Below are 72,089 nucleotides of genomic sequence, written 5' to 3'. Positions count from 1 at the left end.
CATAGAATTTTGTATCTGTAGCTAAGTCCTTAGATCAAGGTATGAAATAAATAAACCATGCTTTCAGACTGACCTTTTTTATACGCCCACATGGACGATCTTCATGAAACTTGGTTTGCATGTATGTATTGATGAGATCTCAGTCAAGTTCGAAATTGGTAATTAACGGGTGAACTGTTTCAGAGCTATTGCCCTTGGCGTAGTAAAAACACATCAAATTTTCCTTGTAGGCATGGTAGAAACTACGGTTTTTATCCGATCTTCATGAAACTTGGTATGTATACGTATTGGTGAGATCTCAGTCAAGTTCGATAATAATAATAATCGAATGAACGGTTTCAGAGTTATTGCCCTTGACTTAGTAAAACGCGTCCAATTTTGATTGTAGGCACGATAGAGATTACAGTTTTTATCCAACCTAGATGAAACTAGGTATGCATGTATATATCGATGAGATCTCACTCGAGTTCGTAATTGGCAACAATGGGATGAAGGGTTTCGGAGTTATTAATAATCAAAAATATCAATTCATAGACGGCATCATTATACATTAGCACAGTGAACATGAAATATTAAGAAAAAAAACTGTTATATGACCAAATGTACCGTGGCCCAATGGGGACATTTGCATTTTTTTTATTTTTCGACGTTTCTCGAACCACCACGGTTGAAATTAATTACCACCGCGGTTGAAATTAATTTTTGCGATTTCACTTTGAATTTTTTGTGTTTTTCATAATATTTTGGAAAATTTAACTTTTCATGTTTTAACTATTTTTACGATTTTGATTAATTATTGTTTTTATGAATTTTTGTGATTTTTATGTATTTTGTGTCATCTTTCTAATTAAAGTTTCTCTATTTCCCTCCATTCCTTCTATTTTTTGTCGGTTTCTCGAATTTTCACAATTTCAATTCCTGTTTTCTGCAGTTCTTCTGCTCTCAAACCACTGAGAAACGTCGAAAAATAAAAAAAATTGCAAATGTCCCCAATGGGCCACGGTACAAATGAAAGCTTTTAAAAATATTCGTTTTTTGATGTAAAATGTTTTGATTCCCGAATTTGTGCATGACCTTTGGTGCAATTTTAGTTTCGATTTTTTTGTCTTTTCTGACCCAATTCGGACAGTTTGGGAATTCGGAATTTTACACCCACCGCCCAAGAGTCCAATATTTAGATTTCGGGGAAGGGAGGGCTTGATTCTCCCAAATGTACAGGCCTAGGGTGGAGCAGACACTTTATTTAGAAAATAGGATTAAGGGTCTTGATATTGGGTTTTCTTCTGTTCTGATTCTGAAATTAGAAAAAATAACTCGCCAAATGGGCGAGAAGTGTAGTATCTGTTATGCACTGATTGTTTTTAGTTTACTATGAACAATATTATCATTTAAGTTCTTATTTTTTTGAATATGCAACTATAATTTTCTGCTTATAGACATGGGGGGAATTTCTCTTGAAGGCTCTTATAGTGGGCATGAACTATCTTGCTTGCTCGAAAAATAAATCTATGCGATATTGTTACGTTGTAAATGGAGTCACAAATGTCGAGGGTGATATTTATATGAAATACTAAGCACGATTACTGCATATCAAAAAAATCAATCTCACAGATAAATAGAAAATATAATTACTAATTTTTTTCATATTTCGTATGAATTATCCATTAACACACTCATCAACAAATAACATATTGATTACTGTCAAACATTGGTTACAATTCAGTGCTCTTGTTTATTGGAAGTTGCTAATACAGTATACTTGTATATTATTCAGACTTATTTGTAAAAACTTCATTGTTCGATGACTTCATGTCGTAATGTCATTTCGCTCAAATTCGAACGCCAAGCTGGTGACTAAATAGCCAAGGGGCCGTTGGATACCATGCCGGGCATTATCTTTAAACACCATTATCGAATTCAGAGAGTACTTCGGAACGAAAATATAACATTTCCCATGCCACCATAGGATTGTTGTTATGTAATTTATAGTCCAGTGACCCACATTCCACAGACGGTACCTTTCTAATACTAAGACAATAATAAAAGACAATTCAGTTGTATACGTTACTATTATACAATTGTTCATATTTTGATCTACCGTACATACGCTTTTTATTAGAATTAATATTATCGGCAAACTTTTTTTTATATTCTTCTGTACATTTTAAAATGCTGCTTAGGCTTATTATTGTTCAACGTAAACCAAATTTCATAGCTAAATATTTCTGCGAAGAGCGCGGCACTTTTTCAAAATCTCTGTTTCATGTCCAGAGAAACATCAGTACGGGCACGTTTTCCAGGACGAAAATTGCAAGGCTGAGAATTTTGATAAAACGCGAAACAAAGAATGGTTAATTTACATATGTCTGTTCTATAAGCTTACGGTGTGTTGAACGATCTTAAGGCAATGACTTTGATCTTTAAGCAAGATCATTGGTGGTGATTAATCAACAGAATTAAGTTCAGTTACCTTTTGTTTTCATGTGATTTGATCCGGATTATTAATAAAATAAGCGATTATCTAATTGAAGTACTCCCCCCCCCCCCCACCCCCCAACACACACTCTATCCCTAAGTCTGCTATCCACGAACTATGCCCAAGACCAGCCCTCGTCCTCCCCCTTTTGCCCCTCGTACATATAAAGTGAAATATATATTTCCGTCAACGGGGTGCAACTCGTGCCTTGTACTCGGTCATTTCAGTCGGCGACCAGTGAGCTAGACTTTCTATTTATTTTAATTTTAATTTTAAATTAAGTGATAATTACTTGATAATACCTGTAATTTTGATTTAAAAAAACCTTTAAATTACACTTTTCAACAAGGTGATACTTTGAATCAAAACCTTATTGTCACCGCTCTTGGCAAGATTCGTTGATTAACCTCGGTGAAAAGTTTTAAGGTAGAAATTAAAGTTTTTAGTTCAAAATAAAAAGTGAAAAATGTCGTATGTGAGCCACTGTGAACTGTTTTTTGCATGCCTATTTACAACTAATTTATTGGTCTAGATTTTAAATTTGTTGTCTGAGTTTCATTTTCTCTCAGATTGTGTGGATAATAACTTTGTAGAAGGCTAATTCTAAAATAGCCGTTTTGCCAGCAGCCACAGTCCCCTAGATCTTGACAACCGCTCAGACCCGTATCACGGTATCACCGAAAACACTACCTGTCCGCCCGAGGCTTTTTCAATCGCTGCCTGAAAAGAAGCAGCTACCCTACACTAAACCCTCCATCGTCAACCTTACCTTTATTTTCTCCTGTAATCAAGCTTTAGGAATTGCCCAATGTTGAGGTATTAGATTAAATATACCAAAAGACCATCGGTCTATATAGACTCATTGCACTAAAACATTTTATGCAAATGATTCCAGGCTATTTTTAGAAATCTATTTTTAGAAATCTTCTTCCTCGCTCCCTTTTGGGGTTTTTACATGCCTATTTTTGAGTAATTTTTGGTCTAGATTTAGAATTTGATGTCTGAAATGGCGTTATCTTTAAGATTTGTTGAGATGATGAGAGACTTAAAGTTCTAAAAATAGTCGTTATGTGAACTGCCAAACTCTAGCGGATGAGTATAACCGGTAGTAGTCTACTTTCAATTTGACTAGCTCAAAATTTTCATGGTCATCATATATTGAATTTTTTTTAGAAGACATTAAGGATTGATCTGACTTTCATTCGACATAGGCAGTGGCTGTTTACCACTGGCGTTGTAAGCTTGGTGAATAATCATATGTAGGCTACCCTTACAGCTATATACCACGGCGTGGTAACTTGTTAAATTAGGCCAATGTCATGTTAGTCTATGGAGAAAAACGTGGTATTTAAATTTTACCCACGTTTTTTTTTATTTGCAGGTGGATTTCATCTAATTTTTATTAATATTTCAAAAATCGCACTTTTTAGGTTTCAAAAATATAAATATTGTGCATATTTCACATTGTTAGCACACTAAAATAAGCATTTTATTATCCCTAGCGCAGGAAAATATCCGCCATATTTAACATCAGTGACTGTGGTTTTCGGGCATTTTGGACACTAAATTTCACAGTCCAAAACATTTCTTCAGTCGCTATATGATGTGAACCTTAAGGAATGCGTCAGCAATTCGTTTATATATACATTTTAAAGCTATACTTTTGACAGACTTTTATTGAATTTTCAAATTCTGTATATTTCTGGTTCCCAGCCTGGGTTTCTTTTCATACCCCGAGGTGTAAGGTGCGACTAACTATTGTAGAAGAAGAATTATAGAGTTTCAGGATTTCTGGTGTCCTTCAACACGACGAACCCAAGCGAACCTCGACACTTTAGTCATCAAAACTAAAGCTAGAAATAAACCCAATGCGGCGGATGATATGCGTAGGATTTGTCAACACTGTTCCTATATTTGGACTATTGGTGCAAGGAAAACAACAAAGTCTACTGAGCATCTAATTGCTTATTTGATTTGTATATTATCATATGAGTGATTATTATGAATGAAAAATCATAAGATTAACAATGTTTTGATTGTTATGAGGCATTGTCTTTCGAAATGCGTTCAGTCTGTAGCTTGTAAATACTCGATAATTCTTAACGATTTGGACGAAACTTGGTGAAATTGTTTATTATCACAGAACGATGAACCTTATCACAATATAACTTGTTCTTTAGCTATTATTATTATTATTGATAAATTTAGATAAATTTACATAAAACTTAATAATAATTATTTAGAAACCTCATTAAAAGTGTTGAAAATATGTAATTAGTTATTTTCCTTGTTTTTTGAAAAGCGGTATATTTCAGTTACAAAACTTGCTGTAAGGGTACTTATGGCTATTTACCACGCTTACCACACCAGTGGTAAATAGCCACTGCCTTCGACATATAGGAAAGCTCAACGAGTTTTCTGGAAAAAGTTGTAGAAGGTTCAATTTCGTGTTTTAAGATGGGAAGAGATGGCAAATGAATTAGTGGAGTGATTCTTGTTTAGTAAGATCATAATTGATGTTTTAAAAATGTTGTGAATGATTTTGTATGAAATTATCAGAATAGGTAGACTTAAGACTAAATTACTTTTTAATGGTACATTTGCATATTTTTTGCCCAAAATTTGAATTTCAGTCACTTTTATTGAAAATCGCCATTTCAGCCAAATTTCGACCTGCTAACTTTGCAGCAATGTAATAATTTGTTTTTCTCCACATGTCTTCACACAAAATGAATGCCTTTAAAATAAGCACTAGTGACAGATTGCACAATTCATCTTTTTTGACTATAAATTCCTCTTGCAGGATAGGCAAGGGGCTTTGTCATCAAATGGGAAGTATGGGGTAATATCTATTCAATGTCCCATCAGTCATAGAAGAAAGACCATGAATGTGCATAGATTGGATTTCATGTTTATGAATATTATGTAATGCCAAAATGAGTGAGGGGGGGGGGGGGGCAGTTTAGTGTTAGCTTTGACGCTTCTGTTTCCAGATTTTGGAGTTGTAGTATAAAAGAGAACAAAAGACTAATTTTTCTTTTCTTTCTCATTTCAAGGCAAATTATACATTTAAATATCATTGCGAAGATGAATAAGAGTGATTAATGTTTTTCGTTCGAATTGTCAGTGTTTAAATAGAGTTATTTCCCATTAATATATAATATGTAAAAGATAAAACAACGCCGAGGGTTTTTATACGCCCACACATTAATGTAGGCGTATATTGCCTGCCTGGCTGTCTGTCTGTCCACAATTGTTTGGCGAAACTTGGTGGAGTGTTTGTAATCACCCAAGGATAAACCCTATTGAAAATCAGACAAATCGAAAAATATTTACTATGAGTTATTGCCCATGTTCTTGAATTGTTTGTGGACATGATAGAGAGCTGGTTTCTCAATGGATTTTGACGAAACTTGGTGTGAGTGTTTGTAATTACCCAAGGATGAACCCTATTGAAAATAAGACGAATCGAAAAATATCTACTATGAGTTATTGCCCATGTTCTTGAATTGTTTGTGGACACGATAGCGAGCTGGTTTCTTGATGGATTTTGACGAAACTTGGTGGAGTGTTTGTAATCACCCAAGGATAAACCCTATTGAAAATCAGACAAATCGAAAAATATTTACTATGAGTTATTGCCCATGTTCTTGAATTGTTTGTGGACATGATAGAGAGCTGGTTTCTCAATGGATTTTGACGAAACTTGGTGTGAGTGTTTGTAATCACCCAAGGATAAACCCTATTGAATATCAGACAGACCGAAAATATTTACTATGAGTTATTGCCCATGTTCTTGAATTGTTTGTGGACACGATAGAGGGCTGGTTTCTTAATGGATTTTGACGAAACTTGGTGTGAGTGTTTGTAATCACCCAAGAATGAACCCTATTGAAAATCAGACAAATCGAAAAATATTTACTATGAGTTATTGCCCATGTTCTTGAATTGTTAGTGGACACGATAGAGAGCTGGTTTCTTGATGGATTTTGACGAAACTTGATATGAGTGTTTGTAATTACCCAAGGATGAACCCTATTGAAAATAAGACGAATCGAAAAATATTTACTATGAGTTATTGCCGTTCTTGAATTGTTTGTGGACACGATAGAGAACTGGTTTCTTGGTGGATTTTGACGAAACTTGGTGTGAGTGTTTGTAATCACCCAAGGATAAACCCTATATAGCCGTCGCCTTTGTCTGTCTGTCTGTCTGTCTGTCCGTAAATATATAACTGTCTTAACACAAAGATTTGCCACTTGCTGCCACTCAAAAGATACAATTCTATATGGATTAAATGAAACATGACATGTTAAATTAATCAAATTTATTTCAATATGAAATAAATTCCGTTATCTTGGTAATGATCAGTTGTTTTGTTGTGCGTTTTGGCCGCGCAGTTAAGTTCAGTTACACGGTTATTCGAGTAAGAATAGGTAAAGGGAGGTAATCTAGTTTAAACCCTTTAATCCAGATAATCACCTTAGCCTTTATTAAATAACATTCGACATTTTTACTTAGCAAAATATAACGGTAAGATTTTGAATTTGTAGATTTATGAGAATTTTTATTAGATTTTTGACGACTATAAGATGTGGAATTTAATGCATGACTCAACAATTTTGAAGCAGACTGAATTGGATTAGAAATCGAAAAAATCAAGGCGTATCTATGGCCATGGTCAAGGTCTCACCATGTTGGATAAATCATAAATGGTTAAAATAAAAAGTTATAACAGTAATGAATCAGTACACCAGGTACATGTACTCATCCTTTTTACGATAACACTCAAATTATTAGAAACGTATAGCTAATACGAGTTTAATTTCAAATTCCAATCTTTTTGAAACCGAGGACGAGGAATATCCTACACCCGTACGGCCCTTCACAGACCAACTTGGTTCTAACATATCTCAAGCATACAGGGAGAAAGTTTACAATGAAGAATATGTAGATCTTTCAGTTTTCCTAGCTAATCCGGTCGATCCCGATAGCCATTTTGAGGGGAGAAATAGTAGCCATTCCAAAGTCAAAGAAAAGTCAAATAACCAGCATAGACTAATGGACAGATGCATTTTTGGCCTATATGGTTGTTTATCTCACTGCACATCCTGCAGAAATACAGGGTATGTTAAAGTACACAAGTCAAGTGAGGATAGGAGCGACCAGGGTAAAAGGCATGGGATGGGAGTGTTATGACGAACAATTTCGTCTTAAGCGCTCTCACAATATGGATATCCCCTGTGGAACAATAGATAGTGAGCTTTGGCTCTTGTTTATGCATGATTCTGGTCCCATTGACACTAACTCGGCAGTGAATAAATCACCAGATGCCCAAACAAAGGGAAAATGCTTTGATTTTAACTACCAGGGAAGATGTAACAAGTTCCATTGTACGTACAAACATATTTGTCTACACTGCGATGCTTCGCATCCTTCCATGAATTGCCATAACAAACCGTCGTCGTTTGATGTAAACCATTCTCAAAACGCGAATTATAATACTTCATATAATAACTCATCAAATCAAGAGTTGCAACTTTTTACTGTGGTGCATTCTTTTGGGGTAGTTGGGTTTTCTTGCCCTGGCCCATTGAATGGCACTCTAAACCCTTCATGAAGGATATTTCATTTCTTGAGCGGGCAAAGAAATGAAAAACAGCAGAATTCGCTTTTGGACTGATAATGAGGGCCTGGTGGCATGAAATGGCTTGAATTCATTTCAAAAACATAGAACCACTTACGGCTTACCTCAAATTTGCCATTTAACTCAATTTCTGGCCCATTTATCGTTATTGGGTTATAAAGGATCTACTGCAAAGTTATATTTATCCGCTATAGGCAACCTGAGGACCTCACACAACATTTTCTAGTATACGGAAGATTAAAAGGATTGACGAGGAGCACGAGGCCAGCGATTCTATATTGCCTATAACTTTGGACATTTTGAAAGACATATTAAATATCTTGCCAGTTGTGTGTATTTCAAATTATGAGTTAAAATTATTTAAAGCCGCATTCTTAACAGCATTTTTCGGATTTTTACGTATCGACGAAATTGTAGGGGCGGTTGGGTTGATTTCGGATTCTGTTTTGTCAGTCAATGATGTAATCATTAATGATTCCCCAGGCTTTGAAAAAAATGTAATGTTGAATATAAAGAATTGACCAGCTGGTTCAAGGGTCTGTATTGATGATCGAAGAAGGTAGAGGGGGTTTGTGCTTAGTACGGACTTTGTCGGATTATCTGAAAGTTCGGCCATCTTTGACCCGTTATCAGTTTACGGCGGTTCTTACAAGCTATCAAAAAACTCAGTTTAAGCCAAGCTCAATTTAAATGTCATTTTTTCCGAATAGGCGCAGCAACCTCTGTAGCAATGTCTGGGTTGTGTGTAAATGAAATAAAGAATATGGTAGGTGGAAATCAGGTTAAATATTACATAAGAATGCTTGCTATGAAATTTAACTAATAATTTGTTTTCAGGAAAGGAAACCAGAAGATTAGTTTGGATTATTGGATCCTCAATTATGAAACATGCGTTTGTAGAGGTTAGAAACAAAGGACATGGATTAAATTTAGGATTATTTCATACGCAGATTTGGTGGCAAGGGAAATCGGGGCTCAGATGGCACCAATTAATACCTCATCTTAGGCAAATCCTTAATTTTGAAGAGAAGCCGGCGTTCCTCATTTTGCATTGTGGGGGAAATGACGTGGGTTACATCCCTGCAAAGGCATTAATAAATAGTATTATCGAATCTCTAAAAGAAATTAAAGTTTTATTCCCAAATACGAAAATTATCTGGTCACAGATCCTGCCCTATAGTCAATTTAGATCTGACTTGACGGGTTTATCTACAAAACAACTAAATAAAGCCAGAGTAAGGATAAATTCAGTGGTAGTAACTAAACTTCTTGCACTGGTTGGTTTTTATGTTTCGCATCCTCTTTTAACATTGAATAAGCCAGAGTTATTTTCTCAAGATTGGGTGCATTAAACAAAATTAGGCTCCTTTCACATTATCAATGCTTTTCGAAAAGGGTTAAATCAATTCTTTACTTCTCCATTTTGATGGCGTTGAACGGAATTTCCGTCCGGAATACGCGTACTTGACCTCGAACATGTAACAACAAAATGAACATGTATTGAACAGCTGAAACAAAACAGGGTTCATAACATTGACGATTTCGATTTTTTTGGTCGACAATATACCTTTAAATTAAGGGCGTCGATCAAAGTAGATTAAACCTAGCCGCGGCCAAAATTCGCCAACTTCTGTAAATTATATAATAAAACAAATTATATTTGATAAAGCGTTTTTGTTTTTCAAACCTGATCATAGTCCATAGATAATCCCACTTGAATAAAAAAACAATAAATATAACGAAAGAAACGGTAGGTATATGACAAATTAACGTTCGCTTCCAGCGGATGCTGATATCGCAAAAACGAAAGAAAGGATCAATTCGTACCTTTAATACGCTGTTAGTGCAGCCTATGGTGAAGGTAGACTCTATATGTTAAGGTGTTGAAACTTGAGTGTATACTGGTCTGGACACTGTATATTCCCCTGAATTAGCTTTTGAACGATAAAACTCCGTTGGATTAAATCCAATTATCCACAACCTTGTTACAATCATTGTGACGTATTCCTTTAATACGCGATCAAGTTAATCGAGTAGAGAACTCTTCTGATTCGGGAGGTATAACGAACCCAGTACAACCGGAAACACATTGCAAAACATCAAGTTTGGAAATCAGGTTAAATATTACATAAGAATCCTTGCTATGAAATTTAACTAATAATTTGTTTTCAGGAAAGGAAACCAGAAGATTAGTTTGGATTGTGGGATCTTCAATTATGAAACATGCGTTTGTAGAGGTTAGAAACAAAGGACATGGATTAAATTTAGGATTATTTCATACGCAGATTTAGTGGCAAGGGAAATCGGGGCAAAGATGGCACCAATTAATACCATGAAGTCAGGATGTTGTCAAATTCGACCGTTTACCAACTTGGGGCAACAATGCAAGTGTTAACGGTGCAAAATTTCATTGGCACTGATTGGTGATCCTGCTTATCTACTGTTACCCTGGCTCATGAATCCGTTCTTTCACAGAGCGAACCTGACAGCTGCAGAAACGCGTTTCAACTACAGGATGAGTAAAGCACGAATGACAATCGGTAACACTGTCTTGCGAATCAAGGCACGATGGAGGTTTCTTCTCAACAGACTGGAGAACATTGATCGAATTCGAATTGTTACGGCCTGCTGTACACTGAGGTCACGTCCGCCACCGAACAACATAAGACAAGTAACTCAATAAACCTCTTATATTAATCCAAAACTCATCGCCGAGTTGACGAGACCAGTTAGAAATTTTCAGATATTTACAATCATATAATAGACTATAATATAACAACATGAAAACTACTGTTCGACGATCTTTATGTTCATATACGATGTTTGTGATAATAAGGAAATACAATAGTGGGGCAGATTAGATCAATATTCCATAAGAATCTTTGAATTGGTGACCAAATTTGGTTCAGAAGTTCCTCAGGATCTACTCTTTCAGGAAATTGGCCGACATTTTTTCAAGATGAAGCAAGCTATTTTCCGGCGAGAATGTCAAGGAAACGAACTTTGAAACGAGTGATTTGATGTGTATTCTAACCAGGAGAACTAAATAGCTTCAATATAATTTCAGAATGGCCGCCATTTTTCAAGATGGCCGCCAAGTTTCAGGTGAAACAAGCTGTTTTCCGCATAGAATATGAAGGAAACAAATATTTGAGTGATGTTAATATCAAAATGCATGTATCCTGGCCAGGAGAACTAAATAGTTCAAGATGGTGTGACAAAAACCCTAAACAAGAGTTCGCAGTGTAAATTCTTGGAGCTTTGTTTTCAATGAAATTGGTAGTTTTCTAATTGGTCAGATCTTCCAAAGAAGAGACTTGTATCTATATTGTCAAGCATACATTTCTTCTCTGCCAATAATGATGAGGACTATTCTTGATGACTTTCAATCCACCTGAGATACATGATATCTTTAGATCCCAGTGTCTTCTCTCTCTAGTAAGTTCCTCGTCTTTGACAGATATCCAAGACTCATGAATAACATTCTGTCTAAGATAAACATGTAGTTCTCAGACAAGACTGAGCCTTTTGGATTCAAGCTCCTAGAAATCCTACAGAATGCTGTTCTCCCGTGCCTTAACGGTTGTCTTTTCGCTTTTCGTCGCGAAAGCAACCCGAACTAGGGACTTCTGCCCTGAAGTAACCCATGTCTTAAAAAGTGTATATGTTAAAGTCGTTTAAGACTGGTCAAAATTTAAAGCAATTGCGAAGCAGTTGAGAAATTGTGGATGCGAAACTGACTGCCGAATAAGATACGAATGTCATCGCTTCAGACTCAAACGCGAACAGTTATACAGTTCCTGCAGTTGTAAGGAATTGTGAAATTGGAAAACAAGTTGCGTGCATCACGAGATTTGTTTCCTACCCAAACAACAAAGCGTGTAATCAATAAAGATTTCGTAAATTCGTACACATCATTAAATGAGTGCTCCTGGATGTGATTTTCAATAAATAACCATAATGTTAAAAATTATCAGTTAAGATAATGTATAATTGAATTATCGATACTCAAATCTATATATTCCATATATAAATCTTCAAAATAGGTTCATTAAATCAAAATATTGTTGAGCGAGTTATTATTTGACCTAATTTCTGATTAGAACAATAGGAAAATACCTAACAGTTCCATTTCAGAAATGTAATCCCTCCCTTCCATGAAATTTAAAACCAGTTTGATTGGCGGCTTTTTAAGAAACGGTGGTCATTTTAAGAAATATATTGTAACTAGTAAATTCTCCAGGTGAGAATACATACATTTTAATATTTACATCACTCAAATGTTTTCTTTCCTTGACATTCTAGGCGGAAAACACGTTTGTTTCTCAGTTAACTTGGCGGCTATTCTGAATTGATATTGAACTTGGCGGCCCTTTTTTATAATGATATTGAAAAATTTTATGAAAAATGCGATGTATAGTAGTACATCGCTAAAACTACGAGAAAATTGTACTCTTATCATCCTATCTGCATAAGCAGATATTTATGCTGTTGAAGCGAGTGTTTGTATAGACCATTTACCCACGCATTGACCAGATAGACCATCTAGGAACAACCGAGAAGCAGCCTGCAACTAAAGTGTATTTTATAAAATAATATTTGATAGTATTAAATAATCCATAAGTACCAGAGATGTTAACCTTTGTTTTGCAATATTTGGAAATAAACTGAGGACATCAAAATAGTATAGGTACACGAACACCGTCTTGGATTGTTTGATTATATAATTATGAAAACATCAACATATTATGTCTTTGAAATATCTGATTTTCTGTTTTTCTTGAAGTCTCAGCTGATTATTTTGAGACGTAACAATCAGACTTGAGGAAACACGATAAATCAAATGTAAATATTTTCTGAGGAATATTTATGGAAAGATTCACGGGCCTGTATTGAGATTAGTATTATGGCTCTTCCTGTTTATTTATCCCAAATTGACTTTTGTTATTTGGCTAAAATAGATATCATTTTTGTTATTTGTATTACAAATTATTTTGTTAATCGAATGGAGTATGCTTTAAAGCAAGAATTAAATGTCCTTGTATCTTTATTTTGTTGACATTGACGTTCGTCTGTAACATTCATTTTTTAGGCCTACATACCTTGAGTTGCTTATATTTTCAGTGTTACGCGATGATCATTGGTTTAATAGTGTCAAACATTAAATTAATACATAATGGGGCGATGGCATTAAACAATCATGTTAAAGCTGGTTCTGTATACAGTTCCTGTTGATAGTTACTAGTTATGTCCAATTAGTCGTTACAGGTTTGAATTCCCAATTGCTGGCGAAAATAGTAATATCGAATATATGCTATGTGTTAAAATAGACCAAATTGAGAATGTCAAGTATGGACTGATACCACTACTTTACATTACACATAACAGTAGGTACATGATTTTGCTTATTATTAATATTGGGTTCTATGGCGGGGGGAAGCGGCAAAAACCTAATACTATGCAGAAATGTCTAATGTCTAACCCTTTGTTGTCCCGTTCAATACAACCAGTAATCGAGCAAGCAAGATAGTTCATGCCCACTATAAGAGCCTTCAATAGAAATTCCCCCATGTCTATAAGCAGAAAATGATAGTTGCATATTCAAAAAATAAAAACTTAAATGATAATATTGTTCATAGTAAACTAAAAACAATCAGTGCATAACAAATACTATCGGGCGAGTTATTTTTCTAATTTCAGATCAGAATAAGAACAGAAGAAAACCCAATATAAAGACCCTTAATCCTAATTTCTAAATAAAGTGTCTGCTCCACCCTAGGCCTGTACATTTTGGAGAATCAAACCCTCCGTTCCCCAAAATCAAAACACAAATGTAATATAATGCAATAACATGCAAAAGATAAAATACAAGAAACCTCTGATACAAAATACCTTATACGTTAAATGCAAAAGACATTATACAAGAAACCTCTAATACAAAATACATATAACCTCTAATGAACAATTGATTTTACAACGTGAAACATTTACCATAAAAGCATTAGACGACATATCTCGTTTGCATTAGGCCTACCTACATTTCTTCACTGTAATACCGTTATTTAGGTCAAAGTCGAAGTGTATTTTTTTAATCGATACAATAATTTCTCCTAAATTAAGGGGGATAACACTGGCACCAAAAAATTCATTCATAATTCCTTAGAAGACCATCGGAAAAAATTGGTCATTTATCAAATATTGGCCATGTATAGGCTTCGTCATTGACTGGCCAGTAACACAGTTAGGCAATTGTGCATTAGAGGTTATATGTATTTTGTATACGTATAAGGTATTTTGTATTAGAGATTTCTTGTATTTTATCTCTTGCATAAGACGTTTTAGGTATTTGTTATTGTATTACATTACATTTGTGTTTTGAATTAGACATTTGTGCATAGCATTAGGTTTTTGCCGCTTTCCCCCGCCATAGGGTTCTAGTACTTCTACAGAAAAGGGTGACACAATGACACTATTGTGAATACTGGTAGTCCTATACTTCATTGACGTTATACAAGATACCATGTGTTCCAGTTTTCATCATCAACTATGGTAACTGGATTCTCGTAGTTTATGATTAAACATTCTTTTGTATGTCCATTAAAGCTTAATTGTCGACAAGCACACGATAGATTTGTGGCATGAACACATTTTGACAAACATTCCATTTTGGATTTAGTTGTAAATGATATGACATCACTGCCATGTATTTTAGAATTGAGGACTGAAGATTTTCTCCATTTAGTTTTGACTATTTGGTTTGCAACAGCTGTAATGTAAAAGAGGAAATAATTCCATAAACCGTCATATAACGATGAATTAAATCACGATCGAAAAAGTGATCGTCTACTGTTTTTGTCTGACTATAATCGCGTTTACACTGCCATAACAATTGACCCGTACTTGGTCCTGACGCTGTTTTCACTGGTCCGAAGTGATGAGTCATCAAGTACCTCACATAGGTAAACGATTCTTAAAAATCTCTAATTTTGTTTTAGAGACACAAAGAATAGTGAATATTCGCGGCGCAAGATGCCCTATAGGGCCAAGGTCATTATTGCACACGCGATCTTCTCCTTGGGTATTTGGGCTCGGCCCAGTGGCGTGTTTACACTGCACTGATATTTTGCCGTGCCGTTCTCGGTCCGGTCCACTAGCACGGTGCTGAGCCCTCTCATTCTGTTTTCATGGCCACTTTTTCTCCCGAACCGTACTCTGTCCGGACCCAGATAATTTTTGTTTGTCTAAACGCGGCTTATGACAAGCTTGGTCGTGTGAAAGTCCACTTGTCTAGTCCAAAATTTGGCTAACAATTTTGGTTAAATCTACATAGTGCGACTTCCTGCGTCAAAGTTCTTCTCCATTCGCCAACTCTCGAGGTTCGGCAGACATCGGCAGTGGGTATTTTCGCATACATGCGTCCATTGCGTCCCGGTATCGTGTCGATCTGTCGAAGAATTCTCGTTAATTTCATGGTTCATTCGTCGGAACTTAATCAGGTTAAAAAAAGATCGATTCGAGACCGATCAATTGAACAAAGGGTCGATATTTAACTTGGACAATCTACTCCAGATTAGACAGATTGGAAAAAGTGGCCGATCAGTTTTTCGGTAGGGAATAATGTATCCTGATCGGCTCCTATAAAGGGAATTTACGGTTTGAAAGTCGAAAGGTAGCATGTTAGAAAGGATAGATAAACTTACCTATGGTCCAGCATCCATGACTGCCCCATCCTGTTATAATAAAGGCATATTTATAATCAACAAGAGGCCCAACAGAATATGCTATTATTTCATCAGCAAGTAAAACTGTCCCTTTTCCAATTTTTAAATCACCGTCTTTCCAGCTGATCCAAAATGGTCGCACTTCGTTACAATCCAAGGGTATCATGGATATTGAAGCTAAACGTGGAACGGAATGCATCGATTTAGCTAATTCAACTCGGTTGTTACCATAAGATCCTATGATGTATGCATAATTTCCATCTGTGTTTAACATCGGCAATGTGCCCTTTTGTATTATCACATGAGCATCTGCACAAGCTTTTATACCGAGTTGTAAATTGGTAATGTTAGAAATTTCGAATCCATATCGTAACAATGGCTCTGCGTGAAATTGGTTGTCTGGACTAAAAACTTGTAGCTGGCTTCCACCTTCTGAAACAAGAGAACATTATTTAGTAACTTCTTGTATATGTAATGATGGGTCACAATAGATTGGAATAATAAAGGGTTTTTGATAAACTCACGAGACAGATACTCGGTAAATTTAGGCGTGGTCATGATTCAATGAATATGTCCATTCGTCTGGAATACCTGATGTCAGATAAAAATGGGTTTTTCAGCTCGTTTGCTAATGTGATATTTTTATTCAAAATAGAATATCATCAACAGGCGTCTACTAATATAATACTCAAAAGTTGTTTTAACAGCAAAACACCCGAAAAAGCTGTCTCGATCTAAAAAAAAAAAAATACGGAAAAAAATTTATCCATTAACACATTTGACTGTGTATCCATATTATAATTCTAAAAAAAAACGTACCGTACATATTTAAGATGCATATTGCCGTGAATATAGAATACTTGCCAAACATTATTTTAATGTACAAGTAAAAGAAAACAGGATTTTAAACAAATGTCCGTCCAAATAGTCGTTGTTTAATTAATGTATCTACATTATATATGAATATTTTTTTATCGAATATATTTCATCAGTTTTATCCACTCAATATACAGTTCATATAGAGTAGTATCCCGGGAACGGTTGATCCATACATTGAAATTGTTGACGTGAAATCAATTTATGTATAAATACAAGTTCAAGCCCCGTGCAGACGAACCAACATCAGTACAAGTGATATTTGTCGAAAAAAAAAATCAGGAAGTATCTGTATCTTGACAACCTTTCAAATGAATTACTATCTGTATCAAGACAAACAAGCTGAGAAACGAACTGTAATAAGACAAACAAACGGATAAGATGAGATACTATTTGTATCGAGACAAACATTCTGGGCGACTTTCTTAGGCCCGGCAGTCGTCACGATTAGTTGAAATCGTCTTTATTTACGTATTTAGTATTTAGTTGCCAGTCTTGGTCGAGTTGGCGTCCTGTACACAGAAGTTGACCCTGAACTTGAAAATAATAGTCATGATTTTCTGAAAGATAGTACTTTTGATTTGTCTCGCAAAATTTCAGATATGGCACAGTGTCTGTATTAATGCATTTGTCTTTACATGAATATGGACACTTTACCTCAATCACTTAATGATTATCAGTCTATCCGTCCGGTGAGGAAGCTAGAAACGGACTACCTTTACTAACAAATGTTCCACATTGATCAACTGTTTAACAAACTCGTCCATGGATAAGATGAGCAGCTTGTATGTTTTTGGAAGGTCCAGTTATGGACTAAGCAAGTTTTTCAAGGTCAGTTGCCTTACATATTATTCTAAATTGGAAAGAGTTCATCCTGTAACACCTTAATATTAATTGTGACCACAGCTGATTTGATGCTTGACCATTTCAATTAACGAAATGTTTTCATTATCTATGTTTGATAAGCCAATATTTTGTAGCCAGATTTCAGAAAGAGGATCTTGAAGATAATGATGGTCGGCTTTGACAGCATAAAAATTAGCTGGTTTAAATGAACTAATGAGCTGGTTTGTGAAATTGAAAACTTGTTTATGTTTGGGTGGCTTAGCCATATGTCTGAACATATCCTTTTAACCGGCCATTTTAATATACTTTGTGGGTCATAGATCAAAATTAACGTCTTTATATCCTAACAGAGGCAGGTCTTTAGACTTAAGAGGACTGGCCATAAAATGTCTACTTTGATGAAAAGTTTGTAGTTGTGAGTTACAAGATAATTCTGTAATGATTTCAGCACATGTTGAAAATTTAAAAATCGCATATAATGATGCACAAACATTTTTACAGTGTGCAGTGCGTCCATTTCCAGCAGCACACGCACATTGGGATTCTGCTATAAAGCCATCTAAATCTATTCTTATGTCAATGTGATACGAAACTTTCTTCTTCATTTCGGCATGACATTCGGATTTGAAAAAATATAAACTGTCAGTAGATGCTCTTCTCAAGTATTTCAGAAAATGATTGGTATAAAGTTTCTTTGAGTCGTCATCAAGTTTCTTTTGAAATTGTTCAAGGTAACACAGGATAGATTCTAACTTCAGTAATGTAAATTTGGTACCAGTATTAATGTCTCTGTAGAGATCATAATTAGGAATTTCCATTGAATATTCATCTTCCAAAACTTCATGTTCAATATCTTTATTTCTGTCAAAAACGTCAAGCCTAAAAAATAAAGATAATTTTTTTCAAGAACTTTCTAACCCCAGAAACTGAGAAAGGATTAAATTATACTAGGAAAAGGGTAGGGCCTAGAACTACCATCTTACATGAAATGAACTGCCCATTATCATCAGAGGAGTTATCCACACTCCGAAAGGATTATATTGAAATAGGAAAATGGTAAGGCCTAGATCAATCACACTACCGCCATCGATAGTCTACTACTAGTAAATCTAGTCACTAGCCTCGGCCTAGCCTATTACGCCAGTGTTTTTTAGAGGTAGGCTACTTGACGTTTTTTCTTATTCTGATTTACATGATTAGCCATTGTTGCAGATGTCGCTAGAACCGCGGGACTGCAATAGCCGTCGCACCATCTACATCAAGGAACGAAAACTCGCGAGTTTGGTTCCCCATTGAGACAACTTCGGGGCCTAAGAAAGTCGCCCAGAGTGTTTGTTTTGATACAGATAATTGCAATATTTCAATCAGTATCAATCTACTAGAATCAGTCACAATTTCATTTGGGACTATTCGGCTTTCTATATCAAGCCAAGCGACATGATGACTAACTATCTGTTGGAAAGAAAAAACTCCGAAACAACCGTTATTTGGGCTGAATAAATCTTGAATATACTTAGTTTAAAACAAGTAGAATGTAAATATTGGACTCAAACCATGTATAATGCCAAACAAGCAAAGCACTCTGAATGTGTGCCTTCTGGGCAAGACGATTCAAAGTTTGCTGCATGTGATCGATTAGTCAGATGAGTTTCTCGAGTAGTATCTTCATGTGGTTAAAGTTCCCTACACACAATTTACACACAATTACATCTCCGCCATTTCATGGTAGTTACGTATTAGACTAGCCTGAACTATTCTTATGTGTACGAACTGTACTTGTTGAATTACCTCCCCCTGCACGTGCATGTAAATTCATTCGTATTATTATTGTCATACTGTAAAACCGCCATCTTTACAATACAATATCTAACATCATTGATTGAAGAGTTTTCCCTTTAAGTGTGCCTGATTACTGACTGGCGTGGTGGCAGCTGCTGGGATTTCAGTTACCAAGTACAGAACTGATTCAAAAGTTCAACAAAAACTTTGTTAAAATAACCTGTTAGTGATTTTACCAACGCGAGGACTGGTTGTTCGAGCGTTACACACTTCTGCAGATAACAACTCGGAAAGGGAAGCAGTTAAACAACTACTGTTCTCACTCTTCAGATCCTGCAGATAAGTATGGCTAGTACTAGAGCCCCCAAACAATGGTCTTTGACGAAAAACGAGACCATAACATCGTTTGAAGCTTGGCGGCAGAATTTGCAGTATATTCTATCCCTTGATCCAAATTTTGCCGATTTTTTATTAGACGGTGTGACATGGCTGAAGAAGTCTTCCACAACCCCCCTACGAGGTTTAGCTAATGACGGAGAACGCGTAGATCAGGAACGCAGGAGAACTGCCCAGCAGAAAGTCACACATTTAGACCTGATGCTGGGTCAAATTGCCAACTACTGTCCTATCATTTCACGCAATTCTATTTTGAAGAACTCCACCTCCATGTCGTCTATTTGGCAAGTTATACGATTGCATTATGGATTTCAATCAACAGGCTCCCACTTCTTAGATTTTAATACCATTGTACTTCAACCAGACGAACGCCCCGAAGACCTTTATCAACGCCTCATGTCCTTCATAGAAGACAACCTCCACCAACAGATCTCCCCACTTCAAGGCATTTTACTCACAATTTCCCCTGCAACTTACTTTAGATACAGGGGCAGAGATGAATATGATGAAAGCTTCCGTCGTACATTACGTAGGTGCCCCAATACAGAAGAGTATTCAACGAGCTTTACAGGCAGACGGTATCACCCCATTGAAGGTTGTGGGCGAAGTTCATTTACAGCTGAATCGTGGCGACCACAATTTGACCCTCGATGCTTTGGTTGTTGAAGATCTTGATGTAGACGTACTAGCAGGAACACCTTTTATGACCCAACATGACATATCCGTTAGACCTGCCATGTGTCAAGTCATCATCAAGGACAACGATGTCATCCAATACGATTCTTCATCAACTACCACACATTCTTCAGCTGTTAGGCGCACCCAAGCCTATGTGTTACGTGCACCTTCGTTCTCTACCACTGTTTGGCCAGGGGATTATTTAGAACTAACACTACCAGGTGAACTTCACTCTGAAGAGATCTTAGCTTTAGAGGCCCGTTACGATACTGGTGCGCCGAAAATGTCAACCAAAATTTGGCCACAACCCAGCCTTACCGAACAAGTTGGAGGAAAAATTCGCATTGCTAATGATACCGATCAACCACAAACTCTCAAACGCCATGAGCACTTCTGTCAAGTAAGACGTGTCCAAACTATCACAGATACAGATAATCTTGCTTACCCACCGGCCAAACCAGTCCTGTCTGCAGTTTTGAAAGACACTACCTTTTTCTCTGATATAGTCAAATTAGATCCAGATTATATTTTACCACAGTCTGTTCGTAGAGATTTCCAATCGGTCATGCAAGAGTTCGATTCTGTTTTTGATCCTACAATAACAGGCTATAATGGATCCGTTGGTCCCTTTCAAGCCATCGTCAATAAGGGATCTGTGGAACCCCCTCAACGAAAAGGTAGAATCCCCCAGTACTCAAAAGATAAACTACAAGAGTTACAAGATATTTTCGACCAATTGGAATCGGTAGGAGTATTCCGTAAACCCGAGGATTTGAACCTTACAGTCGAGTACCTTAACCCTTCATTTCTGGTCAAGAAGAGCTCTTGTGGATTTAGACTAGTCACCGCCTTCGCAGACGTAGCAAGATACAGCAAGCCCCAACCATTACTCATGCCAGATGTTGATTCCATCCTACGTACCATCGAACTATTAGAAAACTTTCGTCTAACTATACAAGCACTCAGCAAGTGTGATCTCAAATTAGCAGCCTCTAAGACAATTATTTGCCCCAAGTCAACCACCATCCTAGGCTGGATTTGGTCACAAGGATCAATTTCTGCAAGCCCTCATCGCATATCTACCTTATCGACGTCGCCTCCACCCGAAAACGTTCGAGGAATGCGCTCCTTCATTGGCGCCTACAAAGTACTTGGCAGAGTCTTACCTAACTGTTCCTCACTCATTAGACCCTTGGACGACGCCATCGCATGTCTAACATCTAGCGACAAAATCAGCTGATCAGAAGACTTACATCATCATTTCTCAGCAGCCCAACAGTCACTTACAGACCATAAAAGCATCTTGTTACCCCGTCCAACGGATCAACTATGGATCGTAACTGACGGTTCTGTCAGTAAGCGAGGACTTGAAGCCACCCTCTACCTAACACGCAACAACAAAACCTCCTTAGCTGGGTTTTTTAGTGCTAAGTTGAAAAAACATCAAATTACTTGGTTACCATGCGAGATTGAAGCCTTGTGTATTACTGCAGCTATTAAGCACTTCAGTCCTTATATAATCCAGTCTCACCACATGACGAATGTTTTAACTGACAGTAAGCCTTGTGTCCAAGCTGTTCTAAAATTATGCCGTGGTGAATTTTCCATTAGCCCCAGAGTCACATCCTTTTTGTCCATCGCAAGCCGCTACCAAGTCAACCTTCTTCACCTAGCCGAAACATCCAATATTCCTTCAGATTTTGCCAGTCGTAATGCCACAGAATGTCACGAACCTAATTGTCAAATTTGCAATTTTATATCCCGCACAGAAGATTCCGTTGTACGTTCTACCACCGTACAGGATATTATCTCTGGCACCTGTCCTGTTCCGTTTACAAGCCGTTCAGCATGGATCCAAACTCAATCCGAATGCCCAGATCTGCGTCGTACACACGCCCACCTTAAACAGGGAACACGACCATCTAAGAAGTTGACTAATATTCCCGATGTCAAACAATATCTTCGTAGTGTCACCATATCCAGAGATGGTCTCCTCGTTGTGAAAAACTTTGAACCATTTTGCCCTACATCTGAGTTAATTGTAGTTCCTTAAGTGGACTTTTAACAGCAATGCATATCAAGTGTAATCACCTTTCAAAGCATCAATTAAAACTCGTTGAGAAACGCCGTTTCTACGCCCTGGATCTCGAAAAATCTATAAGTGACATAACTGATAACTGCCATGTGTGTTCGTCACTTAAGAAACTTCCACAGCCAGTAGCTGAACAGTCCACACAACCTTCACCACAATCTATTGGGATCTCATTTGCTGCTGATGTATTGAAAGGTTGCAAGCAACTCATTTTCCTTCTACGTGAAACAGACTGTATGTTGTCTCATAGACGATGAGCGTTCTACTACGTTGCGTAATGCTCTGGCTCGACTTTGTCTTGAAATGCGCCCAATTACTGGTCCTCCGGTAGTTGTTCGTGTGGATTCAGCGCCTGGTTTCGTAGCTCTTCGTGAAGATTCTGCTTTGCTTCAACTCGGAATTACTTTAGACATGGGTCGAATAAAGAATCCTAATAAGAATCCGGTCGCAGAGAAAGCTATTGCTGAATTGATAGATGAAATTGTACGATATCAACCAGAAGGAGGATCGGTCACACCTCTTGGCTTATCCATCGTTGCGTCCAATTTAAATTCACGTCTCCGAAATAGAGGCCTTTCTTCTCGCGAGATATGGACTCAGCGCTGCCAGTTTGATAACACCCAGTTACCAATTTGTGACCGTGATCTGATTCTACAACAGTATGAATCTCGTCTTAGGAACCATCCTTAGAGTCAGTCATCCAAGACCCAAGTCAAGACCCCAAGTCGACAGTCTCATCTATCAAAACCATCTCCATCAGTTGGCGATCTTGTTTATTTAACCACCGATAGGGACAAAACTCGTGGTAGAAGTCGATATCTCGTAACAAACATTGATAAGGGATGGTGTTTTGTCCGAAAGTTTACCGGAAACCAACTCCGGTCTTTGCCTTATAAAGTGAAACTCTCTGAGTGTATTCCGATAACGAACTTTTACTCTGATATGACTATCAATCCACAAGAGGACTCGTTAAGCGACGACGAAGTTTGTACTATTCCCCTATCGTCTCCACCTGATGAGTCATTATGTGTCCCAACTCCACACTCACCCCAGATTCCTGATGTCATTGCAGAGCCACCATCGGAAAACAACATGCAAAGTATCAACTATAATCCAGATCCTGCTGTTCCTGCAGACTTACCAATCAACAGTCCCGTTACAACAGTCGATCCTGCGCCACAACGTCCACGCCGTGTACACAAGAAACCAAGCTACTTACAAGACTATAATTGTGAATGATTACCTTATTTGTGAATATTCAGACTAGTAGTGATTTTAAAGATAAAGAGGCCTCGCCATTTCATGGTAGTTACGTATTAGACTAGCCTGAACTATTCTTATGTGTACGAACTGTACTTGTTGAATTACCTCCCCCTGCACGTGCATGTAAATTCATTCGTATTATTATTGTCATACTGTAAAACCGCCATCTTTACAATACAATATCTAACATCATTGATTGAAGAGTTTTCCCTTTAAGTGTGCCTGATTACTGACTGGCGCTCCAACATATAGAAAAATATTAAAAATTTAAACCTTATATCATATTTCAATGTAAACGGTCAATCTTGCATGTGGAACCGAGGGAATAAATATTTTATTTTCAAACCGGCCAATCAACACATAACGAAAACACGTTATAGAATGATTATGACTTTAAAGTAGGATACGCTTGATTGATACAGCACAAGGCGAACAGGACATAAAACCGACTTCGTACTCTGAAAGACAGGTCGAAATGACGTTCACTCTTTTGCAACAATTAAACGGTTATTGCAGAAAAGATAAGACTAAAATACAGATGTCTAGGTAAACTTTATTGGCAGTGATATGGCACAGCTGATTAAAAATATATATATAAAATTCATTTTTGATTTTGGCTGCCGACATGAAAAATGGCAAACCACCCAGTTACCAATATAATATAGATAATGATATACACCAAAATTATTGATTGATCATAATATAGTATTAAAGCCAGTTCTTTTACTGAATCCATATTTTAATTTAAAACCATGAAACCATCCAAATATTTTTTTAAAACCATAAAACCATCCAAATATTTTTAAATCATCCAAATATTTTAAAACCATAAACCATCCAAATATTTAAAACTATAAACATATATACATGCTTGACCCTGAGTGTACAGGGCTCAACAAGCATTGGACTTGGGTCTGAGCTCCAGCAGCACTCCAAATCCGATTTTATAATCAACTGAGATTAGAAGTGTTGTTCTAAATGCCATATGATGGCAAAAGCTGCAAACTTGCAGTATTGTCATCACCGCCACAACAAAAGCCCGTCTGTGAGCGGTATATACAACACTTCTCATCAGTTGGCCATATCACCCAGTTCAAAATGAGAGAAAGTTAAGTAGAAATTATGGGGGATAAACCTTCCTTTGACCTAAATGAAAGAACTCTAGGGCCCCCTGTATTGTGTTGAGGAATATATTGTTTCCTATCTCTGAGAGGTGTAATTGATCATGTCTGTACAAGTTCTTGTTACCAAATTTTATGTCTGGATATCTTATCAAAGCACCCCCCATTTCCAAAATGCGTGCAGTAGCATAATTATTTAAACTAGTACTTGTTATATAAGAATTTTAGTGTGGTTTTAATAAAGTCTCTAAACTGATCAAGTTTAATGTGTTCAATGTCATTACCGCCACAATGAAGTATGAAAATATTTGGTGGTTTCTCTTCAATGTGGGATAAGAAACATAGCTTACGGTTTAGGTCCAGGAATCTAAGACCTCCATACCCTTGCCACCAAATGGATATATTATGCCTATTATGTAAACCCAGGTCTAGTCCTCCTGGACGAGTGTGGGCATGAGTAGCGGCCCATTTAACTATAGAGGACCCAACACACCACACTCTGATAGGAGCCTTACCTGAAATGTATGTAATAAGAAAAAGATTAGTAACTCATATTAGGGATGCGTACATATGATTTGTAGGCTAGAGATTTCCATCTGCCTGCAGTTTGAATGACATTCTGGTTATGTCCTGTCATAGAGGCTGTTGTTGCAGCTCCAATTCGGAAGGAATGTGATTTATAGTTGTGACTTGGTATGCCTAATAATTGTAGGCATTTGTTCAGAATTGAACTAAACTGATATCTTGTTAGAGGCTGACCATTACAATGGCATAATAATGGCCCTTTAATGTTAGGTCGTGACTTAATAAATTTCCCAACAAAATTTAAAGGGCAAATTGGTCCATTACATTTAGGAATAGATATTATAGAACCTTTGTTAAATTGATCAGTCTTGAAATGCCGTAACTGGATTTCCAAAGTATTCTGTGATAACAGGACATCATCTACAGAAACAATGAATTCCAAAACATTACCCCTTGACAACACCAATTCACCTACCCTAAAAAACCCAAAGAATGCTAGTATATATGCAGCCTGGAAAAGTTCTGTTTCATATTTGTTTGCACAAGTAATAGGCAGGATATTTATGATTCTGTTTAATAATGGCAAAGTTATTGGAAGTCTACTATCTCTTCCATTCTTGACTCGTCTCATTCCTGTCAGTAGCTTTGCAACAAGAAAATTGTCAGTCGTATTTTCAACATTTATAATTTTGCATTTAAAAGCGATGCTGGAAATTGTAGTTGAATATTTAAGTTGTTTAATTGACAGATGACCAATAAAATTTATGATATGATCTAAACTTGGTGGCCAAATTTGAGGCAAATTGAATTGTGAACGAAAATTCTCAAAAACAGTTAGTCCTGTATTGTATGTTGTTTTTGTATTTTGTGCAAGACTTAAACTCAATTGTCTTGTAACTTCAGATTAGACATCATTTGAAACATAGCTTCTGGTATTGGTTGTGGTTTGTTGTCCGCAGTTGGAACTACTTCTCGAAATTTGGACCATTCCTTTCGGGAAATATAATCAGCAATTTTATTATCAGTACCTTTAATATGAACACTTTTAAATGTGATGTTATATTCTAACATGTGAAGGACCAATGGACGGACTAGTTTCATAACTCGTTTAAATTTGGATGTTTGTGTATTAATGATTGATACAAGTGCTAAGTTATCTGTGTGAAACTTTACTTTTTTGTTAGCTAATTGGTCACCCCAAATTGCAACAGCCAAAACAATGGGCACTAATTCTAAAAATGTAATGTCTCTCATAATATCAGGAGACTTCCAGTGTGAGGGCCATTCAAAAAACACCCATTGTGAGTTTAAATAGGCAGCAGCTCCCAACTCTTGAGAACCTGCACTGTCTGTATATAGATGAAGAATATTTGATGATACCCACTCTCTTTCTGGAAAATATCTCACCCCATTAAAGTTCGATAAAAATAATGCCCACATATTTAAATCTTCTCTCATTTCGTTACTGATTCTAATAAAAAATTTTTTTACCCCAGACATAGCGTCATAGAATCTTCTATTGAATGCTCTGGCAGATCTTATTGCCTTGCCAAAAAAATTTAACATTCCCACAAGTGATTGGAGCTCATTTAGTTTTACTTTTTTTCGTATTAGGAAATAGTCAATTTTAAATTTCAGCTGAATAATTTTTTCTTCAGGAATGCAAACTTGCATTTTGGATGTGTCGATACCCAATCCCAAGAAAACTAACTTTTTTGTTGGCCCTTCCGTCTTTTCTTCAGATAAAGGTATTCCTATTTCATTACACATAGATTGGAAGACATCCATCAATGCCTTACATTTATACTGACACTTGTAGAAAAAAATAAAATCATCCAAATAGTGGTCGACTCCAGTTTGTTTTGATTTTGAAATTATAAGCCAATTTAGAAATGTTGAGAAAGTTTCGAAAATACAACATGAAATTGAACAGCCCATTGGAAGACATTTATCTACATAGTATTTGTCCATGAATTTGAAACCCAAAAGATCAAAATCTCCAGGGAATACCCTTAAAAGCCGAAAAGCTGACTTAATATCCATTTTTCCTAAATAGGCATCTTGGCCTAACAGCGAAACTCTTTCAATTACATCATCAAAGGACGTATATGACACTGAACACAAGTTTGGGTCAATAAAATGATTAATACCATTATTTTCCGGGTAAGATAAGTGAGTGATCATCCTCCACTCCCCATCTGATTTTTTGACAAGCCCTACAGGGGAAATGTGCAAATTGGAAATGGGTGGGTTATCAAAAAGTCCAATTATCCTGCCCAATTTCATTTCTTTTTCCAATTTAACCCTCATTTCAGTTTGATGCTGTATTGCAGATAATAAATTATGACATTCAGATTTTAGCCTCGGACCAGAATATTGTAGTTTAAACCCATGTGAAAACCCATATTTTAATTCAATTGCTGACTTTATATTAGGATATGAATCTAGGTATTTTAATAATATATCAGTTTTAATGGGGGAAGTGCCCAGGTCCCATATGTCGCTGATTAGTGTGCTTGTAGTTATGTGATCCTGAATTTGCTTGATTTCTGTATTGGGAGTTGTGTTGTCTGTTGTTAGGGGATGAATATCTGAAATTGGAATTCATTTTCTTGAAGTTTATTTATTTATTGAACCATTGTTATTACAATATGTTTTTGGATGATCAGAGTTACATCGTATGCAGGTATGTGTGTATTGACAGTTTGTGATAAAACATGATCCTTTATTATTATATTCAAAACATTTTCCAGTTGTAGAAAAACCTGAATGAAATTTATTTGCAGTTTGAAATTTTGGATTATTGGTATTATTAGCCATATATATTAGCCAAAGCTCATAATCAACATTACCCCATGAGCTAGTAGGGTCAGCGGCTTTTCTTAATCTAAATTGTTCGTCATATGATTTCCATCCCATACCCTTGGATCTAGAGGCCCCTAAGCGCACAGATCTCATATATTTGAGAAGATCTTGAGATTTACAAGGATGTGCAGAAATGTATATACTCATAAATATGATAAATGCATCCGTCCACTTTTCTATATCTAATATCTTAGATGATATCTTCTCTTTAGAAATGAGCTCCCCAGTGTGACTTATGGATAGGAGTCTTTCAGGCTCCTTAGTTGTGGTCCTTAGCATAAGAGCTAAATCCACATATTCACCCTGACATATCTTTTGCCTTGTTGATAGGGGTACATTGTATCCAAGAATACTATGTGTACTCTCAACAGGATCTGGTGTGTTAATAACAGTGGAAATGACAGTTCCACTATTCTGCTGACTATCGTCAGCAGCAATTAAAGGAGTAAGCCCACAATCAAAGTTTACAGGCCCCTCAATATTAGAAGCATTAAACACATTACCTGGAGCCCCCAAGGGTAAAATTGGTGTTTCATCATTGACATTATTTGCTGTGTCTGTATCTACATAACTAACATTATCATTTCCATTAACAACAGTACTTGTAGTAGGCCTTGTCACCTCGGCACCATTATCATCTTGAATATTCTTTGTGGCATTTCTGGGTCTAGGTCTAGCATATGGACTAGAACTGGTACGAGTAGATGATCTGGTACTCTTAGCATTTGGTACTTTCTTGGACCTTCCTTTTCCCATGCTCAGTAGTGACAGTTAGGAAAATAGAAAATTAAATACAGATTTTTTTTATCTTAGACTATATTTGGCTCTCAAAATCGACTTAGATTTTTAGTTTCAAAATAATTTATTTAGTTTTGAAGTTTTTAACAGTATTGAAAAAACTAGACTTAGGCTTAAAGTGACAAACTTTTGAATTTTAAAGCCGTGAGACCCCAATTCTTTGAAAGAGCATGGGTCCTAATCAATAATTAAATTCTGATAAAATCTATGCCATCCACTTCTTATTTCCTTATCTATCCAAATTACTTTGAAAATAAATGCTGAAGGAAGCTTAAACAAATTTTATTTTGGTTGGATTGACAATTAAAGTGTTGAATTTTTCAAATTTCTTTGCAACAAGAAATCTAACCAACCTCTCTGATGGCTGATTTCTCAAAGAGGAAGTTATAGGCTCTAAGCTGCCCCCTGTTAGAGATTTAACTAGGCTTAAAAGGAGAAACCAACTGACTGTGCATCTTTAATCTGGATAATCTAGTCTAATCTAATCTAATCTATTTAAAGTGATGATGTATTGTATTATGATTTGCTTAAAGTAGCTGTGTTAGAATGTAATATAATCTAGTTAATGATGAGTATGTTTTTTGAAGTAAATAAAGCAAGGTATCTCTCAGCAATAAATTCATCTATTGAATATACAATAGATGTGATTATTCGCTTCCAACGAAACGTCAACCAGACGCAGCTGGGGTTTCACAGAGGGCAGAATGAATCCAATTCAAAATATCTCACAAGCGATTGTCGTCACCCTCCGTCCAAGTTTACTTTTAATCGCATTCTGACTTGCTGTGCGCATGTATTCCATGTATGTAGGAAAAAACCTTATGTTCTATAAGCGTGGCAATACATTGCGTTTGGCATAGTCAATATACGCCATAATTTGTTTGTGGACGCGAAAGACACTGTTTAAAGCATATTTCTTGGTATGTTTATCTATAATATACATCTCGTTCTCGAATATTTTATGAACGGTTTTTGGTGATCGTCCTTGCCCAGCATCCGAGTTGACTTGTACATGCGATAGAGGCGTCAGTTTTGTTGAGATTTTGATTCTGTTGTGTTTATTATGCCGTGAAAAGGCATAGTTGATTAAAACTACATCTTTAAGCACAAACTAAATCTTTACATAGAACTGAACAAGGGGGTAAGCCAGCATCAACAACCGACTTCTCAATAGCGAATATCCTCTCGGACTTCATGACTTTAAATAGGTATACCGTTTAGGCGTAACCCATATTCGTATTCGGACAATTTCGATTCGATGGACATTTATGAGTTGTTGCTTTCGACTTAGCCTAAATTGAACTTGAACAAGATAGAATTTTGTTATGAGATATGAGATGAGCATTATGTACTGTAGCGTGGTAGCTTCAAATTGGCTGGAGGGGCAGAAGTCATTTTGGGGCCCCTATAAATCTTCGTCTTTTGTACAATCCGATATAACTAAAACAATTAAATACACGTTAGTAAATGATACAAAACTCGAAAAAGAACTTTTAACTTATACTACTTTTGGTAGATAAGATAAATTATTTCTTAATAGGAGTGTTGAATCAGAATATCGCACAGTTCAGTGTTTGAATAAGTGCTTTTGACAGTTCTATCCCCGTCACACCGGAAAGGCGTCCCCAAGCGTGGTATAAGCGTAGAGGGAGCGTCAAGGAGCATAAAAGGTTGGCGCCATGGTCGCCTTTGAGATCGCCACAGAATCCAGAATGTCTTTAGACAAGCGTCATAACATCTCCATCAACGCAATAAAAATGAAGTACACCAAGCCAATAGATTGTATTAGAAGTGCTCCCTTGGAACGCAATACCTTCGCATATGTCGCAGGTTGATAGCGACTGATGTAAAGTTTTCAATATTACGGGACTTTTTCTAACGTTTTCTTCGCGTTTGACGGCGACCAAGACGGTGTAACCGGGTTATTCTCGAGGTCAATGCTTGAATGCGTCAATTAGTTCATCGTAGTGACCAGTGAATCTGCCGCTCATATGTCATCAGCATCAGTCTCCCTGATCGGTCTCGCACCATGGAGGGTCAATAAACCAAGTACTAACGATCCGAACCGCAAAACGAAAAAAAAAATCATCAACATGCCAGATATTTCAGTTCTACAATTGGCATTAGAGAGAACTAGATTTCACTATCGGTATCAGCATGTTAGAGTTGTCAGGTCTACACTCAGTATCAGCACGATAGAGATGAGATGTCAGGTCCACAATCGGTATCAGCACGCTAGAGATGTCAGGTCTACAATCTACAATCGGTATCAGTACGCTAGAGATGTGTCTGATGTCAAGTCTACATTCGGTATCAGCACGCTACAGCACAATAGAGATGCCAGGTCTACAATCGGTAACAGCATGCTAGAGATGTCAGGTCTACAATCTACAATCGGTATCAGTACGCTAGAGATGTGTCTGATGTCAAGTCTACATTCGGTATCAGCACGCTACAGCACAATAGAGATGTCAGGTCTACAATCGGTAACAGCATGCTAGAGATGTCAGGTCTACAATCGGTATCAGCATGCTAGAGATGTCAGGGCTATAATCGGTATCAGGACGCGAGAAATGTCAGGTCTATACTCGGTATCAGCAACCTAGAGTTGTCAGCTCTAAACTCGGTAACAGCACGATGGTGATGCCAGGTGTACAATCAGTATCAGAAAAAACTAGATGCACAAACTAGGCCTACAAATTCTCGTCATACCTATTCGCGCTAGGAATTTAGTCCACACTAGTTTAGCTTTATGATTTTTATGCGTATGTGCTGTCAACATATTAGGCTATTGGATACGTTTCCCAACCGGATGTTTCACTACAACATCATCTTAACAAATATTTGATATATTTCATATTTGAATTATTAACGAACGTTTTTAAACCTACACAATTAAAACAAAACTGGAAATTACCTGAAATATCGATATGATAATCGATAAAATACATTGAGAACAGAGGAGAATATACTAATGAAATGAAAGTGGACGGAACATTAGGGTAATTAATATAGAATCAACATCGATCTTCAACAAAATCATTTTTTTTTATACAGCTGTATTGAGATTAAAATCATTATTTTGGTACCTGACTATATTCTGGTTAAAGCGGAGATAGAAAACATACATGTACATTTGCGCACAATTCGGTCATAATTATGATCTTATGGCATAATATAATGCACTTACCATTTAAGCATATCATCTTTAAAGGGACATTCCGCTTTTGTGTATAGGTCTTAAAAAAAAATTTGTTCAAATTTGTGAAAACTATAAACCAAAATCTATAGAACGTATCTGAAAGTTTTAACTAAAAAAATTCCAGCCATTAACTTTTTTTAACTCTAAAACTACGTAAAAGGTTACGTAACCTTTTAAAGTTCGTTAAGTTGTTAGAAAACTACTTATATACGGATTTGAAAATAAACGCCTCTTTGTAGAGAAATATGTCTGTTACGTTTTTTAAAGATTTCAACTAAATATAACGAGGTATTATAAAGCCGAAACTAGATCAAATTACTTAATTAACAATTAATAGTCTCAGTTTTTAATTAATCCCTTTAAAACAAATTCAGTTCGATCAAGTGAATACATAGATATAAATATCATACTTTAAAAATATTTGCAGGTATAATTTTCGATGTTTTTGATAATGAAACAGAGCAGAATACTCCTTTAAATTCTTTATCTTATCTATATTGTTCTTTTAAGGGGTTAGGTTCGCCTCGAGATCGAAATCTGAAACGGTTATAAGGAAAGGGGTGGGCTAATACTACCCAAAAGCCTTATATAACACACTGTTAGACCTTTAAAAAATTTTGTATATAAGTAATTACGTTATCCCAGTTTTCTTTTCAACAAAGCATTGCATTTCTATTATAGATGAACTATTGTAAACAAGATTTGTGATTTTATGTTGTAAAAATGTTTAGATATTTGTAAATTATGTATTGTATGTAATATTCCTTGTGTTCAATTATTTTTTTTAATTTTTAGTGTAGGTCATTGAAAACAATTAATTGAACACAACGAATATCAAAATGATTATTACTTAATACTAAATGTTTAGCCACTCCATACTTTTTTTTACAATAACACAAAATATCATATACCTAATTTCTTGTAAAAAATGCGATGTACAATATGTTGCCGAGACTCAAAATGCGCTTCGAACGCGATTCAATGGCCATCGCTATGATATAGTGCATGGCAAGGATAGACCAATTGCGAATCACTTCAACCTTCCCGATCATTCCATTGATGACCTTCTCATCATGCCTATAGAAACAGTTTCTACATCACCTAGCATGAAACCTTAGCTTAGACGTCTACAACGCGAAAGTTATTGGATCGATCAACTGCAGACTGTGAGACCAAATGGACTCAACATTCAACATGATAACCAGATAATACCCTTTATAACGACATTTGATTCTACAGCTACCATAATGGTCAAACGCCATTACTCGGAACTTCAGAACAAATTTCCCCATGTATACACAAAACGTTTGGTTGTAGCTTACAAAAGAAATCAAAATCTTAGCAATTTCCTCTTTCACGGTAGACTTGAACCATTGAACAATGTCCATTCATCCTAGGAGCATAGATTTCTTATTATAAATGTATCATGTTATATCAATAAATTAATCGATTTCTAAGTTAGATTTCAGGGAATACTTATTTCAGGACTGGTGCCATGGCTATATACAGTATAATATTATAACATGCAGCAATGTCCATTCATCCTAGGAGCATAGATTTCTTATTATAAATGTATCATGTTCTATTAATAAATTAATCGATTTCTAAGTTAGATTTCAAGGAATACTTATTTCAGGACTGGTGCCATGGCTATATACAGTATATTATATAACATGCAGCAATGTCCATTCATTCTAGGAGCATAGATTTCTTATTATAAATGTATCATGTTCTATTAATAAATTAATCGATTTCTAAGTTAGATTTCAAGGAATACTTATTTCAGGACTGGTGCCATGGCTATATACAGTATAATATTATAACATGCAGCAATGTCCATTCATCCTAGGAGCATAGATTTCTTATTATAAATGTATCATGTTATATCAATAAATTAATCGATTTCTAAGTTAGATTTTAGGGAATACTTATTTCAGGACTGGTGCCATGGCTATATACAGTATAATATTATAACATGCAGTGTATGTTTGTGTGTGTGTCTTTTCAACTAAAATCATGCTAATGACTAACTAATTTTCACATAATTAATAGACTTATCTATTGCTCTGTGACCTAGGCCAGTGCTTTCATTTAGACTCGTCTCAATACACCCTAACACTACCAATATATTATGTATACACCCTAACACTGTTCAGATATTGTTTCACAGGGAAAGGGAGTTCGTTTACTTCGTTTACATTTTATTTCATAATCGGTTTGTCATCCATTTATTCATTGTTGTTAAATTCAATATCAATGAGATGGTATTTTCGATATTTCTATAACAAAGGTACTTGTATGCTTTTAATTTCCTGGAAAATGGAGTGACTTTAAATCAATAGTTTTATAATCAAGATTTTAAACGAGGTAGATGTTTCTAAATGAATTTGTTTTGTTTGAAGTGTAACCTAGCCTACATTCAAGTCTGTAATTATGTATATTATAGTACTAATTACCAAAGTAAGTGTATTTTTGTTTTCATTTTATGACACTTCATAGGACATTATTCTCGACTTTGTTTTAAAAGGAAAATTATTGTAGACTTGTAACTACAGATAAATAAATTAAGTTCATGTTTGATATCCTACACGAACTTTAAATCACTAGATTCGATTCGTTCACATTATAAAGAGATCAAAATACAGCGCTAATTTCTGCATTAATGATGGAAATTGATTGTTCTAGAATTTATTAACATTTTAGTTTGTCCTATTGTCTCCCTTGAAGTACAGTAACCGGTTTTAATCTAAAAATTCTTTTGACTCAGATATGAACAAAACGACATGTAATACGGCATTGGAATTGGGAAATATAGGAAAACAGACTGAGTCTGTGCCTGAAAGCATCCAAAAAACACTGTCCGAGCTAAGATTATTAAACATCTGCTGACACAGTTAAAGAACAACAGGCGAACACATTGGCAAATATGTGTTCAAGAAAAGTTTCTACCCATACAATTGAACATGGACTGACGCCTTTCTTCAATAATGTTTATTTGGCTGCTCAAACCCAGAAATGTTTTGGTACAACAGGCTGCTTAGTACCAGTGACGATTTCTCATTTAGTGCATTGCTTCAGATATGAATGAATTGTGCACAAGCACCAAATTTGGCATACGCTTACTTTCATATGTTGCGAACATTTTTGGATATGGAGACACTTGAAATTCCACCTTTCTTATCTAATGGTACATTAATTCAGGGTCGTAGAATGCATTGGTTCATGTCGAATGTTCATGTGACTGAAAAATATCCTTAAGATGGGCAAAGAGCAGTTCCACATCTTTGCAAAGCTCAACCATTGCAACTAGCAAGAAGAAGTTATAGCTAGATCCACAGCTCTTTTCAATACTTTATACTTTATTACAAGCCTAACAAGGGAAAGTGATCTGGGTGATTTCTTCGAGCATGAGAACGTCCCCTTCGCTCCAGCACTTTCCAAAAGAAGGATAGCTTCGATTTAGCAGGAAGTCATGTAGGTGAAATTCCATGTGGTTCCATTTAAAAAATAACAACATATTAAAGTAACTGCTCGTATCATAAATACACAATGGTTAAATGAGTTTGATATGCCTCTGCACTAATTTCAAAGTTCAATAAATATAAAATATGTTGTTATGCATTAAAGATTTAGTTCAAGGTCGTTTTAGACGGTTCCAGTTTAAGTCTTTACCAATTTACATCTGCTTTTTCGGCTTTGCAGCTGGTTGGTGGAAATCATCAGCATAAAATAAAACTAGGCATGAGCTTCCGTTCATACTAAAGTGATTATTGTTTAAGCCATTCTGATATTGATCAGTCTTCAGATCTCTTTCAGATCTCTTTCAGATCCCTTTCGAAATGATGGCATTCAACCAAATCTATCTGCATAATATACGTAGAACAAAAAGTTAAGCGCCACTAACTTTAATTCAGTATATTCTGGGACGTCGCGCACGTGGTAGAGACCCTCCTGTGCAAACTTTAACAGAGTTGGATGCAGCACTGCATCATGAGTGGCAGCAAATTTCTCAGCAGGACATTCAAAGACTGATGAAAAACAAATACTTTGCATTTGGGGCTATAAAAACAATATAATGTACGATCATCCACTTCCTGTTTTTTCACGAATAAATATTGTTTTCAACATTAGGTCCCAATATATACATGCCTGTTATCAAGCATGATTGTGAATTGCATTCATTTGCGAAACAATGGTTCAATATCTGATGGCGCTTAACTTTTTGTTCTAAGTATATATATATACAATTCCTGCAATCGCACATTTATAGAATGTCCTTTGTCCAGGACCTACCAATTTGAAAGAATGTGTGTGGTATAGCCCATATACCGAAAAAGAAAAGTGAAAAGTATTGAAATGATAGTTAAATTGTGGTCGAAATTTGTGATTCCCGGAGACAAATATACTGTATCAAACCAATTCGTTTTTTATATACAAAAAAATAATTATTATGAATTGTGTTTTGAATATTATTAGTGGAAATTAAAATTAATCAAATTGGATAATAAAAAGGAATTTATTTTGAAATGAATATAATTATTATTATATGAGAAATGTGGAAATGTGGACATATATTGCCGTCGCCCCTGTCCGTCGGTCCGTCAACATTTCATGTGAACACAATAGAGACTACAGTTTTTATCTGATTTTACTTGATGTGGTAATATATATTGATGAGATCTTGGTCATGTTCGAAGTTGACAATCTTTCGGTGAACGGTTTTTGATTTATTGCCCTTGACTTACGAAAAAAAGCGTCAAAATTTGTTTGTGAAGACAATGGAGACTAAAGTTTTCAGCTGATTTATATGAAATTTGGTGTGATCATTTATATTGATGAGATCCTGGTCAAGTTCGAATTTGACGATCTTTCGATGAGAGGTTTTAGAGTTATAGCTCTTGACTAATAAAAATTGCCTCAAAATTTCTTCATGAGCACATTAGAGACTATATAGATTTCATGTGATTTTTATAAAATGTGTTGTGATGATTTATATTGATGAATGAAATGAACCGAATGGAGTTTTACATCTTTTTCATATTTGTAAATTTGCATATTGATGAGATCTTGGTCAACTTTGAATTTTCAACGATTTCACTCTTTTCTTGTTATTAGAGCTGTGTGAGTTTCACATGAAACGGAATATTTTAATCTGTTTTATTTATAATTTGGACCTGTTAGGGAAATCGAAACTATAGTTTTATGGTAAAATCTGAAATACAATAAATACCAAGCACAAACGATCAGAACCGTAATACAAAAATACATAAATCCATAAAACGAAACAAGACAAGTTCAATGAATAAAATATTGGTCTTAACTTGCAAGAGTTATGTCCCTCTACTGCGTGCCTATAACGTCACCCACGTGCTAGAAAAAATGGCAACTGAAATGTCTGAATGTAACAATCTTCTGAATAGTAAATCAGAATTATCAAGCGAGGAGAAGTTTAGAATTCTCGTATTAGATGTGCCCTATACTTCGGCAGTGGCTCAACTGGTTCCAGATAAGTCCCAGAATGTCCTGGTGGACAAGGTAGAAGCTGGGGTTGATTGGCTCCACACTACCGTCGGCAGTTGGAGACAAAAATAGACGAACCTGCGATTGTTTAGAAAACAAGACAGTTCAGACTTCGGATGGATCTACGTTAGGCCAATGTCACCATGTTAGTCTATGGAGACAAAGCGTGGAAACTAAATTTTTTTTTTCATTTGGTGGATTTCATCCACTTTTTTTTTGACATTTTAAAAAAATCACACTTTTTAGGTTTCAAAAATATAAATATTGTGAACATTTCACATTGTTAACACACTAAAATAAGCATTTTAATATCTCTAGAGCGAAGAAAAATATCCGCCATATTTAATATCGGTGACTATGGTTTTCGAGCATTTTGGACGCTAAATTTCACAGTCTAAAAATTTCGGCAATCGTTATGTGATGTGAACCATAAGGAATGCGTGTTTATGATCATACTTCGGTATTGGGTGCATTTCCAGCTGTCTATTAGTCTGCAATTCGTTTATATATACATTTTAAAGCTATGCTTTTGACAGACTTTTATTGAAGTTTTAATTTCCAAGCTATAATACTGTATATTCCTGATTCCCAGGCTATTGTAGGAGAAGAATTATAGAGTTTCAGGATTTCTGGTGCCCTTCGACAATTTAGTCATCAAAACTAAAGATAGAAATAGGCTCAATGCGGCTGATGATATGCGTAGGATTTGTAGACAACTGTTCCTATATTTGAACTATTGGTGCAAGGAAAACAACAAAGCCTAATCCCACTGAGCATCTATTGACCTCTACTACACACTACAGGCAAACACCATCAATATCTGTATCATTACCAACCTCTACTACATACTACAGTCAAACACTATCAATATCTGTACCGTTATTGACCTCTACTAGAAACTAGTCAAAAACTGTCAATATCTGTATCATTACTGGCCTTGTCTACATACTACAGTTAAACACTATCAATATATGTTCCATTACTGACCTCTACTACAAACTACAGTCAAACACTATCAATATCTGTACCATTACTGACCTTGAATACATACTACAGTTAAACACTATCAATATCTGTTTTATTACTGACCTCCACGTCATACTACAGTCAAACACTGCCAATATCTGTACCATTACTGATCTCGACTACATACTACAGTCAAACACTATCAATATCTGTACCATTAGTGATCTCTACTACATACTACTGTCAAACACTATCAATATCTGTATCATTACTGACCTTGACTACATACTACAGTCAAACACTATCAATATCTGTATCATTACTAACCTCTACTACTTACTGCAGTCAAACACTATCAATATCTGTCCCATTACTAAACTATACTAGTCAAACACAACATGATAACCAGATAACCCTTTATAACTACATTTGATTCTACAGCTACCAAAGCCTCCATAATAGTCAAACACCATTATTCAGAACAAATTTCCCCATGTATACACAAAACGTTTTGTTGTAGCTTACAAAAGAAATCAAAATCTTAGCAATTTCCTCTTTCACGGTAGACTTGAACCATTGAACAATGTCCATTCATCCTAGGAGCATTGATTTCTTAATAGAAATGTATCATGTTCTATTAATAAATTAATCGATTTCTAAGTTAGATTTCAGGGAATACTTATTTCAGGACTGGTGCCATGGCTATATACAGTATATTATATAACATGCAGCAATGTCCATTCATCCTAGGAGCATAGATTTCTTATTATAAATGTATCATGTTATATCAATAAATTAATCGATTTCTAAGTTAGATTTCAGGGAATACTTATTTCAGGACTGGTGCCATTTCTATATACAGTATAATATTATAACATGCAGTGTATGTTTGTGTGTGTGTCTTTTCAACTAAAATCATACTAATGACTAACTAATTTTCACATAATTAATAGACTTATCTATTGCTCTGTGACCTAGGCCAGTGCTTTCATTGAGACTCGTCTCAATACACCCTAACACTACCAATATATTATGTATGTGTACCATTATTGATCTCGAATACATACTACAGTCAAACACTAACACGTACGTACTCCCTCTACTACAAACTACAGTCAAACACTATCAATATCTGTATCATTACTAACCTCTACTACTTACTACAGCCAAACACTATCAATATCTGTTCCATTACTAAACTATACTATAGTCAAACACTATCAATATATGTATCATTTCTGACCTCGACTACATAAAACACTATCAATATCTGTACCGCTACTTCCCTCTACTACAAACTACAGTCAAACACTGTCAATATCTGTATCATTACTGGAAACATCTACAATATACTAGTTTCAAAAACGGATAATTCGCATGTGAGTTTGAAGGCTCATATTTTGACGGTGACCTGTGAACACTATTACCAATTGGCTAAAACAATCCTGATTCTGAGACTTAAGTATGATTGGTCAAAAAATTGGCGTAACTGTCCCTTTTAAAAAATTATTTGTCCTGGTCGCAAAAAAATTGTTCCATGCTGCATGAATCGAGTTGAAAAGTGAGCCATGATTCCACTTTCTTGAGAACTTTAAGGAGTTTTTACAATTTTGACATAATTTATTTGTTTGTTTCGAAGTTCATTTTAATTCTGGACACTAACAAAAATAAAAACAACATTGTGTTGGTGAAGGCAAGTTTCTGGACGACAAATTGGAAGAGGTTTGAATAAAAGACTAACAAGTCGGTTTTTTAATCACATGATAGCGGACGGGTCCTTTTTATACGCCCACACGTCCGTCGGTCCGTCCGTCCGTTCACATTTGGCTCGTGCTCACTCTACAGGCTACAGTTCTTTATGGATTCTTTTGGTTTTTATATTGTATGTCAATGTTGTTATGAAGATGATCCCTATTGATTTTCGTGATGATCGGATAATTTTTCACCGAAATATCGTGTCTGACTGGACGTTTTTCTCTATTAGCTATATTGTGCAACTCTCGCTCACTCTACAGGCTACAATTTTTTACAGATTCTTTTGATTTTTATTTTGTGTGTAAATGTCATTATGAAGATGATCCCTATTGATTTTCGTGATGATCGGATAATTTTTCACCGAAATATCGTGTCTGACTTGACTTTTTTCTCTATTAGCTATATTGTGCAACTCGTGCTCACTCTACAGGCTACAATTCTTTACAGATTCTTTTGATTTTTAATTTGTATGTCTATGTCGTTATGAAGATGATATATATCATTTGAAATTTGAAATTTTAATTATCAGGGCCTGTAATATGAACAAGCCTTAAGTTCACTTCCACATTCCTTATAAAACAGGAACCAAATGTGACTGAGCAGCAAAGACTTGTACTTACAATCAAAGCTATCAGTGGGCGTATGTTACCTTGCCTGGCAAGCTATATTTAAATTTATAAGTGTCCAAGTTTGACAATTAAACACATATTTAAACATTTTGTCCAAACTTTGTGGATTCTGGATTATTGTGTCACAAAATATTGTGGAGCGAACGGACCCAGGGCGAACGAACTAGGGGCAAACATGAAAAAGACCGAAAATGTATCGGGGCGAACGCGTTTAACAGTACTTGGCTAAATATAAAATTCTAACTTCATGACCTAGGCCAGCGCTTTTATGGGATTTTTATTCTCATATCACCCTAATATCCATAGGACACAACATTACAATTTTTGTGGAAATATACATTAGGTCTACTTACTCAGTGGCGTAGCCAGGATTTCATTGACGGGAGTGGGAGCAACTTTACCCTATTTTTGGCTTTTCGAGGGCACTACCCTCTGCACGCCACTGTAGTTACTTGTATAAACGTAGTAATATTAGGAGACACATTGCATAAAATGCAGGAATTCATTTTCAAAACTTATTCTTACACAAAATACCTTACGAAAATGAGAAGTATTCAGTCTTGAACCATGAACTCTTCACAATCGGCCTTGAAATTTATTTGTAAACAAACACGACATTTTTTTCAAATAGGGAATTTTTGATAAAAATGGTGATTATTTGATTGCAAAATTGTTATTTTAAATATTTAGGTAGTTTTCAGCAATTTTTTTCCGAAAAGAATATCAAATCATGACTAATTTTATTTACCACGCCGTAAATAGCTGTAAAGGTACTTATGGCTATTTACCACGCTTGCCACGCCAGTGATAAATAGCCACTGACGTATTTTAAGGACCTTGATCGGTATCATCCATGCATGTAATTGTTTTTTCATTTTTATACGCCCACATCTCTCTATGTGGACGTATATTGTCGGCACCCCTGTCCGTCTGTCGTTCCGTCGGTCCGTCCGTCCGTCAACATATTTTTGCTTGTAAACGCTCTAAAAACTAAATTTTTTGATGGAATCAAATGAAATTCGGTATGTGTATACATATTCATAAAACGAAGATCAAGTTCGAATTTGAGCTATTTTCGACCGTTAGAAGCAGAGTTATTGCCCTTGCCCCAAAATCTTCAATATTTACCATCCGCATGCCGTGGTGGGCGTATATCGCTGTGGTCCACTATCTTTATCATTGCGCTCATCATAAGCCCAATCAATATCAGAGCGGAAAAGTAGAATGTAAAATTTCAATTTCATTTCATTTGTCATTTCGACGTCCTTTCCAGGTAGGTTTTTGGTGAAGTTTTTGTTGTTCTTCCACTTATTGAGATTAAAATTTATTGATATCATATGTATAAATAGGCGTAGTATATATAAGTGTAAAGTATAGATTCTGCCCCGTCTCAGAACTACACAGAATTATTTCATGATCATTATAAGCTTGGTTCTTCACAAACCTACGGGAAAAGTTATGAGCTCTCGACACAGCAAGCCCTACTCCCTACGTTTCTCAATGGATACGATACGAGCTTTTTTATGTTTTTGGACCTAAGTTATTTATCGAGATTTCTAAAGCAGGATTAACTATTCTTCGTGTTATTCTTTCTATTCAAACGACTTGCCATTTCATCGTCTCTGAGAATATGCTCAGTCAAGCAATTTATTATGTTTGTTAGCCTAGAATGTTTACAAACACGCCTACTTTTTTGACTCGTTTATCCAAAGAAGAGTCTTTCGTGGCAAAATACGTCTGGAAGCACGAATACAAACACGTGGTAATAGCAAAATGTAAACAACAGGAAGTCGAACGTGGATGAACAATCCCGCGTGTCGCAAACACTATCATTCAACGTGCTAACAACAGCTGCATAACCATATAACTCTAAAATAATTCTAGTTAATTAATTTCAATTCTGATTTTGTGGTCAAGAACCGAACTGTTCGGCTCTGGTGTTCAAAATGACAAGCAAGGAAGTACACGATTCTGACAGCGATTCCGGTGGTGTGAAGTTAAAGAAAACTCTGGGATTATTCAATGGCGTTGCTATTATTGTTGGTGTTATAGTCGGTAGTGGAATTTTTGTATCACCAAAAGGTGTCCTGCTTGAAGCTGGTTCAGTTGGCCTATGTATGATTATATGGGCACTCTGTGGTATTATTTGTCTAATTGGTGCTATGTGCTATGCTGAACTTGGTACTTGTATTTTAAAATCAGGTGCTGATTATGCCTATATCATGGAAACATTTGGTGGCCTACCATCGTTTCTGTATCTTTGGGTAGCTTTGATAATTATATTTCCAACAGGAAATGCTATCACTGCTTTAACCTTTTCAAATTATATCCTGCAACCATTCTTCTCTGATTGTGAAATGCCAGATGTTTCTGTACGATTGTTAGCAGCACTATGTATCAGTAAGTATAATAAATCATTCGTATTTTTCAAATATTTTTTTTAGAATATGGGAAACCTATTACTTGAGGATTGCATCACCTCCATTCATAATTCAGATATTTTCACTTACTCAAGCATTGCTTTGATTGTCCAGACAGGTTTTGAACTGAAATCAGCTGTACTTAAGGATTTGAGTCTGGATAATGTAGACTAATGTTTTTGTTGTCATGCTTTTTCCAAGTTGTAATATATATTGTTGTACATTCTATTAATATATATATAAATCATTTTATCACATTTGTGAGTCCCAATTTGTTATCGAAATGTCAATTCTTTTTTTTTTTTTTTTTTTCGATTTTTACACACCTTCCTGAGATTAGACTACAATAGTTGCAGCAACCATTCAACATTCACGAACCTTAGATATAGGCGACGATGTGCATAAATATATTTTGGATCTTTTTTGCAAAACCGGAAGTGCCACAGTTCAATATATGCAAGAATAGATAATCGGCTCTAGAAGTCGTATTTTTTGGTCGATTTTCTTTTGGTTTGCATTTTTGGAATCTACTGTTAAAATCTGAAAGAATAGCAGTTTCAAAATTTCAAAATTCGAAAATTTGTCGCAGACATTTTTTTTGCCAAATTTTGCATTATTTTCATTTTTTTTACTTTTTGTCTGATTAATTTGAAAAAAATTGAGCAAAGACAGTTTAAGAATGTAAACAAAATGGTACAGTCAAATTTTCAATTTCACTTCCGGTTTAAACAGGAAAACTATGTTCACTTCCGCTTGAATATCTTCCGGTGTAATTTGTATAGGACAAAAAATTTTATGCTGATAGGTAGACAAAGTTATGACAAAAAAACGAAGAAAAAAAAATCCGGAACAGACGTGAAACTTTGGCCGCCATTTTGATTTTTCTGAAATGATTCGATTTTTATTCAGACATAATGGCTCATCCAATTTAAATGATTTTGGTGTCAAATGAAAAAAGATAAAAAAAAAAACATGACATTAGGAAGCCGTTTTTCGATTCTCAATTTTGCTTTTTTGCAACATCCGGTTGAATTTTTTCAAAGTTTGAAGGGTCATATTTCGTGATCTTGAACTTTGATGACCTTGACCTTCATAAGGTCATAAGGTTCAAAATGGAACTTTGCATACAATTACTTCAACCGTTGAGCCTCGTTGTCTTGGAAGTTCGATTGTTTCAGCTTTATAATTCAAAAAAAGGAACAGGTTTTGAAAATTCAAAATTTTCAATTTTTGACCTTGACCTTTTTTGACCCTGATTTAAAGGATCAAAGGTCATTCACATTGGCTATCTATTTATACTTTTATATTTGCTGTCCTATCTCAACTTCCGGTTTTATAGCCGTATATAATTAAAAATTTTGATGACTTGTATCTCGTAACTTTGACCTTTGTTGACCGTCTCCCTTTCAATGTCAAATGTCATTGACCTTGGCTATCTTCTGATACTTTCATTTGTGAGGTCTGTCTACTTCCGTTATAACAATCTTCCAAACAATTCTTCTCAACTTTAGACTGCTCTTGCGCGTGATGTAATTATCGTAGAAGGTTGATTTTTTCAGAGTCTTTTGCATTTTGCTACATTTGCAAAGTCCCACTCTGTGCCACGTGTGGCTCTAGTGTATAAATTGTTTTCCATTTTGACACAAAATGTATACATACTTGTATACTCAAATTTCATGAAAAAAAATTGGATTTAGATTGATACTGTTGCTGTAAGTTATGGGGTTTTATAATACAAACGCATCCATCCATTATAGTAGTATCTTTTGTAAATCAAAATTTGTTATTGTAAAAAACATTAATTTGAATATCAGTTTTATACAATACCGAAAGGTTAATAACGACTGTGTTGATAAAAATAATTTTTTTTAGTTTACAGCTTTCTTTAATAGAAAAACACTTCTTCACAAGTTTCATAATGTTTGCTCATGTATGCAAAGACTGTCTTAAACCAACTGTAGCTGATAAAGATGATCAGTAAAGTATGATATACCAATGAGCATGCGAAGAAATAAAACAAGTTCTGTGAAAATGAACCCTAAATTTTATCAAACCACTTGATTTGACATGAAATGTGTTTGATATCTAAATATCTATTATGGTTGTTATTGTTTTATTTTACTAACATTGTAATGAATACTGTTGCCTAAATTATAATGGGTTCTAAACTTTGATTCTAATTATTACTACTTTGCCTTTTTGATTCTGATGGATAGTTAGTTGAGAGATCTTTAAATGATAAATGATCTTGATGATTGAATAGGTATCAATTTTAAGCCTTCTTCAAATTTGAATAAATATGATCTTGTCAAGGAGAGGGAACACTTCTGTTTATCTTGTATCACCTTGTTACTAATTTTCTTATCATCAATGTCAACAGCGTCACAGGTCAACCACCCAAAAGTCAGACATAGATAGATAGATAGATATATATTGTATTGTTCGCCCTTTTTGGGCAGCATACATCATAATACAAGATAATACATAATAATAAGTGATACAAATTAATAGTTATACAAAAAAATATAGTGTATACATAAAATTTTGAAAAAAAGAACATAAAATGACAAAGGAATATTTAAATGTGAAATGGTAGAAGTGATATATTTCTCTTAGGGTATTGTATTTAGGACATATTAAGAGGAAATGGTATTCATCTTCAACCAAGGATAAATCACATTGTTGGCATATGCGTTTATCAACAGGAATTTGTCTGTATGGACCTCTTTCAATTTCTTATTAATGTGTACTTAGTCTCAATGATGTCAATGCGGTTTTGTATTTGGGATTTTTGATATGCTTCAGATAGTGAGTTGGAGTAGAAATAAAGGGTTTGACAGAACCATATGTTCTCAATTTATTGTGGGGGCTGTTGATTGAGTCATGATAAATTAAAGAATGAAAAGAATTTTGCAATGAGAGCTTAATTTGTTTAAGTGAGAAATTTATGGGGTCAATGTTAAAGTTATTAAGGAGGGTGAAGACAGCATTTGTCCAAGAAAATTTTGGTTGACTTGAAGCCAAGTTCAAATCCTCATTAAAAGCTGCATTTAATAAGGGGTTATTTTGAAGAGTGGAGTTATCAAGAAATCTTTTGAAATACATTATCATTCTGTGGTAAATATCTAATTGTAAGGGAAATATTGATAATTCGGATAGACATCGAATGTTTGAGGCCTTTTTAGGTACACTTAGTATGGACTTAGCTGTATGTATAGTGATTGTATTGTGATCTAATTTGTTTCAATTGTTAAACATGATCTTTTTACTATGAACTACCTGCAGACCCCAAACATCAGATGCATACAGTGCTATTTGTTTGACAATGCTGTTATATAGTTTTAAAAGAGTAGAGGTTGGAAGATGATCAGTGGTACTTATTTTTTGTCTTACACTAAACCAAGCTTGTCTGACTTTTTTACTTGGTTATAGCACATTTAAAAGTCGAGTTGTTTGATATACAAAAGGCCTAAATAAGTATAAGAGGAGACTATTTCGATTGAATTACTGTGGAAAGAAAAACTGACCCATGATCTTTTAACAGCATAGAAAATCATAATTTTGGATTTATCTAGATTAAGGTTGAACTTCCAGTCTGTGCAAAAATTTTCAAGTTGATTTATTGAGTTTTGAAGTCCGGTTGGTGTTCAGGAGAATAAAATAAGGTCATCAGCAAAGGATAAATGAGATATAGGTGAATAATCTAAAAGAGGAAAGTTGGAATTTGATTTTTTGAAATACTTTTGGATATAATATCTTTCATTGTTATAAAAAACATTATAGAGAGGGGGTGGGGGTGTGCCAACCAGCTTTATTAAATCAAGTATTATGACTCCTGTCTCCTAATGAACAATTGTATGTTTGTTTTTTGTGCCCATGTAAAAGGTGGACATATTGTAGTGCAATGATTTTTATCATAAACCACTACGCAGGTTTATACAGTGTTCACAGTTTTTTTCTGTTTATACATCGATAAACTGAAAACATGTTCAGGTCATTCCTTAAATATGATTTGAATGTTACGATTTCAGCTGAACTGTTGTGGAAATAGGCCTATTAGCTTTGACATACTGGTAGTTAAATAAAATATCGTCAAAACTTTTTCATTTTTAGTGAAACTTGGCGAAATTGGACAATTATTATTAAAATTTTCATCAGGTCTAAGATTTTTGTTCAACTTTTCATGATAATGAGCCATTCAGTTGTTGGAAGTTTATACCTGTAGCTGATTTCATCCAGAAAAATATGAAGAAAGTCACTGGATTGTGAAAGGAGATTTTTAAAGGTATTTAAAGGAGGATATAAGAGGTTTCACTGTTGTTATTATAATGAAACATATTGACCAATATTTGTTTAAGGGCTTATAAAATGAGTGAAATTTGAGCAATTTTATCTTTTCTGACTGAAAACATTGTAAAACAAAAATATTGTTGAAGGTGAAGGTTTGATAATCTAACTTGGCTAAATATTTACTATTTACTATTTTACTTGTTAAGCTAGATGTGTCCCAATCATTTGGTTGGTTAGTTGGTAGATGACAAGTTAACGTTTGCTTCCAGCGGATGCTGATATCTCAAACTTGGTAGTTGTTGTTAGTTGTAGTTAATAGTTGGATTGAGTCCCAATCATTTTTAAAACTCAATACGGTACTTTATAAGTCTTAAGTTAAAAAAAAAAAGGAAGTTAGATATTAAATTTTGAAATAATATTTATATTTTTCAAGATAATATTTGTTCAATTTATTGATATAAATGATGACATAAAAAGATGATTATAAAGAGTAAATATCAAAATTGAGTAAAAATTAACAAATGCAAAACATTACACTTACTGAATTAATGCCGTAGGGTATATAGTGCTGTTCCCTTGAGAAAGAATTTGGTTATTATATTATTAACAACAAATGTCATTAGAATAAGCTATTTTCATACTAATAAAGCGATGAGTGAAGAGATCATTTAATATGACCTTTACGATAGATTATAAATAAATCTAATAATGATAATTATAGAACATATATCTTTTATGTTAAGGTCAATCATACCCTTCTCTCAACTTATTCTGACCTGCAATATGGCCTTGTTATAATAATATTGAATCGAGCTAGAAATCAAAATTTATTGAAAATATATATTGAGCCTCCATTTCATTATTCCCATTAAATTGAATTATCAAGACGACTGATAAGATTTTGGCACTGGATGCTATTCTCCTCTGATAACAGCAGAGTTATCATAGAAACATTTATTAATCAGACTTTCATTTATAACAACATCCATTCAGACTAACCTCAATACACACTAGTCCAATTTTTATAATTAATAAATAATTCCAAGGGCACAATAATATTCCACAAAAAGTTATTTAAACACACAATACATTTGAGTGGTGCATTCTGAGGACATATTTGTCTGTGAACATGCACTGGGTTATTACCTTTTGAACTCTTTGCTGCTATTTACTCTGAACATGTTTATGCTATATCTGAAATTAATTTCATAATTGATAATCAAATAGATTTCTAAAGTTTTACAAAGACCATTAAACTGTTTATGGATACATAAATTTGCATTTCGATAAAGATTATACCGGTAATCTTACCTACTGAACTGTCTCATTATGATAAAGAGTATAATCTTTCCTACTGAACTGTTTCATAGTAATAAAGAGTACAATCTTTCCTACTGAACTGTTTCATTATAATAAAGAGTACAATCTTTCCTACTGAACTGTTTCATAATAATAAAGAGTACAATCTTTCCTACTGAACTGTTTCATTATAATAAAGACTATAATCTTTTCTACTGAACTGTTTCATAATAATAAAGAGTATCATCTTGTCTACTGAACTGTTTCATAATAATAAAGGGTACCGGTATAATCTTTCCTAATGAACTGTTTCATTGTGATAAAGAGTACAATCTTCCCTACTGAACTGTTTCATAATAATAAAGAGTATAATCTTTCCTACTGAACTGTTTCATTGTGATAAAGAGTACAATCTTCCCTACTGAACTGTTTCATAATAATAAAAAATACAATCTTTCCTACGGAACTGTTTCATTATAATAAAGAGTATAATCTTTCCTACTGAACTGTTTCATTTTTATAAAGAGTACAATCTTTCCTACTGAACTGTTTCATTTTGATCAAGAGCATAATCTTTCCTAATGAACTGTTCCATAATAACAAAGAGTATACTGGTAATCTTTCCTACTGAATTGTTTCATTTTCATAAAGAGTATTATCTTTCCTACTGAACTGTGTCATTGTGATAAAGTGTACAATCTTTCCTACTGAACTGTTTCATTGTAATAAAGAGTATAATATTCCCTATTGATAGGTTTCATTGTGATAAATAGTTTAATCTTTCCTAATGAACTGTTTCATCATAATAATAAAGAGTATAATCTTTCCAACTGAACTGTTTCATTGTGATAAAGAGTATAATCTTTCCTACTGAACTGTTTCATTATTATAAAGAGTATAATCTTTCCAACTGAACTGTTTCATTATAATAAAGAGTATAATCTTTCCTACTGAACTGTTTCATTATTATAAAGAGTACAATCTTTCCTACTGAACTGTTTCATTATAATAAAGAGTACAATCTTTCCTACTGAACTGTTTCATTATTATAAAGAGTATAATATTCCCTATTGATCTGTTTCATTGTGATAAAGAGTATAACCTTTCCTAATGAACTGTTTCGTTATAATAAAGAGTACAATCTTTCCTGCTGATCTGTTCAATATGATAAAGAGTATAACCTTTCCTACGGAACTGTTTCATTATCATTAAAAGAGTATAATCTTTCCTACTGAACGTTTCATTATTTAATCTTTCTTATTGAACTGTTTCGTTATGATATATAAATATCATATGAAGTAAAAGATAATACTTAGATAAAGTCTTCGATGTTTATATAATGTTCCATATAATTGCTTTTATCCTGTTTCAATAGTGAACTCTGGTTGATTGCTGTTTGCTATGGTGGCTCTCATATGACATTTCACTTTTCATTTTGAAATAAAAACTTTAATTTCACCTAGGTGGAAATAAGGTGATAATTCATGTAATCTTTAATTAAAAACATAAATTTTTAATCAAAGAAAAGGTTCTCCTATCAACTTGTCAAACATATCTAAACAAAAAATGTAATTCGCTATATACATGTATTTGTTCTTTTCAGCTGTTTTAACGTTTATTAATTGTTGGAGTGTAAAATTAGCTAGTAAAGTACAGGATATATTTACTGTTAGTAAAGTTCTAGCCCTCATCATTATTATAATTACTGGACTTGTTTTCATGGGAATGGGTGAGTTAACTGTTAGTCATGTTATATTTTTCTATAAAATTATTATTACTGGACTTGTTTTTATGAGATTAATGTAATGATACTCTATTTCAAACTATTATTTTACTTCCCTTGAATTTGAATAATTCTAACAATTTTATTTTAGGATCAACTGAAAGTTTCCAAGAACCATTTAAAGGATCAACTACAAAACCAGGTCATTTTGCTATGGCCTTTTATTCAGGACTCTTTTCTTATGCTGGATGGTTAGTACAGTTGAAATTTGATAAGTGATTATTTTCTGAAACATTTGTTTTCTTACCTATATCTAAACAAAAAATGAATTTATTATATTGTATTGTATGTACTAATTGTTATGGTTATTGCTTTCAGGAATTATTTGAATTTTGTTACAGAAGAGTTGAAAGAGCCATACAAGTAAGATGTAATCTTTATTATATTGCATCAATCCCTACTTTATTGTGTTTGGTCAGTCCTGATATTCAAAGTTTATGTTTAAGTTTAACCGATGAAGACATGGTCTTAAACACTCTTTCAGAGAAAAAAAATAACAAATTAGCACTTATTTATATCAATCTGTACTGTACTGCACTCATTAGAATGACGTAAATAAACCTTATTCACATGTGGGCCATATCGAATCCAGAATGAGGTTCATAACGCAAACAAATAAAGGTAACATGATGTCACTGCTGTAAAATCTTTAAAGCTTCCTTCTTCAGTCCTTGTAACTCAAAACTAGTCATATTTTACATCATTAAAATCAGATTTGAGTTGGGCAGTTTTAAGCCCATTTTCTTGCTGTTGATCGATGTTCAGTGACATACATAGTTAAGGAGAAAAAAATGCAATTGTAGAGAAATAATCTCTTACTAATTCTAATCAAATTTTAACTAAAAATATAGAGCCATTATAAGGCAGAATGTTTTTATAAACTCTTTTAAAACAAATCCAGGTTGATCAAGTAGATAAATAGCAGTAAATAGCTTGTTTTACAATGTTTTTAATAATATAAATTATGCATCACATTACAAGTCATGCATACAGTTTCACCTGGAATCTTAATGTTGTCTATGTTATTAATTTGATGCATCAGGTAGTACTAATCATATTACTTAATAACATTATTGTATAATGATGTATTTTCAGAAATTTACCAAGAGCTATCTATATATCTCTACCATTAGTAACAGTGATCTATATTTTAGCAAATATATCTTATTTTGTTATTTTATCACCAGCTGAAATGTTAAAATCAGATGCTGTAGCTGTAGTAAGTTTTTTTTAAAGTCATACCAGCAATATAATGAATTAACTATAATAACTTGTAAAATTATCATATATCATTATCCCCCTTGATCACTATTGTCGGTCCTGACCAGTCACAAAATTATCATGGTAAATTAACAAACCTCATGTAGAAGCCAAATACAAAGTGATATCACATCATGTTGACATCAGTAAAATTAAAGTTAATGATCTGGTTGATTATATCAAAGTAACTGATTGGAGGCATCTTCACTACAGATTAAATGTCTACAAAATGCTTTCTTTGAGTTGTTAGTTCACCTAACTTATTCAAAGCGTCTAGGCCATCTACTTACAAATGCTGAAAAAATTGAAATTTTCCTTTTTCAAGCATTATTATACCTCAGCACAATTTCTGTCCTTACCATTACAGACATTTGCTGATCGTACTTTGGGAGTTATGTCATGGATCATGCCAGTATTTGTAGCTTTATCAACTTTTGGTAGTTTAAATGGTTGCTTGTTTACATCTTCAAGGTACAATTAACATATAGTAACATAGTTGTGTCATTTTGTTCCTTCAAGTTGTTGAACTTCTCTCTTCACGGTAAATCAAATTGGTTTTATGAGAATGGGAATATCAGCTTAAAAAAAGTACTAACAATCAAAGTCTTAGATTGACTTTGTGTTGATAGATATATAAAGTTATTTTTTACACTATCATTACTTTTATCAAACTCATATTGTAACTAACATAAAGTTGATGTACTGATGAAATTAACATGATTGTAGCAATAGCAGCAGTCCAATTTGAATATGAAGTAGATCTTATTACCAGCAGTGAAAAGCATCAATATATATATTTTCAGATTATTTTTTGTTGGTGCTCGGTATGGACATTTACCAGGTTTTCTTGCAACAATCAATCCAAAATTAATGACTCCTGTACCTGCTTTAATATTTGGGGTAAGAATTATGACTTTACTAAATATCATACATAATATGTATATATTACTGGTATGTAATACAACCATGTTTATTAGTTTCAGAAATCCAGAAGGAGTAGAGTAAGACAGCCTGGCACTACATATTACCAAAAGAGCATGATTACATTTCGTTTCATTTCATATCATATATTTTCAGTGTGGAATGTCGTTAGTTATGTTGTGTTCTAGTGACATATTTGCCTTAATTAATTATGGTGCATTTGTGGAATCATTATTTATTGGTGTAACCATAGCTGGGTTGATTATGCTACGCTATACTAGACCTGATATGGAACGACCGATTAAGGTAATTTTGACAAGACTTAAATTATATAGTTCTCAAGATTTTAGCAAAAATATATGTATATATAGTTTCGAAAATAGCATCATCATTCAGTGAAGTGTTGATTTCTGTTCTGTTGACATTGACGTTCGAGGAACGACATCCACGCCATGTGTTGGCCATGTCAATCATACCCAATGATAAAAGTAGTCTGTTAAGGGGCGGAGCATAAATTTATATTCTGTTTACACAGATATAAACGGAATATATGCACATGACCACTGCAATCCAGTCAAATTGCATGATACTGTGTAAACAGAATTGTGAGTTTTTATGATTTTAATTAAACTACATGAAATTAATTAATTAAATTAATTAAATTTACATGTATATAGTGATGAGATCTCGATCAAGTTCAAATTTGGCTCATGATAGATGCTAGTTTTTATCAGGTCTTAATGAAACTTGGTATGCATGTATAAATTGATAAAATACCGGTCAAGTATGAATTTGGCTCATTTTGAATGAATGGTTTTTGAGTAATTGCCCTTGACTTAGTAAAAATGCACCAAATTTGACTTGTAAACATGGTTGGGGCAACATTTTTTATCAGATTTTGATGAAACTCGGTATGCATGTATATATTAATGAGATCTTAGTCAAGTTCAAATTTTTCTATGTAGAAGAGACCTTATTCATGTGAATTTGATAACTTATTATATATCTTATAAATCTTTAAAATTTTAGTGTGATAATTCAATGTTTCTGGTTTATTGCTACTGATTTTTCAAAGATTTGTGGAAGAACTCATAACTGACCATAAATGGATGAGATATTCAAAGTTCTTGAACTACAAATAAGGAGGATATTAGATATGAGAACGTTCGATGGATCGACATCGATGCCGTGTGTTGACCACGTCGATCACACTCGATTAATAAAGATTTAGTTTTCATTTCTGACAGCTGCCAGTGGGCCTATGTTTCCTTGCCTGGCAAGCTATCTTTTGTTTTCTTATGGGGCGTCTTCAAAACCATGAATTTATTTCCTGAGACAAACTAATACTTATCAATACAACTGTTATTTAGCATGCTATGCTGTTGATATTTGTCACTTAAAGTTGTGTTGTTTGTGATAGAAATTGTTGATGACTTTTTTTTCAGGTTCACATTGCATTGCCAATATTTTTTGTTATCATCTGTATATTTTTGATAATTACCCCCTTAACAACATCCCCAATGGAATGTTTGATGGGTATTATAATGATATGTACTGGTATTCCTGTGTATATATTGGGTGTATTATGGACATCAAAACCCAAAGTTTTTACAAAAAATTTAGGTAGGTTTGACGCCATTTCAATTACTAATTCTATTCAACCAATAAACACAACTTCTATTGCCCTGTGAGTCATACTCCTATTCACAATAGTTCATAGTCTTAAGGAGCTTTCACCTTTGAAAGCAAAGTTGCAAATGTGCTTGTAGTATTATTTACCACGTCTTTTGTCCTTCTGCTGTTACTTTAAAACTGTCTGAAGAATGATATCGATTGCTGAATCTGACAAGTAATGTACTTGTAATTTTTCGAAGATCCCATGTTTTATTTCTGTCACACAAATCTATCAAACCTTCACAAAACTTTTAGTTACAATAACAAAATATTTTCACTGTTGAAATAGTTCATGCTCAATACAACAATTGTGGAGCATTATAAACCTATAGAAATATTAAAAACAGTTGAACTAGGTCAGTTGTTTGAAGATCGCACAGCGTGAAAATCATAGTCATATAGTTAAAAATATGGATGTCACTGATATTTAACGATAAGCATAGACTTTGTTTTAAAACATAAATATTTGTTCATTTATATTGTAGGTAGGCTAATTAGAGTATACCTGTTTTTTTCAGAGAAGTTTTCATTGTTTGTTCAGAAGTTTTTATATGTTGTTCATGAAGATATAGAGGAAGTGAAGATGGATTAGATATATACACCATAGACAATACCATTTAAAATTATAAGCACAGCCATGTCTGCTAAAACCTGATTTCTCATATTATATCAACAAAAATAATCATTGTTTGTGTTTGAAACACAATTTATGGGTTGGGGTGGTAAATCATTTTTTTATGCCCACATGAATATGTGGTCGTATATTGTCTTCGCCCCTGTCTGTCAACATGTTTTCGATGAACGGTTTTTGCGATATTGCCCTTGACTTTGTTAAAATATGTCGAAATTTGTTAAAAATAGTTTGTGAGCAGGATTGAAGCTACAGTTTTCAACCTATTTTGATGAAACTTGGTGTGATCATTGGCATTGATAAAATCTCAGACAAGTTCTAACTTGACGTATTTTTGATGAACGATTTTTGAGTTATTGCCCTTGACTTAGGAAAAACGCATCAAAATGTGTTTGTGTACTCAATAGACTACAGTTTGCATCCAATTTGATGAGATTCTGGTCAAGTTCGACTTAGGAAAAACACGTCAAAATTTGTTTGTGAACACAATAGAGACTACAGTTTTCAACTGATTTAAATGAACTTTGGTGTGATCAGTTATATTGATGAGATTTTGGACAAGTTTGAATTTGATTTTTTGATGAACTGTTTTTGAGTTATTGCCCTTGACTAAGGAAAAAATGTGTCAAAATTTTTTTTTTGCCCTTGATTAGAGCTGTGTGATTTAATTATTTGTTGTATTTGGGTTATTGATATTGATTTTAAAAAAATTTTGTGGAATTACTCGGCATAAATAACTGGCATATATATGTAATTGAATTCAAACTAATAGAATTTCTTCAATATGAGAAAATTCATACTTTAGTCACTAAAGACTGTTTTATCATTTCTGACAGCTGCCAGTGGGCGTATGTTACCTTGCCTTGCTATCTTGTATCTTATTACTATTGTTTTTTGATTTTTAAGAGAATTGAAATATCAGCCGCAAATAGTACTAACACTTTTCTCCTTGAGAGATTTCAAAACCAAAAAAAAAAGTTCAAAATTTTGACTGAAAATTATCCTCTGTAAAAACAACTTTGAAGACTTAATGTGTGCTCAGTGCATATTTTTATCAACACAAAGACAATCTAAGACTGACACTATTTGTAGGCTGCAAATCCAATTCTCAGAAAAAAAATTTGCTAAGGCAAAAGGTTAATGTAGAAATCTCCACTAGTACAAACTTTAATATATTTTACATGTTTAAAGGAGTTGGAACTTGGTTGAAATCCTCAATGCGTTTTACTCAGATATTCTCTTTTAATGATATTTTTCATATATATAGCCTGTTTTAGCTGATTTGTTATTTTTCACTGTTAAGTAGTTATTAGATTTAGTTAGTGGTTTAAGTCTGTATTATGATAGCCTAGATGTCTTGAATTGTTTTGTTGTAAAGTAACAATGATATCTATATATGGGGAATGTTTATATTTACATTCATAGAACTAATTTAGTCCACAGTTTTGATTTGAAAAAGAGGCTTTGGCAAAGATAGTATTCCATATCTCAAAGTACAACAGATTGACCTTTGACTTGTTATGTTTTACACAAAACTTATATAATGCCCCATAAGATAGTGTTAAAATTGGATTAAAGTCTTTTTGTTATTCGACTTGTTAACTTCAGTGTAGTATTTGTAGAAATGTCGCATCATTACACCCATCAATTTTTATACGCCCACATGAATATGTGGTCGTATATTGTCGTTGCACCTGTCCTTCGGTCCGTCCGTCCGTCCGTCCGTCAACATTTCTTGTGAGCACTATAGAGACTACAGTTTTTATCTGATTTTTATACGCCCATATGAATATGTGGTCGTATATTGTCGTCGCCCCTGTCCGTCGGTCCGTCCGTCAACATGTTTTATGAGCACTATAGAGACTACAGTTTTTATCTGATTTTGATAAAACTTGGTGTGATGCTTTAGATTTATAAGATCTCGGTCAAGTTCGAATTTGACATATTTTCGATGAACGGTTTTTGAGATATTGCCCTTGACTTTGTAAAAACACGTCAAAATTTGTTAAAAATAGTTTGTGAGCAGGATTGAAGCTACAGTTTTCAACTGATTCTGATGAAACTTGGTGTGATCATTGGAATTGATAAGATCTCGGACAAGTTCTAACTTCATGCATTTTCGATAAACGTTTTTTGAGTTATTGCCCTTGACTTTGTTCAAACGTGTTGAAATTTGTTAAAAATAGTTCGTGAGCAGGATTGAAGCTACAGTTTTCAACCAATTCTGATGAAACTTGGTGTGATTATTGGAATTGATTAGATCTCAGACAAGTTCTAACTTGACACATTTTCGATGAAAGGTTTTTGAGTTATTGCCCTTGACTTTGTTAAAATGCGTTGAAATTTGTTAAAAATAGTTCATGAGCAGGATTGAAGCTACCGTTTTCAACCGATTCTGATGAAACTTGGTGTGATCATTGGAATTGATAAGATCTCGGACATGTTCTAACTTGACGCATTTCCGATGAATGTTTTTTGAGTTATTGCCCTTAACTTTGTTAAAACGCGTCGAAATTTGTTAAAAATAGTTCGTGAGAAGGATTGAAGCTACAGTTCTCAACCGATTCTGATGAAACTTGGTGTGATCATTGGAATTGATAAGATCTCGGACAAATTCTAACTTGAAGCATTTTCAATGAATGTTTTTTGAGTTATTGCCCTTGACTTTGTTAAACGTGTCAAAGTTTGTTCTTGAGCACAATAGAAGCTACAGTTTTCAACCGATTCTGATGAAACTTGGTGTGATCATTGAAATTGATAAGATCTCGGACAAGTTTTAATTTGACGCATTTTCGCCGAATGGTTTTTGAGTTACTGCCCTTGACTTTGTAGAAACACGTCAAAATGTGTTTGTGAGCACTATAGAAGCTACAGTTTTCAACCAACTTTGATCAAACTTTTTATGATCATTGGAATTGATAAGATCACGGACAAGTTCTAACTTGAGATATTTTTGATGAACTTTTTTTGAGTTATTGCCCTTGACTTTGTAAACACGCGTCAAAAGTTGTTTTTTGCCCTTGATTAGAGCTGTGTGATTTAATTGTTTGTTGTATTTTGGTTATTGATATTGATTTTAAAAAATTTTGTGGAATTTCTCAGCATAAATAACTGGCATATATATATGTAATTGAATTAAAACTAATAAAATTTCTTCATTATGAGAAAATTCATACTTTAGTCACTAAAGACTGTTTTATCATTTCTGACAGCTGCCAGTGGGCGTATGTTACCTTGCCTCGCAAGCTATCTTATGATATTGTAAACAACCAGTAGAAATACTAATTTTATTATTTTGTTCTTAAGTGTACAAGAGAGCAAGTAATAATTATGTTTTGGTCATTTAGGCCTATGAATCTTTTTCCAAAGATTAGCTTTATTCTGTCAAGATACCATTTTTGTAAAATTTGATATTCACTGGTAGTATGTGACTTGATATCAATTTTCAAACCAGCCAATCAACCAATAATATTTATGTTTCTTTTGTAAATATGAACACCACATTTACTGCATTCAAAGCTATTTGGATAAAGTAAACCACAACCCAATCTATTTATGGACAAGGGTTATGTTTATGTAAGAAGGTTGGGGAAAAGAAGAATGAAGACACGGGCAAGATGTAACTTCATAGAATCATGACATTCTCAGGTCACTACTGCCAGTTTTCATATAAAATCAAAGGTAATTTTAATGAAAGACAATTTGAATGAAAGTGAAAATACATATTGAATAATCAATGTTATTACTACATGCAACCGGCACACAACATTCCTAGAATATATATTATAAATAATAAAATAGTTATTAGAATATGATGTGTATATAGCATTGTCAAATATACTCTTTCAGTTCAGAATTAAAGAGCTGGTATCATGAAACATGATTGATTTGAAATCAATTGAAATTGTATGTAAATTATTTGCTGTATTGATTGCAGAAAGTATTGTACACACTGACAACATTTTCGGAAACATGTTGGGGAGATGCCATCTTTTTAACAAAAAATTTTTAAGTTATTTCGGAGATGTAAATGATGTGACTAAGTTTTATCCAATTAGAAATGGTCTAAAATCACATGATCTGAATCATGTAAACAAAATGGAACCTCCCAGATAGGTGTCTTGCACTGCTGTCAGAGGTCCCCTTTGTGCTGGTTTGTTCATTCTGAGGAAATTCTTATACATGAGGGCTGGTCCCCCAATCTCAACTCTTTCAGGATACAGTGGTACTTCCAATGCTGGTTTCTCATACCTTGTCCAAACTCTCTTCTCAGTTTAACGTCTTCTTTGCCGTTTCTTCAACAAATGTTCTTAGAATTATGGAAGATGACTCAAACAATACATCTCCAGGTGTTTTTCTATGTGTATACACAACCAGGATTTTTGTTGCCAACAAGTTACCGCAAATGTTGTCAGTATGTACAGTTATTAAATTGTGTCAAGGGATCAAATCCTTTAGAATCATTGTTTTTTGTCATTGGCAGAAATAAATAGAATTCCTGTGGAGAACTTCAAGGAGAATTGAAACAAGATAGCCTCCATTGCAATAAATTAATAAAACATGTCAAAATTTGGTTGTGAACAGAATAGAGACTACAGTTTTCATCCAATTGAAATGAAATTTGGTGTGAATATTTATAATGATGAGAAGGAGAATTGCAACAAGATGGTCTCCATTGCTATAGATTAATAAAATATTGCATTGTGTGAAATTTCCAATATCTTACACAAAGAGCTGCTAGATAATCAATTATTATGAATGAAGATCTTCAAGTTAACTTTAAGATAATGTGTTTACTTCTATTATTATCATGAAATTATTATGTTTTAACTAAAGTAAAAAAAATTGTTATGATTTTGATGTGGTAGAAAGAGTATTTTTTTACGCCCACATAAAGATGTGGACGTATATTGCCATCGCCCCTGTCCATCCATCCGTCCACATGTCTTGTATGCAGGATAGAGACCTGATAAGATCTCAGTCTTAGTAATGAAATAAGTGCATGAAGGGTTTCAGAGTTATTGCTATCGTTAATACGTCGATAAGACCTTGTTCATGTTTTAATTGGATAATAATTTAATGATTCGGTTTTGCCTTGACCTATAAATATTTTTAAGATTATTTGAAAATTCATTATTAAGCCACTACAGACTGTAATTATTTCTGACAGCTGACAGTGGGTGTATGTTACATTGCCTGGCAAGCTATCTTCAAATAATTTGCGATTTTTTTTTATAAACTCATCTTAATAGATGCTGATAAACTATGCAATTTTGTATGTGTTGTATAAATATTTATGATGTTTAACAAAAATAATTTTGGTTCAATATTTAATTCCATAATATTAGTTTCCAATCGATTTGTCTATAGAAAACTGCCTAAAAAGTATAAATCAATTAATCAATCAATTAATTATTATATTTGAATTAAAAATCCATTTTTACTAGCCTCCCAGAGCATACATTGCCTATTTCATATAAAGGTTAGTGAAGTGGAAACCAATTAATTAATAGATGACGCAAATTATGAAATAATTCAATCACTTATTGTTATTATCAATTTTCTTTTTTATATTCTTTTATTTCTTGTGTACCGAGTAAAGTGGAGTGAAGTTTCTACTTACTTAATAATTAGACAACAAAAACCATCACTTATTTAACACAATAACTGACATTAAAACCCTTATACAATATTTAATGTATTTTAAGTGACATTTTATATTTTACTGAATGAATTAGCATAATATATTCACTGATATCTTATTTCTTAAAGTACTTTTTTTATTGTATAATATTTAAGTTTATTTTAATTTTATTTAAAGATTTAGGTAAATTCTCCATTTGATATTGGAAATATGAATTTCATGTGTGAATTTTATCAATGCCCTATTATATTTGTTAGAATATAATCGCGATATATATTTCTAGATCAGCAGTATTCTTCTAGAGGTATATATTATGTTTATGAGAAGACACCATATGTAGGTAATTTTATATAAATTAGAATATTGATTTAGTGCCTTATTTACATCTTCATTGTAACATTATATTTTAATTATACTTGCATTTCACATTTTCATTTTTAAGATTAAATAGGTTAATACTTTAAACTAGTTTTTATATAAGACTACATTTCATATATATCTTCATTATGATAATAATGCCCTATATAGATAGACTAACCAACCATTTAATGAAGTTTTTACTGAGTGTAACTGGTTCTCAGAAGTGTACTCTCGGAACACAAAACACAATGAACCGTTGAAATCTTTGATGAGTCTGAAGGTTTACATATATAAGGAATTGTTTTTATGTTAATGCCCGTGACGTAATTAATGCTTCCAAAAAGAAGTTATTAGCACATAAGAATTTTTGCCTCTTCACCTAGACCGATAAGTCTAAATAACACTACGTATTTTAGGGACAGAACACCATAATTATCATGCAATTTTGTATTACTTACTTGATTTAGACCTTTGAAAACAGTAAATTTTGTAAAGTATTAGATAATTATGGAATAAGATGTACCTTACAACAAATTAGATAAATGTCCATTAGGCAGGTATTTGTACTCAAACTACTTCATTAATTAATCATTGGTTGAGCCAATGAATCTATGTCTTTTGATTGGCTGAAATTTTCAATGACAATAAGTCTTATATAAGATGACGACCATCTTCTAACTAGCTCCATGCTTGAATATTTCAAATTGGTTGCGCTATTTCAACATATATTGATAGTTGGTCTTCTGACTCTCTGCCCACATGTAGACTTAAAAGACAAAAATGTTCATATTCTGATGAAAGCAGCATGATTAACTTGTTAATTAAAATCAATGAATATTTTTATAATTAAAGATGTGTTTCCTTATTTTCATTTATGTAAATGAAAATGCTAATACTTATATGAATTGAAAGTAGACGTGTTCTTATGACTTGGAAAAATATCAGTTTGTCTCACATGTCCATAATTAATCCATAATAAGCTAAATTAGTAGAGAATTACCAGCAGAATTCCAATGAGTGACCGATCAAGAAAGGTCAAAAGGTCTTTTTTTGTTTATTCAGACTGTATAATACATGTACATTTATGATTGGTTAAAACTCCTAATTATATGCAATAAGAACATAATGATGCTATTAAGAATTCATGATAATTCATTAGAAACACCAATTAATCAAATAGTATGCTTAATTTAACACTTAAAAATAAGGAAACCTATCCTTAATAAAAATACACCCAATCTGAAAATGTGTAAAATTGGTTTTCCTGCGGAGTATTGCCATACGAAACTTCGCGTCTGACCTAGTTACCAGAATCAAAATTGCTGGGAAGGGAGCAACCAGTTTTCAGTCTGAATTTTTTTAGTTCAACAAACTTGTTGAGGGCAAGATTGAGAAACTAACTTCAAATTTTGTAAGAAAAGAAGTCTGACAAGGATATTGCGGTGTTTTCTCATAGAAATAAGTTCAGGATATCAGTGTGTTGATTTATAAAAAGAAGTCTGGGATGTTGGGGGATTGATTTATAAACAGAAGTCTAGGATATTGGTGCTCACTTATAAACAGAAGTCTAGGATATTGGTCCTCACTTATAAACAGAAGTCTAGGATATTGATATTGATTGTAGGCATAATAGAGACTACAGTTTTTATCCAAACTAGATGAAACAAGGTATGCATGTATACATTGATCAGATCTCACTCGAGTTCGTAATTGCTAACAATCGGATGAAGGGTTTCAGAGTTAACTCCTTGACTTAGTAAAATCTTGTCAAATTTGGCTTGCAGGCACAATAGAGACTACAGTTTTTATCCAATCTTGATGAGACTAGATGAGATCTCGGTCAAGTTAGAAATTGGTAATAATCAGATCAACAGTTTCCGTGTTATTGCCCTTGTGTGTACAGCGATGAGACATTGTTCATGTTTGAATTTCACGATAACTTGATGAACTGTTTCAGGTTTTTGCCTTGACCTATGGATGATTTTAAGATTATTTGAAAATTTATTATTAAGCCACTAAAAATTTTGGTATCTATTCTGACAGCTAGTAGTGGGCAAATGTAACCTTGCCTGGCAAGCTATCTTTTACAATGTTTAAGTTCCATTGCTCCCATCCACTTAATGAAAATTTTCTTAGGGCAGCGGGAAAGCAATTAAAAAGAAACCATGACAGATAACAAAATTTCATTCTTCAAAATATACACAATACACAAAAACAAGAGATGAACAATTCAAATTTACCTATTATTCACACTAAAATCAATAATTTCAGAAACATCAATTATATAACAGCAGGGCTGGGCGTTATTGGTTCAAGTGGATATCATAATATCTATCATTGAAATATCCCCAGATGTGTATATATCACATTATTTCTTATGGGTTTTACTGCGTATTGAAACAAAATGTTACTTCTTTGCGTCAATCACAACTCAATCTTAATAGCATGAAAAAACATGTTTCAAATATCAAGTGATTAAAATTGTATAGATGATCTAATCTGACCAGGGCTTTGATGGTGTAACATGATAACTATGAATATAAATTCCTATAGCAGTATTTATCATGATACCAGTCTATCACCCAGCCCTATATAACGAGATAGCTGTGGGTATAAAGGGATTTCATTCTGTGGTAAAGATTATCTAATAATGTAACAAGGACCTGCCCTATAACTCTATATATACATGTATATGTAATTGATACTGAAGTAAATCACAAAGAAAGCACAATTTGATTTATATGCTAGATATTATTTCTTGAGCAATTGAAATGTGTGGACTGTATTTCAATATGCAGTCAACATGTTTCAGAAATTTATTCATTCATTCACATATTAAAGTTTAACAATTACAGATAAACCCAGAAAGGAACCCAAACATAAACCCTGGAAGACACATCTAATCCCTGCTAATAGCAAATCATGCAATAAAACTCTCATTCCAAAATAAGCCAATTATATCATCACTTTTTCACCATACATTAATCTAATTATTTAATATTATTGGTTAAACCTCTGTTTCACCTCATTTAAGTTATCTAAGGCAAAATGCTTTGATGTACCATAGGATAAGGATGAATTGGGAGGCACAAATGAGTTTAACAAACAGTTAGATTTAAAATTTAAACAGTTAGATTTAAAATTTATGTTGTAGTAAAATAATGAGTCTGTATCATATTAATAATTTTCAATAATTCTGCATAACAAAGGAGTGAACTCACTGGTTTCGACTTAATATGTTGATTGTATGTAGTTTCCAGATTAAGTTCATTAAAATCATAATTTTATTTGGGAAATTTATACTGTATTATCATCATTTCAATTTTTGGTTGATATATCTAAACATATATCATGTCAAATTACCAAAACAGTATATTGCCCAGTTCTAGAATAACATGTGCTTAGTTTATAAACAACCTTTTTTCATCAAATAAATAGCATAGACTTATCAAACAATATGGTTTATTTTTCTAGATGTTAATTTAAATAAATAGACAGGTCTAAATGAAAGATAGCCAATTTATTTTCTTTCCATGTATAAATTCATTGCTATATATATTTGAAAGAGAAAAGAATAGATCATTGATGCTGTTTTTTTTTAAATAAACCAAACATATAATTTAGTAAAACCGTTTTCTAGAATTTTCTTGTCTTTTTTGAAATACCACAAATCCTACAACACCACACACACAAACTCCAATAATAATTAAAATAATAACAAAAAATAATTTTATTCCTGATAAATTTCCTAATAAATATGAGCCTTTATTTTCATCCACACGATCTGAAATGGAAAACACATGAACTGTACAGTTTACAGATGTTATGTTATGAAATTAACTGAAAATAAAATATTTCTTTCATATATTACAGAAACCTGACTAAAGTGTTTTAAAGGAAGGTATACTTGATGTTTTCAAAAAGTCCCATTTCACATCAGGGTCAAATGATTTGAAATATAATCAATAATAATGATAATATTATATTAGATAATAACCTACCATCCAACCAATATAATATAACATAGAACCCTTAAAGTTTGTTGTCCTTATATAGCTCACTGTTATGTGATCATTTGAACATAAGAAAATTGAGACTCATATAGCTGTCTGTTCATTACAAAACAGTAACACCAAAATCTATTTAGGCCTAGTCTGAAAATCTGAGTAACAACATGATATTTTATGATCACCATTATTACATCTTAAATGTAAAGCATATTGTAGAATAAAAATACCTCTAGGTTCCTCCATATATTTTGCTTCTGGTAATCCAGTATATGGTGGCGTATCATTCTGTAAAACAAACATAATAAACATAAATTATCATCATAACATATTTCAATCATATACATATTACACACAATCTATAAACACTAGTTGACCACCAAGAGTTACCAAATGATCCCAAAAGAATAAGCAAATCCTTGTTTGAACTTGATTCTGAAGGCTGCTGAGGGGGTAAATCTAAAAGATTTTGTTTTGAAGCAGAATAATAAGAATTACTCACTGTATCATCCGTATCTAATTCATAAAATTTGACCGATATAATATCATGATTATCTGAAAGAAACAATGATTGTTAAATATTACTCGGGTTATTAATAAGATCCAAAATAAATTGGTGGTATGAAAAACTAAATTTGCTAATCTGTCCTGTTATTTAAAGTTTATCTTAGGTAACTTATTTCAGACACAAAACATGTTACTTGGTTGGTGTTCGTTTCCAAAGCTTAGAAACCATGAATGTGAAAATCTTTTTTTGAAAAAAAGAGAATAATAACACCGTTAATTGAAACAGTGTTTTTATTAAAAAATAAATCTAAACATTTAAGCAAACCTGCTAACTCTCCTGTAGCTGCAGAAACACCAAAATAATAACCAACTGGTAATAAAACACCTTTTACTGTAAAACATTCTTTCCATTCATTTTTATTATCTATATCCATTGATACCTGTAGTTATCAAACTTTACTAACATTCTTTTCATACACTTTATTTTTCATTTTATTATAAAGCCACAATACATATCTATATCCCAGATTATATTGCTATAATTCTTAAATTAAAATCTAAATCATAGATAAATATACTCTGTGAATAGGGATGCTCAGGTTCTAAAATAAGTGTTAATAGTTAAATTCTAGCATCTAAATCTATAATAGTAAATCTATGAATACTGTTACCTTTAATTCTGTATTGTGATATCTTACTGCAACATGTGTATCATAGTTTTTATTTCTAAACTGAGCTTCACATCCTGCTAATTGAGTATGTGTTCCATCATCATCATGATCATAAGCTAAGGACCCATTATTCACCATTGCTGATATATATGGATGTTGATGCTGAAATATAATACTTATTGTATGATTATATTTATTACAAGACAGCTTGTCAGGCAAGGTAACAACGAGAAATGATAACAAAATCTTTAGTGGCTTAATAATGAATTTTCAAATAATCAAAAAATATATATTTATAATCAGGGCAAAGCCAGAAACTGTTCATCATTTCATTACCAATTTCTAACTTGACTGAGATCTCATCAATATATACATGCATACCAAGATTCATGAAGATCGATAAAGGTAGCTTGCCAGGCAAGGTAACCTAGGCCCACTACCAGCTGTCAGAAACGATAACAAAATCTTTAGTGGCTTAATAATGAATTTTCAAATAATCTTAAAATCATCTATAAGTCAAGGCAAAAACCTGAAACAGTTCATCAAATTATCATCAAATTCAAACATGAATAATGTCTCATCGCTGTGCACACAAGGGCAATAACTCTGAAACTATTCATGATCTGAATATTACCAATTTCTAACTTGAGATCTCATCAATATATTATATGAATATCTAGTTTCATCAAGATCAGATAGAAACTGTAGTCTCTATCGTGCCTACAAATCAAATTTGACATGTTTTTACTAAGTCAAGGGCAATAACTCTAAAAAACTTTCACCCGATTATTACCAATTCCGAACTTGACAGAAATCTCATCAATATATAGATGCATACCAAGTTTCATCAAGAACAGATAAAAACTCTAGTCTCTATCATGGCTACAAGCCAAATTTGACGCGTTTTCACTAAGTCAAGGGCAATAACTCTGAAACAATTCATCCGGTTATTACCAATTTCGAACTTGATTGAGATCTCATCAATAAATACATGCATAACAAGTTTCATGAGGATCGGATAAAAACTGTGGTCTCTATCGAGCCTACAAGGCAAATTTGACGCGTTTTTACTAAGTCATGGGCAATAACTCTGAAACCATTCTTCAGATTATTACCGATTTCAAACCTGTCCGAGATCTCATCAATATATACATGCATACCAAGTTTGATCAAGATGGGATAAAAACTGTATCGTCCTTTCAAGAAATGTTAACGGACGGACTGACGGACAGGGGCGATGGCAATATACGTCCACATTTCCATGTGGGCGTATAAAAACTGTAGTCTCTATCGTGCCTACAAGACAAATTTGACATGTTTTTACTAAGTCATGGGCAATAACTCTGAAACTGTTCATCCGATTATTACCAATTTCAAACTTGACCCAGATCACATGAATTTATATATGCATACTAAGTTTCATCAAAAACGGATAAAAATTGTAGCCTCTATCGTGCATACAAGAAATATGGACGGACAGGTGCGATGGAATATACGTCCACATTTCCATGTGGGCATATAACAAGAGACCCAGTTCAGTTCAAGTGAAAGCTATATTAAATTCTTTAATCTGTTATATAAACTAGTAGTTGTCTAACATTACCATATTCTTAGCAGCTTACAAAATAACTGAGAACAATTCATAATTATCTAAAAAAAAATTAAATTTTCAGGCACACTCTCTGCAAAGGCAAAAGATAGATATTTATAAAAGTATTAGGGATGGTTTGAATAGATCATTCAATCCAAGCTTTCACTTGAACAAACTATACTAAGGGAGATAACAACAAACCTTAATTCTTTTTTTTTTTAAATATTTGAAATGTGGGCAATTACTTACATTATGAGGACCATTATGGTTACTATAAGTATCTAGAAATATGGCCAAACCAACAAATTGATCTGAGTTACCAAAAACATTTCCTACAAAATCAAATGTAATTAAACTCAATGCAAAACAAATATGACAATTATGCACATTTCGAAAAGATCTAAATAATAAAACAATTTAAATCACCATTTAATCTATCTTAAAAGTAATTTGACTATTGGTGAATCATAACAGGATATCCAAAAATATCTTAACTCAAATATCACATTCTAGTTTAATGACGGGGAATTAATCATACTCACCCATTTGCATTCTATCTTTAGTATACCATATAGCAAAACCATCTCCAAATAAAGTTTTTCCTGAGCCATGAACTTTAAAATTAACATGTAATTCCCAGTTCCTAACAATACAAGGCTAAAACAAAACATGTAGATAAAGGTTTGTAATGCATATACTTAAAACTGGGTTTTTTTTCGTTTTTTTAATAGGTAAAATTTTCCAAATAAAATATTAGTTAAGTTTTAAAAAAGGTTTTATGTATCTTACCACATTATTCCAAATAGCTCCTTTGATACTTTGATGATCTGAAGTCAGACGAATATGTGAATTTGTCACCAAAGTGTTTCCTACAAAATCCCATAGTGGAACAGATAGACCAGAACCTAAAATTTAATCAAAAACCATAAGCTTTATAAACATTTATACTTCTTAACAAAGACAGATTTGTCTTGATATCATGAAGCTTAGTGATGCATAGCTTCTTTATCTTCTCTTTGCTCTTTTGATTAGTGGAATATCATCCGGCCTTAACAAAGTCTGCAATGATGCCATAATAATAATTAAAAAAGGTCCTATGCCTTAACCACATTAAAAATGAATTATTGTTGAAAACTTTTTATATAAGCAATTAGGTAGCAGATTGACATTCCTTACACAAATTTCAATTGGTCGGGAGGTTATCATAAATCATTTTTCGAAAGGGCTCAATTTTCTCGTTATTGTGTGAGTGTGCTAATTTCAGTACAGTATGTTTAGTAAATTAACCTTTTCAGCTTTGGATGAATAGGCTAACCGAAGTAAAATACAATTATAGAATGTCTTGTGGTCCATAGAAATATTATAAGGTTGAAGTATTTGGAATCAGAATCACGACAACTCAGACCGCTTTTCATAACAAACTTGAACTCGGACCAAGTTTTAAACAATTATTAACCACTATTTACTCTTACCTTACTTTTCACAACACACTCGGCCCACTTTCTTTTTAAACGGCCACAAAAATGATTATCTATCACGACAAACTCTTCGCACGTTTCACGACACACCCAAAAACAGTTCATTGATTAAGACACACTCAGACCTCTTTTTTGTGTCTATTTAATAAGTCCTTTCTAACAAACAACAATGTCGGGTGTACAGTCAACTCGTCTACATGTCAACCTGTCGACAGTTAACTCATCAACAACCTTGAGTTAACTCGTCTACAACACTGAGTTAACTCGTCTACAAAACTGAGTTAACTCGTAAACACAAATTATTGAAATAAAGATATTATTTTGAAAACCAGTGGTGGTTTTGTTTTAATAATGATCAGCTGATCGTTAATATCTTTATACTTGGCTTCGATTGTGAGCATCATTCAATTAACAGAGATCAGCGTTAAGTAAACATTATGATAACAATTTTACAAACCAATTATTATAATTAGTAATTATCAATAAAAAAAACCCATTCTGATGTGAATATGATTTTCACCCTCACATATAATAGGCCTAGAATTATACCATTTTGATCCAAAATCATATGAAAAAAATTGCCTCTTTTCAATATATTGCCTGCTATGCAATTTTAAAAATTTGGAAAAGCTTACAAAACTACTGTTTGGTAAACATGGGTTATATGTACAATGTCAGCTAGTAGAATGAATCCAGTAGTTTCAAACAAGGTCAAATGTATTAATGTATAGGCTTTCTTTGACAAATACAAAATGGCGGATTGCAGTTATTACCAAACGTCACATGTTTTTATCGGCTGAATTGCCTTATAATCCCAATCAGTAATTGGAATTCCAAGTGTTGTCTGCTAGAATGTAGTCCAACGAATGAAGTCAGTTGATCAACTTGCGGATTCAGTGTCAGCAGAAAAATTCTAAGGAACACAATGTGGGCCATATTTTTATGTTGTTTCCAATGACATTTTGCAATAAATCATGCTAGGTATCTTATTTTGTCAGTCACTATTTTTTTTTTAAATCATTGTTCCTTAAAGGAATTGTCATTAGTTATAATGAATTTATATTAAGATAAATACTAAAAGAAGTTAATTATACCACTGGGTAACCATACAACGTGTTTTTCTTGACTTATTTCCAGATCAAACATTGTACCGGTACACAAAAATAGAAACAAACCAATTTTAATTATTTTGTAGAATATCTGAGGAAACTTCTAAGATATAAAAAAAAGATAGTGGACCACAGCCATATACGCCCTTCACGGCATGCGGATGGTAGAAACAAAATATCCATTTTAAGTTTCATCAAAATCGGTTGAAAACTAAGAGAGTAATAGCATATTCAAGATTTTGGGGCAAGGGCAATAACTCTGCTTCTAACGGTCGAAAATAGCTCAAATTCAAACTTGATCTTTGTTTCATGAATATGTATACACATACCGAAAATCTAGTTTTTAGAGTGTTTACAAGCAAATGATGACGGTGGACGGATCTTCGTTTCATGAATATGTAAGCACATACCGAATTTCATTTTGATTCCTTCAAACACTCTAGTTTTTAGAGTGTTTACGAGCAATTGATGTTGATAAAAGCACTTACTGTATAGAAGTTAAAGGGCGATAACTCCTCAAAACTGACGTAAGAGGCCTAAATCTTGAAAAAGCCTTAAATTTAATCAGAAGTAAACTAAACTTTCTCAAACCTTTCGATTTAGGTCCAATAACAACCATTTTAAGTTTCATCAAAATTGGTTGAAAACTAAGAGAGTAATATCATATTCAAGATTTTGGGGAAAGGGCAATAACTCTGCTTCTAACGGTCAAAAATAGCTCAAATTCGAACTTGATCTTCGTCTTATGAATATGTATACACATACGGAATTTATTTGATTCCATCAAAAAATGGAACGCACGGACAGGGGTGCCGACAATATACTTCCACATAGAGAGATGTGGGCGTATAAAAATAAGCATATTTTAATTTTGACAAAATTTGGTGCGCACGAATATAGGCTACACCACCGTATAGATATAATGTAAGAAGTGACTCAAATTTTGAACTGAAAATTCTCTATATAAAATTACATATTCAAATAGCCTAATCTAATAGTTTTTAAGTTGCTCATTGGTTGGCATTTTCACCGCAACAAGACCGAGGACAATCAATTTCCATTCTTTTCCTAATTTAGTTAGACTGGAACGTGAGGAGACGAGTAGTCCATTCTGAATACTGACAGCAATTTTCAGACCTATCACACACACCGTACTATGCTTAATGAATCGCTGAAGTCGTCCCTTTGTGCACCTGATCACTTCAATTCGCCATATCGACATGAAAAGTGACCATATGAGTTAGTAATTTTTAGATCTATTAAACACTATTATGTTAAATCAATCGCCA

At 33.7% G+C, this 72,089-nt stretch overlaps 7 protein-coding genes across 7 annotated transcripts in view; 3 read left to right on the top strand and 4 right to left on the bottom strand.

The window, feature by feature from the left end:
* Positions 1-14,629: 14,629 nt before the first annotated feature.
* LOTGIDRAFT_155881 (hypothetical protein) lies at positions 14,630-16,402 on the bottom strand (the record flags this gene model as incomplete). Its single annotated transcript, XM_009068388.1, has 3 exons — positions 14,630-14,889; positions 15,824-16,276; positions 16,369-16,402. The coding sequence occupies 3 exons, from the start codon at positions 16,400-16,402 to the stop codon at positions 14,630-14,632; spliced, it is 747 nt and encodes a 248-aa protein (XP_009066636.1).
* Positions 16,403-17,880: 1,478 nt separating this feature from the next.
* On the bottom strand, positions 17,881-19,416 carry LOTGIDRAFT_155880 (hypothetical protein; the record flags this gene model as incomplete). The annotated part of the gene is made up of 2 exons (XM_009068387.1): positions 17,881-18,445; positions 19,355-19,416. 2 exons carry the CDS (start codon positions 19,414-19,416, stop codon positions 17,881-17,883), a joined length of 627 nt encoding a protein of 208 aa, XP_009066635.1.
* An 821-nt stretch (positions 19,417-20,237) lies between these two features.
* LOTGIDRAFT_155879 (hypothetical protein) lies at positions 20,238-23,201 on the top strand (the record flags this gene model as incomplete). Its single annotated transcript, XM_009068386.1, has 3 exons — positions 20,238-21,164; positions 22,622-22,745; positions 22,843-23,201. 3 exons carry the CDS (start codon positions 20,238-20,240, stop codon positions 23,199-23,201), a joined length of 1,410 nt encoding a protein of 469 aa, XP_009066634.1.
* Positions 23,202-25,096: 1,895 nt separating this feature from the next.
* Positions 25,097-29,041, bottom strand: LOTGIDRAFT_155878 (hypothetical protein; the record flags this gene model as incomplete). The annotated part of the gene is made up of 2 exons (XM_009068385.1): positions 25,097-25,410; positions 28,273-29,041. 2 exons carry the CDS (start codon positions 29,039-29,041, stop codon positions 25,097-25,099), a joined length of 1,083 nt encoding a protein of 360 aa, XP_009066633.1.
* A 2,135-nt stretch (positions 29,042-31,176) lies between these two features.
* On the top strand, positions 31,177-31,584 carry LOTGIDRAFT_155877 (hypothetical protein; the record flags this gene model as incomplete). The annotated part of the gene is made up of 1 exon (XM_009068384.1): positions 31,177-31,584. One exon carries the CDS (start codon positions 31,177-31,179, stop codon positions 31,582-31,584), a length of 408 nt encoding a protein of 135 aa, XP_009066632.1.
* An 11,517-nt stretch (positions 31,585-43,101) lies between these two features.
* On the top strand, positions 43,102-54,819 carry LOTGIDRAFT_109029 (hypothetical protein; the record flags this gene model as incomplete). Its single annotated transcript, XM_009068383.1, has 9 exons — positions 43,102-43,555; positions 50,768-50,893; positions 51,039-51,138; positions 51,266-51,310; positions 52,043-52,166; positions 52,575-52,678; positions 53,011-53,107; positions 53,285-53,434; positions 54,574-54,819. 9 exons carry the CDS (start codon positions 43,102-43,104, stop codon positions 54,817-54,819), a joined length of 1,446 nt encoding a protein of 481 aa, XP_009066631.1.
* An 8,784-nt stretch (positions 54,820-63,603) lies between these two features.
* LOTGIDRAFT_203299 (hypothetical protein) overlaps positions 63,604-72,089 on the bottom strand; it is a 9,686-nt gene continuing 1,200 nt past the window's right edge. Inside the window, exons 2-9 of the mRNA XM_009068382.1 lie at positions 69,003-69,118; positions 68,756-68,870; positions 68,463-68,545; positions 66,623-66,784; positions 66,277-66,391; positions 65,947-65,999; positions 65,675-65,732; positions 63,604-65,221 (exon numbers count right to left, since the gene is read on the bottom strand). Of these exons, the coding sequence (XP_009066630.1) occupies positions 65,058-65,221; positions 65,675-65,732; positions 65,947-65,999; positions 66,277-66,391; positions 66,623-66,784; positions 68,463-68,545; positions 68,756-68,870; positions 69,003-69,118 (866 nt within the window). The 3' untranslated portion in view covers positions 63,604-65,057. The remainder of the gene's footprint in view (positions 65,222-65,674; positions 65,733-65,946; positions 66,000-66,276; positions 66,392-66,622; positions 66,785-68,462; positions 68,546-68,755; positions 68,871-69,002; positions 69,119-72,089) is intronic.

The sequence above is a fragment of the Lottia gigantea genome (assembly GCF_000327385.1).
Source record: "Lottia gigantea unplaced genomic scaffold LOTGIsca_9, whole genome shotgun sequence".
NCBI lineage: Eukaryota > Metazoa > Mollusca > Gastropoda > Lottiidae > Lottia > Lottia gigantea.
Note: the sequence above shows the minus strand (reverse complement) of the source record. Positions and strands in the feature narration are given on the sequence as shown.